At 33.6% G+C, this 72089-nt stretch overlaps 1 protein-coding gene and 1 pseudogene across 1 annotated transcript; both read right to left on the bottom strand.

Moving 5' to 3' along the window:
- Positions 1-20727: 20727 nt before the first annotated feature.
- Positions 20728-39002, bottom strand: LOC149223770 (GCN5-related N-acetyltransferase 8 pseudogene; annotated as a pseudogene).
- A 7369-nt stretch (positions 39003-46371) lies between these two features.
- On the bottom strand, positions 46372-63702 carry LOC149223769 (GCN5-related N-acetyltransferase 8-like; the record flags this gene model as incomplete). The annotated part of the gene is given in 4 exon segments (XM_089387996.1): positions 46372-46548; positions 51236-51313; positions 54311-54675; positions 63609-63702. Coding segments are annotated over 4 exon segments (714 nt in total), but the record flags the coding sequence as incomplete, so codon positions are not given.
- Between the last annotated feature and the right edge of the window lie 8387 nt (positions 63703-72089).

The following is a 72089-nucleotide window of genomic DNA, read 5'->3' as shown; positions in this document are numbered from 1 at the left end:
AAATAATAACAGTGAAAGAATAACCATCAAAGCCACATAATAATAAGTACTCATGAAAATAAAAGAGGAAAAGAGCTTTTATTAACATATGCAAAAGTCAACCAAGTCAGGGACTTCCTAAATATTTCTTTCAGCCAATCACCACCATACCATATTCCAAGAATGAATGTGGGACTCGCAACAAAAGAACCAGGGCTTCCTCAGGCTTTACCATGTATCCCATAATTTCCAGTCAAGGGATTTCTAGGTCCGAAGCAAGCACCTACCCAACCAAGATTTACTGCAATCCCGTCATTACCTGTCAAGGGATTCCTAGGCCCAAACAAAGAAACATACACTACATCCTGCCAAAATCAGTGAAGGGATCATTAGGCCCTAAAAAAGCATGGATGCCTCTAGAGTTCTTCATTAATACCTTGAGTAATTTCTAGGCCCTTAGGAGTTTTCATGAGACCACCTCACCTAGTTCCAAAACCATCCAACAATTCAAGCTCAACCAAAGAGAGAACTCCTTCACACTATGGCTATCCGAAAATGGCAAGACAATGCTGAAACCATTGTCACACCTGACAAAACCCATGTCGGTGACAACAAGATAACTAAATACAAACATGCATGTCCAAACTAACAAGGAAACCGTACATGCAACTCGATACCTACAAGTAATCCCGTTGTAGTGCTTGTTCCAACTCTTCCTTGTTTGACCTTTGCTTCCCTTTAATTTCTTGTCATTCCTTTTTCCTTCTTTCTCTAATGCTAGAAACTACTGGGAACGCGAGTTCGCTGAAACTAATGGCCAGTAGTATCCGAAGAAATTTCTTTTTGTATCCTTCTGTGAATCTTCACGGGATATATAAGCACGAACACACCATAAAGACAGCCTGGCTCCCAAAAGTAATTTAAGAATATTTAAATAAACAGACGTGGAAGCCAGATTCACATTAAATAAACAAGCTTAGATGTCCGAAGAGCCAGTTAAGATGAGAAAGGGCAGAGTTCCTAGTCTCGACCCTCCAAACTCCACAGGATCAGTCTAATACGGCAGCAAAATTTTATTCAGTTTCTTGGAGTACGGCAACATTAAGTTCAGAGTATTTATTCCATTCGGAACTTTGATTTTGATTTTCTAAAATTCTTCAGCAGTAAACAAATTCTTGCGCACCTTACAATAATTCAGTAATTTTCCATAAAATCTTTACCGAATTCTTATTCAATTCATAATTGAAAAATAATAATAACACTAAAACAGCTAATCTTTGAATCCCGCGGGCCCATTTTGAGCCTCCCGGTCCCATCCCGCTGTCTTATTTCCTTCCAGTAGCCCAGCCAAAGAATACTTGGGCATGAGAGACAAGAATAGCGGAAAAGAAAATTGGCTGCTCTCTTTTTTTCTCTCACCGTCTTTCTACGATTTTCCGTTTCACTGTTGATGTCCAACACAGTACAGTATGTTAAAGATGTGAATATAAAGCTTTCGGATTTAAATTTGTCCATTCCACCTTATATAATATTAAATACATATGTAAAGCGCGTATTGATTTTTTACAGAATTAATTGATAATCTGACCACTAAATTCATCTCCACTCCCCCATACAACGGTGAGGTGTTTGATTATTTGATACACTGAACGGACCATGCCCTTTGGGCTGCTGCCTTTTCTTGCAAGCAATATTAATTGCAGTGGCTATCAATGGCCGCTGCGTCCCTGCTGTGGCCAACCCACTAATAAATTGTGATAAGTTATGTGTGAGAAAGATGGGCACGCAGGACTGACTCTCACAACCACACACAACAACCTTCTCGCTCGGTCAATCAAAAATAATATATATATAAAAAGAGAAAGAAACATCGAAGGTATAATCATGAGCTTGTCTGTGGAAAGTGTAGATTTAAGGTCAAATCAAACAATCCATGGGCAGTATTACAGTGAGCAAAAAAAAGTTGTGCACGAGAAATTTGTTTTACATTTGATGTTACAATTTATTAAAGTCAGATTCCTCATCCACACCCACCAATCACAGAGTTCCACATCAATGAAAAATTGAATTAGCAGAGTGTTACAAGCGATTACACTGGGTTGGATTTATTAAATAATGAAGACTTAAAAACGTTTGTTTGTCTTGAGTTTGACTTACCAAATTTTTTTAAAAATTGGTGAGTAATTATGCCTCATAAATTAACAAATTCACAGGAACCTTTATTTATCATTAAAAAAAAGAGAATCTAAATTTATCATCTTTATCGCATTTCAACATCAACAAAAATCATACTGCACTAATAATAAATCATTATAACAACCAATTGATTTTCAAAATGGTATATATATATATATGCCATTTTGAAAATCAATTGATAGTGTGACAACCAATATCAAACTTTATATATATATGCCATTTTGAAAATCAATTGATAGTGTGACAACCAATATCAAACTTCATACTTTATATATAACTTTATACTTTTTATGTATATGTGACTGTGTTGTATGAATATATTGCAGCTTTTTTGGGCATATCATTATCTTTCACTAACAATAAACAGAATCACATATATGTTGTGGGCTGAAACCAGTTTTAGAAATAAATGATGTTATTGGATAAAATCAGTTTTGAGAATTAAATGAGGGTGTGAAATAACTCATACCAAATTTTATATCTAGTAGATTGTGTTTGTTTGAATATATTAAGTTTGTTTTTAATATTATTAAAAATTATAATTAATGAGTCTTAACAATTTAGTATATATATAAAAAAAGAAAAAGAAAAATGAGTTATAAATTAATTTGAATAGAGTTATTTTAGTTCTTGATTTATTAAATTAGGAGAGATTAAATCTTTCAAAATGTAAATTTTTTTAAGTGTAAAAGTTAAAGAAAGATTTGTACCTAAAAAGATTTATTCCTTTTAGATGTTGGTAGAACCACAGTTAAAATGGATCTATATTAGTTTTGAGTAATACACTAATAAAATGTTTCAAGTAAAATTTTTTCTTTTTCTTTTTTTAATTTTCACTTGTTTTATATAATATATACATAGTTAACATTGAAATTATTATTTTTATCATTCATCTTTTACGCATTATAATATTAATACTTGTCCTTTCATATTGGAAAGTCATAAACATATATCCATAGGATTTTTAAAAATGTTACATGTTTATCTATGTGTAAGATTTTTAAAAATGTTACATGTTTATCTATATGTTTGTTTGTATATGTATGTATGTGTATATGTTTAGAATTATTTTTGATATCAATATTTTTTAAAATGTTACATGTCAACTTCATTTAAAGCATTAAACATTTAGATCTAAATAAATATACTTACCATGAGTTACTTCCAACCATTATTATTTATGTGTAGACTTACAAGTGGTTGTCATCTACCCAATTTATGTAAGGCTTTGTGTCTTAGCAAGCAATTATTTCATTTTATTCCTCTCATCCAAAGCAACATTATAGAATTCGATTTTCCTATTTACCACTATTAATTTAGCATTGACTAATGTAGGTCATAAATTTTTATGTAATTTTTGCTAGAGCATAAGTTATAACTTGAGTTGAATGGACTAATCGCACTTCTTTAATTTGGGCATTGAAATACTTTATTTATAACTAATAGTAAAGCATTTTTTTATTATTAATATATTTTTGTTTTAAATATTACATGTCAAATGAACATAGAATGAATTACACATCATGTAATATCAATAATATTATTTTTACATGCCATCTTTAAAATCCATATTAAATAGTGAAAGAATTACATATTATAACTCCCTAATATGAAAAATTAAATTAAAGATTTTTTATAAATTTGATGTAAAATTAAGACAGAAATTGAAGTATTTTATTTACAGTCGACATTGAACTTTTGTTAGTATTTTTTTTTTGTTAATGTAAGTATTATCTTACTACTTTTAAATGTAACTTTAAGTGACAAGGTGTAAAGTGTATCTCATCACAAAGATAAATGATTTGACTGAAATTAATATATATAGATATATAATTTTCAATTAGAACTAAAATATATTTATTAAAAATTTCATTTCATCGATCAAAACAAATAAATATCTTTCATCTTTAAAAATTATAAGGTTAAAATGATCCTTTGATTATAAATATTTATTATTATTATGATAATTTTTTATTTTTTTAACTATTATTATTCCTTGTTTTTCCATATTTTCAATTTTAGTTTATATTCAAGTTAGATTTGACACATATACATTGGTTGTAAATGCACATTGCTATTATTGTTGTAATTATTATTATTATATGTTAATTTAGTGTTGAGTTGTGGATATTTACTTGATTACACATAAAACCAAATTTTAAGGATAGAAATTTATCTTAAAGTATAGAAACTTTCACCATTCTTACTAGTTCCTCAAATGTAAATTGTAAAATGTTTGGTATTATTTTTGTAAAAATATTCAAATTTCTAATGATTTTATATAGTGTCTATAAAATGTTTGCAATTTTTATAGTCAAAAAATATCTAAAAAATTTGGAGGAATCACAAATTTAGAAAAAATAAAATTAGCGACTTTAAAAATAAAAATAAAAATATGCAAACTTAACCCATTTGCAAAATATCCTAAAATTTTTGGGAAAATCACCTTTAAAAAAAATGAAAATTAGCTATTTTTTTTTAAACATGAAAAGTTACTCCATTTACAAATTATACCCCTAAATTTGTCCTTTGTCCCTGTTACACATCTATTGCAATGAAGTTTTCGAAAATAATTAAATGGTTGGGGGATTTTGGATGGACTTTAAACCTAAAAAGGCATGAAACATATGAGATTGATAAGAACCATAAAATCTTGTTTTGATAAATTTCAATAAGAAGTAGTTAAAAGGTTGTAATACATGGGAGGCCTGACTTTTGAAGTTTGGATGAGATTAATACGAATAAATTGTAAGAATGAACCTGTGTGTAAATGATATAAATACTCATAAAAATTCCTAGCACCAAGCTTAAGGTAAAATCTTTATTAATGAAAGTGCAAACATGTTGTAACCATATTTACCCACTTTCATGCTAGGGTAAACATGAGCTGAGGGCTACAATGACATGAATCAACCTCATAAGTACAGTTAAGGAAGTGGAATCGATAAAATAAAACTTTACTTACCTTCCTCAGGAGCTACAGGACCCCCAGGAGCTAAACAACTGCTCAAGGTGCCATAACTCTGAGTTAACTTACTTTTTCACTGACCTAGGCCACCAATCGCATGCATAACAAGGCAAGCCAGTGACTATAAACCTCTAGTTGCATGGATAACCCTACCTCCCAGTGACTATAGTTCAATTTACCTAGTTCTATGCATGCAACCACAAGATCAGAGCCACTTTTTCAGGGCTAGGATCTAGACTTCTACCCAGAACTTGATAGAACTTTCCAGAATGATGATGACACAAGGAAAAATAATTAATGAAAAAACTAGACAAGAACTTGACCTAATAAGGTCTGACCATGACTGACATTTAGTTAAACACATTGCAAACATGTAATCTACAGGATATAAATGCATATCTGAACATAGGGATCTCATACTGATCTAAAATTCATTAAGAAGGTCTAATTCCCTCTCACAATAGTTGCAATCATATCTATTAGGTTGTGCATTCATTAACCATTCATTCACTAATTAAAACATGATGAGAGCCATAACTAGGGTTTATCATAAAACAATGCTTATAACCAACATATAACCAAAATAATAACAATGAAAGAACAACCATCAAAGCCACATAATAATAAGTATAAATACTCATGAAAATAAAAGAGGAAAAGAGCTCTTATTAACATATGCAAAAGTCAACCAAGTTAGGGACTTCCATATACAACCCAACCATAGATTGGGCCGAACTAAATCTTTCTTTCAACCAATCACCACCATACCATATTCCAAGAATGAATGTGGGACTTGCAACAAAATAACCAGGGCTTCCTCAGGCTTTACCGCGTATCCCATAATTTCCAGTCAAGGGATTTCTAGGTCCGAATCAAGCATCTACCCAACCAGGCTTTACTGCAATCCCGTCATTACCTATCAAAGGATTCCTAGGCCCAAACAAAGAAACATACACTACTAAGCTTTACCGCAATCCTGCCAAAATTGGTCAAGGGATCACTAGGCCCTAAAAAAGCATGGATGCCTTTGGATTTATTCATTAATACCTTGAGTAATTTTCCCGTCTCCACCCTCATACTTTACTGAGTATTTTTCCATTACCGGTCAAGGGATTTCTAGGCCCTTGGGAATTTTCCTAAGACCACCTCTCCTGGTTCCAAAACCATCCAACAATTCAAGCTCAACCAAAGAGAGAACTCCTTCACACTATGGCTATCCGAAAATGGCAAGACAATGTTGAAACCATTGTCACACCTGACAAAACCCATGTCGGTGACAACAAGATAACTAAATACAAACATGCATGTACCATGCATGTCCAAACTAACAAGGAAACCGTACATGCAACTCAATACCTGCAAGTAATCCTGTTGTAGTGCTTGTTCCAACTCTTCCTTGCTTGACCTTTTCTTCCCCTTAATTTCTTGTCCTTCCTTTTCCTTTCTTTCTCTAATGCTAGAGTGCTCATGATTCTCTAAGTGTGCAAGAGTATGAGAGAATAGAGAGAGCTCCAAAACTTAACTAGAAAAAGCCATCACATTAAAAAAACCCATGAACTGATTCTCAAAAACTTTTTTATCACTGAGGCCTCTATTTTCTTCAATTTCCCTCTCATGCAAATATGTGACTCTTCATCTTCTTTTTCTCCCATTTTCCTTTATTTCATAAATAAAATGTCAATTAATGCCTCTTTTCATTTTCAATGTCTTTGCCAATTTCCTTAGCAATAATAAACCAAATGAACACTCATTAAGATGTTTTTCCCACCATTCATATTGGAATATGTGTCCTCAGTGTTCTATGACACCTACGACAAACAAACCACTGAAAACAAAACATAATGCCTATGGAGTTTTATAACCTAGCTTGTGGTAGTATTTACATTGACATCCCATTGAAAACATGACAAACATACCATTTATTGGAGCTTTATAACATAGCTCATTACAATATTAACAATAAAAACCATACATAAATATCTACATGTACCAAAACTCATTTTCCTCAACCGGTAAACAATGAAGGATACATATCACGCGTTAGCAACAAGGGAATCTAGAGGCTCACACTTCCACTCTAAAAGTAATAACAGTATTCACCTCCTTCCCAGGAAATCATAAATCTATTGCCAAAGTCAAAATCTGCATCCAATAGCCAATGCTAAGATCCTTGTGCTACATGTTCTCTCAGTGAACAATCACCGACTCATTATTCTAGCACATACTCTCAATGTGCTTTTGATTCTATTTGGAAATGTTAATGACCAAAAAATCCATCCCTCGGCCTTCCCTTCTTTACTAGATAGTCCCTTGGGAAATCCGATAACCCCCTTCCATTCAGTCACTCACCTTCCAAGTTCCCCGACATCCCATTTCCCGGGAAATCCATCCCTTGGAAATGTTTTCTCGCATTGGAAGGTCCAATAACCAAGGGATTATACTGGTCATAACATGCTCATGGAAATCGATGGACACTATTGGGTACCAATGTCCCACAATGGCCCTGCTCCTAAAGGCTTTACCAACACACTATTGCCTATTCTAATTCCTTTTTGTTATTGCTTCTAGTTATATCATAGTTAATCAAACCACCAAAACCGGGAATTTCCATGCTTTCCTATACCAAGCACATAATAGTCATTAGACTCAAAATGAATTGAAGTAAATTCAAATCATACCTCATTGGTAGCTCGTCAATAAGGTACACTTGCAATTATGTTTACTTCCCATCACAACAAATCAAACTAGCTCTTTGATCAAATCATCATGAATAAACATATCACATTTGGTTAGCTCAAAATGCAACCATCATAGATCAAAATCATGAATCACATACAATCATCATAAACCAGAATCATAGATCACATGTAATAATTATTAATTAGAGTCTAGATCACATGCATAATGAACTAAAATAAAATAATTATACGTATACTTCAATCAGTTAATTTCTTCCGCTTTTGTTCTTTTTGTGCAACCATTGGATTAGTTTCCACACCTAACAAGCACCAAATGCTTCTCTTCTCTTCATTCACATACACATACACAATGTACATCACAACACATGCATCCACACACTACGTACAACACCACACAATACATAGACCTTCACCTGGTATACATCATGACACATACACCTACACCCGGTGTACAATACAACACAATACATAAGCCTACACCCGGTGTATAGCACAACACATAGACCTACACCCAGTGTACAACACCACACAAACACCTACACCTGGTGTACAACACAACACATACACCTACACCCGATGTACAACAAAACATATACATACACCTACACTCGGTGTACAACACAATACATATATGTATACATAGTACAACACAACGAATACACATGACACGATACCACAACTACGCAATGCACATACATAGTACCACATGTACACAACACAACATATACGACCTGCACACAATACCACATGAATAATAATGTACACAGCACCACCTATACACAACACCACATGTACACATCACCACTTACACAATATGTATACAACACTACATATACACAACACCACTTGCACGTGTAGACAGCACCACATATACAAAACACTACCTGCACGACATGTACACATCACCACCTACACAACACCACATGCATGCAACACCGCATGTACCACATGTACATAGCACTACAAGCACACAACACCACATATACAACATGCAAACTGCACCATATGTACACAACATTGCATATACAACATGCACACAATACCATATGTGCACAGTACCACATATACAACATGCACTCAATAGCATATGTACATACTACCACATATGCAACAAGTACACAACACTATATATACACATGACCACATATGCAACATGCACATAACACCGTATATGCAACATACACAACACTACAGGTACACCATAAAGAGAGCCTGGCTCCCCAAAGTAATTTATAAAAATATTTAAAAAATAAACAGACGTGGAAGCCAGATTCACATTAAATAAACAAGCTTAGACGTCCGAAGAGCCATTTAATATGAGTAAAGCGCAGAGTTCCTAGTCTCGACCCTCCAAACTCCACATGACCAGTCTAATACGGCAGAAAAATTTTATTCAGTTTCTTGGAATACGGCAACATTAAGGTCAGAGTATATATTCCATTCGGAACATTGATTAAAATTTTCAGCGGTAAACAAAATTTTGCGAACCTTACAATAATTCAGTAGTTTTCATAAAATCATTACCGAATTTTTATTCAATTTATAATTGAAAAATAACTAAAACAGCTGATCTTTGAATCCCGCGGGAAAAATAAATAATTAATGGTGTGACAACCAATACCAATTTTATATTTTATATATAACTTTATACTTTTTATATATGATTATCTTGCACTGTAATGTTGGCAGAAACTAGTTTTAAGAATTAAATGATGGTATTGCATAAAATCAATTTTGAGAATTAATTAATAGTGTGCACCTAACCAATACCAAATTCTATATATAGTAGATTGTGTTGGTAGGAATATATTAAGTTTTCTTTTTAATTCTAGTGAAAATTATGATTAATGGGTCTAAATAGTTTATCTTAATTTAATATTATATTATTATAACTGCTCTAGGTATGGTATAAAGTATTTAGTTTAGTTTTTGACTAAAAATTTATGGCATTTATTCATAGTTTAATATTAATAATTCAATTTTTGTTATTTAAATTTATTTATTTGTAAAGTGATTGGTTGAGGTTTTATTATGGAGCTTTTTTAGTAGCTTCCATTTTTATTAGTCACTGATTTTTTGTTTTTTAAGTTTATTTCTTTTTTATTTAACTTTTTGATTTTTTTTTTTATTTCTATTTTCATGAATTATAAATTGTTCATCATATTTTCAATTTAAAATGAATTATTATTATATTAAAAACATAATTTAATAAATAAATAAATATATATATATATATATCTATATATATATATATATATATATATATATATATAAAACACATGCAGATATATGTATGTTAATATAAACAATATTAATTAATCACATTTCTTAATTTTTGGTGATAACATTCAACAATACAGTATTTTATTAGTTGTCTTATTTTTGTTTATATTGAAGTTTTAATATTTAAAATATTATAGAAAAAATTACATATACATATAATATATAAAGTATAAATAAAAATAAAAATAAAAATGAATTATAAATTAACTAGCATAGATTTATTTTAACTCTGGATATACCAAGCCAATACATGCATAGTTAACATTGATTTTTTTTTTCCATAATTTATCAACTACACATTAAAATGTTAATACGTGTCATTTCATATTGGAAAGTCATAAACATATATCCATATGATTTTTAAAAATGTTACATGTTTATCGATAGGTTTGTCTCTATATGTATGTGTATATGTTTAGAATTATTTTTGTTATTAATATTTTTTAAAATGTTACATGTCAATTCCATTTAAAATATTAAACATTTGGATGTGAATAAATATACTTACCAAGTGTTACTTCCCACCATTATTTATGTCTTCTTTAGCATTTATGTAGGAGTAAAACTATAAATGTGTAGACTTACAAGTGGTTATCATCTACCGTATTTATGTAAGGCTTTGTGCCTTAGCAAGCAATTATTTAATCTACTTCACAATTCAAGTTATTCATCCCTACCAAAGCAAGATTATGGAATTCGATTTTCCTATTTACCACTATTAATTTAGCTACTTCACAATTCAAGTTATTCATCCCTACCAAAGCAAGATTATAGAATTAGATTTGCCTATTTACCACTATTAATTTAGCATTGACCAATGTAGATTATAAATTGGTACTCAAATTTTGCTAGAGCATAAGTTATAACTTGAGTTTCCCTGTAGCACTTGTTTAATATGGGTGTTCAAATACTTTATTTATGACTAATTGTAAAGTATTTTTTTGTTATTAATATATTTTTGTTTTAAATATTACATGTGAAACGAAGATAGAATGAATTACACTTCATGTAATATCAATAATATCATTTTTACATGTCATCTTTAAACTCCATATTAAATAGTGAAGGCATTACATATTATAACTCCCTAATACCAAAAAATAAATTAAATATTTTTTTGTTTTCAATTACTTTATCTCTATATAAAATTGTTGTAAAATTAAGATAGAAATTGAAGTTTTATTTATAGCGGACATGGATTTTTTTGTTATTAATATTTTTTATATTTGTTAATGTAAGTATTATTTTACTAATTTTAAATGTAACATTAAGTGATAAGGTGTAAAATGCATCTCATCACAAAGATAAATTATTTGACTAGCCTTTCAATTAGAATCAAAAGATATTTATTTAAAATTTCATTTCATGGATCAAATACCCTTAATCTTTAAAAAGATCTAGGGTTCAGATGATCATTTTATTATAAAAATTCATAATTATTACGATCATTTAAAAAAAAATATATTATTGTTGCTTGTTTTTCCATCTTTTCAATTTTAGTTTATATTCAAGTTAGATTTGACATATAGTGCATGAGTTGCAAATGCTCATTGTTTTTTTTGCTGAAGCAAGAGTCGTGCCTTGTATTCATATTAACTAAAAAGGATTAATTACATAAATTGCAACCAACCCTAAGGAATCGGGGGACATTGAATTAACTATCCCTCACAGGGAATGGGCCAAAGAGCCCAAGGCTAAACAATTGAGCCATGGGCTCCCACCCCTACGTCCTCCAAAATACAGATGCAATTTGATCCGTCACAACGGAGCGAAACAAGGCATACAAGTTGGCACTAAAACCGGACCCGAAAACGAATTAAAAACCAAACTATTCAGATTTTGGGTCCAAAAAGTGGCATAAATATAGCGTATATGGTCCGCCTGAAATTCATTGCTACCCGCCACGAAGCTGAACAAGCATGGATGATAACAATAAGGCGTAACTCTGACCCGGACCCACCAACACGCAAAATGATCCTGGGCCGTTGATCCGCCTCGCAAGATCCAACGGTTGATGAACATATCGGATGAAAAAGAAGCTCAGAGAATACCTGCCCGATGAGGTCGGTATTCTCTCTCCTACTAAAGCCATGTGTTGCATGTTGAGTGGCATTGGGCTCAAATCTTTGAAACCACTTTCCGGAGTTGAGAGCTTCCGATGAGCCAAAAACCACCTTGAGGGCAGTATTGAGACTAAAGGTAGTAATGAGGAAGGTTTTGATTCCACTAAGGAAGCAAAGACTCTGGTCTGAACCCATCATTCTGCAATTTGAATCTCCACCCTTGATCCTCAGCCGTTTGATCCAATGGATGAGAGGAGCGATTCCTGCCATTCGAGCATCCAAAAACTTGTAGACCAACCTCGCCGGTTCGCTATATCCATTACCAACAGTTAGATACCTATGGCGGGATTCTGTTGTTCCTTCTAACTGGAGACTCTTCACCCCCTCTTCCCACTGAGTAAAACTGAGTTGATCTGAGTTAGGAGAAAGTTTTGAAAAAATCCTTAATCTCCGGATCATCTTCCACCCAAGAACTCTGTGTCTGAGCTGTTCTGGACTGATAAAGCTAACAAAGGCCTGTGTGCCGTTTTCAAAATTACCTCTGGAAAACCCCTTCATGTTGATTATGTATCTACAAACCCAACCTCTACTACTACTGACATTCTCTGTTCTGATGTATCTCTCGGTCGTCATTCGCCTGGTTGAGATAGTCATCCCTCAATCTACCCTGTGGAACCTCTTGCCATCTATACTTATTACTGCTTTTAGTGTAGAGAGCACCTTTGTTGGCAAGTATGTTCGCCAATTTGTTGGCTATCCTATGCACATGTGTGAAGCTTAAGGTTCTCATGTTTTGAAGGTAAAGATGGATTCTTTGATAGACCTGCAGAAGCCTCCAGTGTCTCGAGACCTTTTCCGGAGTCGAACCACAACAAATTCTCTTGACCGAATTGATGATTAGCTCAGAATCTGCTTCAATTATGATATTCTAAAGATTGTCATTCTTCAGGATTTATAAACATTGCTCTAGTTCCATTAGCTCCGCCATATTGTTTGTGGCTCTTCCCAGATTGAAATGAAAAATGTATTGTATGCAGCCCTTTTCATCCCTTATTACACCACCATAACCAGCCATACCCGGATTTCCTTTTGAGGCCCCATCTATGTTACATTTCATAAATCCTTGAGGGGGAGGATGCCAGAAATATTTATCAGTGACCAGTTGCTTTACCAACCTATTCTTGCCTTGAGGAATAAGCCCCTGCATACCCAACTGAAGAAGTATCTGCACATCAACATTTGAAGGGAGAGTTGTAGGGGGTGTTTACATTAAAGTTCCAACCGTCTCCTTGAGCTGTCTTAAAATTTGTTCCATGATGGTCTGGGAGGAACTTTTTTTATTTTTGAAAATTCTATTGTTGCGTTCTTTCCAGACGTCCCATATTAGGAAGCTTGGAGTTAAAGCCCAAGCTTTGTTTATCATTTCATAATCAAAGAAGTTCCTCTTCCAGTTGCTCGGGGTGTTGGTAATGCTTCCTCTTTTCCTGCTTGTTTGTCTGAATATTAAGGCAATACCATCCCACAATGCGGAGGTAAATATGCAGGTGTTGAGAAGGTGCTCCATTGTTTCCTCTTGTGATTCACATAGCTGGCATCTAGATGGGCCCAAAACGCCCCCTTTCCGGATATTCTCCCATGTCAGAATTTTATTATGATGTACCAGCCACATGAACAGTTTGGTTTTCATCCATCCTTGGTTCCTCCAAAGATTCTTCCAAACCCAATCCGGTTTTGTGGAATCAAGCTCAAGGGCTATGCATTTTTCCTCTTTAAGGTTAAAGGTGCCTTCATTGTTAACTCCCCATCTAAGTTGATCAGGATCAGCTGATATTAGTATCTTTCTTTGATCCAGAATGTCCATTAGAGCATCAGCCTTTGCTTTCAAGGGGCTATCATCCCTGTATTGCATTTTCTTCCAGGTTCTCCAGTTTCCTTCACTATTTGTTTGATCCCAAAAATCATTTACCTGGAGTAACCCTTTGTTATTAGTATCATTATTGAGATCCACAAAGTCCTCTCTTAACAACTTAGGTTCCTGTTGCCATTTATCCTCCCAAAACCATGCCATGTCTCCTGCTCTAATCTCCCAAAAGCTATTCTTTTGAACTATGTCTCTATTTTCCCAAGCTTTATTCCAGATGTGGGAGCCTTTTATGATGCCAGACATTCTTATGTGGTCCTTGTTTTTCAATTGCTTGCATATTTCTAGTTCCAAATTTGAGCCCAAGGAGCATCTGAATCTTTTATCCGTCTCCACCATAATTTTGCCCCCATAATATGCACATTGTTATTATTGGTGCAATTATTATTATTTTTATATGATAAGAACCAACTTAGTGTCAGTGGTGGATATTTACTTGATTACAAATAAAGGAAAATTTTAAGGATGGAAATTTATAAATTTGTCTTAAATTATAGAAACTTTCACCATTCTTACTAGTTCCTAAAATGTAAATTGTAAAAAGTTTGGTAATCTTTTTGTAATAATATTCAAATTTCTAATGATTTTATATAGTATCTATAAGATTTTGGCAATTTTCAAAGTAAAAAATTTATCCTAAAAAATATGGACGAAACACTTTTAGAAAAAATGAAAATTAGGGAGCCCTAAAAGGAAATTAGTGTGGAAAATTAGTCCATTTACCAAATTTAGCCCCTAAATTTGTCCCTCTTACACATCTATTGCAACGAAGTTTTGAAAAATGATTGAAGGGTTGGGGGGATTTTTAATGGACTTTAAACCTAAGAAAGCATGAAATATATGAGAACCATAAAATTTTGTTTTGCTAAATTTCAATAACAACTAGTTAAAAGGGTTTTAATACATGGGAGGTGTGACTTTTGAAGTTTGGATGAGATTAATACATATAAATTGTAAGAATGACCCTTTGTGTAAATGATATAAATACTTATAAAAATTCCTAGCACCAAGCTTAAGGTAAAATTTGTATTAGTGAAAGTGCAAGCATGTTGTAACCACCCCTACCATATCTACCCACTTTCACCAGTCTGTAAGCGTAAACATGAGCTGAGGGCTACTATGAAATGACTAGACCTCCTAAGTGTAGTTAAGGAAGTGGAATAAACAAACTAAAACTTTATTCACCTTCTTCGGGAGCTACAAGACCCCTAGGAGCTAAGCAACCACTCCAAGTACCATAACCCTAAGATAACCTTTTTTTTTTCACTGACCTAGTCTACTAGTCGCATGCATAACAGGGCAATCCATCGATTGTAAGCCTCCAGTTGCATGGATAACCCTACCTCCGAGTGAATGTAGTCTAATTTACCTAGTTTTGTGCATGTGACCCCAAGATCTGAGCCACTTTTCAGGACTAAGATCCAGACCTCTACCCATAACTTGATAGAACTTTCCAAAATGATGAATGACACAAGGACAAAGGCATTAATGCAAAACTTAGACAAGAACTTGACCTAACAAGTCTTAACCATGACATACATTTCGTTAAACACATTCCAAACATTTAATCTATAGGTTATAAATACATATCTAAACATAGGGGTCTCATACTTAACTCGAAATCATCAAGAAGGTCTAATTCCCTCTTATAATAGTTGCAATAACATCTATTAGGTCAAGCAATAATTAACCATTCATTCACTAATCAAAACATGATGAGAGCCATAACTAAGGTATGTCATATAACTATGCTTATAACCAACATATAACTAGAATAATAACAATGATAGAAGAAACCATCAAAGCCACATAATAACAAGTATAAATACTCATGAAAATATAAGAGGAAAAGAGATCTTATTAACATATGAAAAATCAAACCTAGTCAAGGACTTCCACATACCACTCGACCATTAATTAGGCTGAACCAAATCTTTCATTCAGCTAATCACCCCCATGCCATATTCCAACCATGAATGTTGGACTCACAACAAAACAACCAGGGCTTCCTCAGGCTTTACCGCATATCCCGCCATTACTGGTCAAGGTATTTCTAGGCCTGAAGCAAGCACCTACCTAACCAGGCTTTATTGCAATCCTGCCATTACCGGTCAAGGGATTCCTACACCCAAACAAAGAAACATACTGTTGGGTTTTGAAAATGTCATTCATTTCCATTACACTTTCACTATTATGTCCATTATATCACCTCCATTTCACCTTCATTTCACTACCATGTAACTACATTCATCCCACTTTCATTATCATTGGGTCACATTTATGTTTTTCCAAACTTTATTAATTCTTAGCCTTTTTAAGTGAATTTGTGGTTAAAAATTAGAAAATAATGTGCATATGCTTATACCTAACAAGTGGGTTGAGATTGTTGACATGTGTAGGTCAAAAGGAGGCTTCTAGAAGACCTTTATGTGGCACCCTAAGGCCAAATTCGAATTTGAGTGGAGAGAATCATGGGATCATGAGGATATGTGTCACATCTCCTAATTGTATTGAAACTCTAAGAAGACATGTGTCTTATCAGTTCCTATTTTGATTAGGACTCTAGAGGTAGAGGGAGAGATTCACGGACTCTCATTAATGAGATGGCTTCTTATCTTTTTGTATAAATAGGAGCTCTCTCTCCTTCATTTGTTAGCTTAGCTTTTTAGTTCTTAAGCTTGTAGATTTTTGGTAGCTCTTTAGCTTGGATTTTGTAGTTCTTCCTTGATGGCTTTGGAAAGCTTTGGAGAGTTTTGTTGTACTTTGTAATTTTGAGGAATTTGAATAAAGCTTTGATGTTCTCAACATGGAAGGAGATGTGAAGTAGATGTCATGGAGCACATTAGAATGTAAGGTAGAGTAGATTTTGTTTTGAAGTTTTGCTTTGATTTCATTTAAGTATGTCATTTTATTGCTTTCAAGTTTGATAGTTTAGATTTTCTATTCATGCAATTTTAATTCATGCAAGTGTGTTCAACTGGTTGATTGTAGATTTATCTAACTGTGTAATTTATGCTTGACAAAATATTCCAAGAAAGTAGTCTTCCTATTTTCCGATTGGTGAATTGGAGCCTTAGAGAACACAGTAGATTAGTTTTTCTTTACATGTTCTTGCTTTTTGCTTAGTAGGATACTCATTACATAAGTTCATGTCTCATTGAGTCTTTTTAGTTCCTTAAGAACGAAATTGGCGATATGTGAAGTTATGAATGGGATTTGATTTGTTTACATGTTCTTGCTTTTTTCTTAGTAGGATACTCATTACATAAGTTCATGTCTCATTGAGTCTTTTTAGTTCCTTAAGAACAAAATTGGCGATATGTGAAGTTATGAATGGGACTTGATTTGTTTTTAGTTTTACTTTTGCCTTTAGTTTAAATTGCAACAGTTTTATTTTTCTTGCTTTCTTTTCTTAGATATTTTGCCGGCTTAGATTAATCTAACTGTTCAAAGTTTTTATTTGTTTCATTTTCTCTTTTCTTTATTAGATTCTAATATAAGAAACAAAACCCCAAAAACAACATAAACTATAAAACAACGAAGTAAGAAAAAAGTTAACTAAGCACATATGGTGCACCACACTTCATCAGTTTACGATACCTGGATTAATAATTTATGTAGAGCAATTTAGGACACTAAATTGACTAGACACATACACTATCAAGTTTTACCGCAATCCTGCCAAAACTGGTCAAGGGATCACTAGGCCCTAAACAAGAATGGATGTCGTTGTATTTCTTCACTGATACTTTAAGGAATTTTCCCATATCCACCCTCATGCTTTACCGCATATCCCGCCATTACCATTCACGGGATTTCTAGGCCCTTGGGAATTTTCCTAAGACCACATCACCCAGTTCCAAACCATCTCGCAATCCAAGCTCACACATGCATGCACTATGCATCTCCAAACTAGCAAGGAAATCATACGTGCAACTTGATACATGCAAGTAATCTAGTTGTAGCCGCTTGTTCCAACTATTACTTTCTTGATCTTTGCTTCCCTTTGCTTTCTTTTCCTTCCTTTGTCTTCCTTTATCTAATGCTAGAGTGCTCCAAGAATTCTCTAAGTGTGAAAGAGTATGAGAGAATAGAGAGAGCTCCAAAACTGAACTGGCGAAAGATATCACACTAAAAAAGCCATGAACTAATCCTCAAAAGCCTCTTTATCATTCAAGCCTCTATTTTCTTCATTTTCCATTATTTTTCCTTCAATTTCCCATTCATGCAAATTTTCTATAGTTTTCTATAACATAGCAGCTAAAGTCTAAAGTTACAACCAAAACAAAAAAATCAACTTAGAGAATTTGTTTTTAACTTTGTTCCCTCCTTTGTGAATAGTTACATAGTTACCATCTGGGAGGTTTCGCCTGAATGAGCATAGAGTCCCATGAAGATGTGGGTGAATTGAGGTATGGAGAATGCAATGCTCCAAGTTGTGATGGGTGTGGAACCGATTTTGTTCTAGATCAAACTCATAGACGAGAGGAATTATTATTTGTTGAACAATCTTGCTGTTGAACGTGCTACTCATCCAAAATTTGCATGAAACAAGCATTGCAAATGGCAAGTCCATCAAAAAACAAACTAAATAAACCTTGTTACGTGGAAACTTTGGCCATGGAGAAAATGCAGGAGAAGTGAGCATCATCACTAGTATAGACTCATCTTAAGCATAGACTTATCTTAAGCAGGGATCTAATATGAGTCTAGAGGTATAAATTTCTCTAAGTGCAAATTTTGGTGCAAAATTTGATTAAAAAAAAAATTTACATCCCTCTCATCCCATAATAAATCCCAATGGATCTCTTAATGCATATTTTTTCATTGTTTAAATTGTATTTTTAAATGCTATATAGACTATATAATGAAGATCAACGCAAACTTCAAATGTTTTAACTATAAAGGCTTATTTTTTCAATTGCTTTATATATATATATATATATATATATATATATATATATATAATATATTCATAATTGAGTTTAGAATATTTTATATGACATGTACATGAGACATTTTATGTTCCTACATTAAAATAATATTTATTTATTTATATATTAAGTATATGTCTAGTTAGTATTAAAAAAAATAGTGATAACTTATATTGCATTTTTTTGTTATTATGAATATTTTTAAATATCATATATTAATTTTATATTAAGAATTGAATAAATTACAATATCCTACTTATGACTTGAATATTTTATCATATACAACATTAAAATATTTTCTTATTAACTAATATAAATCTTTAAATAATTTATTTAAATAAATTGTGGAAATATTTTTTAAAAATATAAAATTTAAACATATTATTTACATATTTCTTTTACTTTTAGATTACATTATATTATATGATATTACCTCATATAGATAACTAGAGGTTCAGCATGGTACTCTAAGCTCTGAGCTCAGGCCCAAGCCATAACTATGGCTATCAGGTCACACAGAACTCCCATCACGAGGCTGGAAAATATCACGCCCGACACAGATGCGATTCCTGTGTTGCCTACGTCCGTTTGTGTGAAATCCAAATTGTCTCTTGTGATCGAAACCAAAGGTGGAGCAGCGAATGTAGAGATGAAACAAGTGAAAAGGAGGTCCAAGAGAGGTGAAAGGACCTCATGTGGGACTTAAACTTAACCGTAACCCTGGGCCTCATAAGGATAGAGAGTGTCATTGACCTAGGAAGGAATCCAGAGTTTAAGGGGATTAGAAAAAGAGAAATTGTTGCAAAAACAAAGTGACAGAAGTGTGTGCTAAAGATTCACCTAACAAAGCCGAAATCAGTAATTGCATAACTTATTTAAACTCCAGACACCAGAGACAAAAATAATATTGCAGCGCCACACTGAGTCCGCTAAAAGAGCATGATCTATCTGCGAGTTCAGGATTTGAACGTGACTGGATTTACAAAAAAAAACATCTTGACTTGTTTTAATTTTTCGAACATATTCACTGGTTTTGCGAAAGCTTGTTCAAGGGAAGACAGGTAGGAGAATTTAATGCCGAATCAGGTTAAAGGCGAATTGACATAATGATAGGAGTATTCTAACAAGGTGGAGGAATTGCCTAGTTTCTTTCACTGCCCGGAAAAACGTCCCGCTCCAGCCACCGGCAATTCTTCGCCCCCAGCCACCTTTCACAAGCTCCGCCACCCTCCACCACTGTGGAACATTAATTCGTCTGACAGAATTCTGAGCGCAGGTATGGCAATTCGAATTTGCCCCAAACCAATTCCCATTTCGCTCATTTGCATTCGAATTTTCCCTGCGGGCTCTACAGCTCCCCTAACCAATTTGACTCACCAGCTCTGCAGCTCACCAGCTCACTCCAAGGGAAAAATCTACCCCACGCTCTACAGCTCACCACCCAGGCAACAGATAGGCAGCAAAATGAGGCAGACATCACCAGGCGACAGACAGGCAGGTTCATTTTTCCACTCTTCTCACCTTCCCACCGCTCAAACTGGATTTTGTTCGTTCAAAGCTCTCTACTCTATTATGAATTAAGAAGATGTTCCCCACATTCTAAAGCTAATTTAGTAGTTAGCCAAGTTCGAACGCTTGACCAATCATTGCAAGGCGACTGAAGAGGCTCTGTCATCAACCCTCTTTAGCGCACATTCCAGTCCAGCACACACCATTCCACTCTTCGAAACCCCATTTTAGCAGCCTGCCCAGCAACTGCCTTGAGAAGAATGCTACCCAAACCCCTTCTCCTGTAAGGCTCTCTCACAAAAAGATCCTCTATGTAAAATCCCGGCTTTGCCAAAAACATCGAATAGTCCCTGAAAAACAAAACAAAACCCACAACTGTCCTGTCGTTTCCCAGAGCCGAGATGAACGAAACCCTTTCTGGGTCATTCACGGGGGTTTTGAAGTTCACATTCTTAACCGTCTGTTCAAATGATTCATCTACGGTTTCGGGGTCGGGAAGTTGTTATGAGAAATTTCTAGCAGGAAGGTTGTGGGACCTTGGAATGGAGGTGCACTAAAGAGGGTTCCCTCCTATATTTCTTGAGTTTGGAATTTTTATGCTAGCAGTGACACATCCTTTTCAAAATCTTGTGGTTTTTCTCTTTGAGCATTTCATTCTCTCTTTTGATATGTCTCTCTGAAACTTCCAGTTCTGTTACCTCTTATTTTGATGCTTTGATGATATCCTTTTCCATAGGAATGTCTAAAGGAAAGTCACACTACTCAAAATACTGTTCAGGAATATGAGAATAATCTTGTACCTTTTCATTATGTGCCTCTTGCTCCACGGAATTGATTTATTGATAGACCTATTGTTGAATTTTATCTCATCCTAGCTTTGTTGGTGACAATTAAGGCTTTCTTGCTTCTAAGTTTTCCATTATTTTAGGTGAAACAAGGTTACTCTCATTACCCTGTTTTTTCATGCTTCTTTTTACCCTTATGTATTTATTTTTATTTTATTTTTTAAATATTTTAATCCCATAAACAACCTAGACATTGTCATGGTCAAAGGCCAATGAGGTTTGAACCTTATCATTGCGTTTTTTGTTGTTGGATTTTTGATTCCTTGCCTCTAATCGTAGATCTCGTTGGATTTTCATGACTTCATCAAGCTGATTTTTCCTTCATGGAATAGTATATGATAGCGTAGTAGATTGTTATGTTATTTTGAACATGCCCTCTTCATGATTTGTTGATGTTCACTGAACGATGTTCTGTCCTTTTATGCTTGTGATAAAGTGTTAACTGTCCTATTGCCAAAATCAACGTCGGTTGTTATCTTTTAGTTGTGTGTTCGGTGAAAGTGTTTATTTTGATCTTGTGTGCTCGTGTATATATGCGTGTTGATGTTCCTGGTCACATATAGTTTATGATCTGCTAGGACAATGATGGTGTTGATTAATTTTCAAAATTTTAATGTGGATGCTCTTTTTTTTTTTTCAGGTTGTTCTACAGTTCTGCTTCCAACCAGGATTGTCCATGCATTGAACCTCAATGAAGAAGACATAAATTCTCAGCCAAGCACACACTGTGGTATTTTTCCAAGCATGCAATTCTCATCCAAGCACACAATGTTTATCTATACAAATATTTTTTGTTTTAAAATGCATCATGGAAGTGATGGTCATGGTTGAAGACTTGTATTTTATCTAGTCCATGGTTTTCCAACTTCCAGTTGTACAACAAGTGATAAAGCTGTGATAGATTAATTTACCTTTTCTATAAGAATCATTACATGAAATGATGCTCTGGAAGCACGAGGGAAGTATTATTCAATACTGTGGTAGTTTCCACAGTCTTGAGGAAACAGTTCTAGCATTTTGTAATAAATTGAATATAATGAAATCCATTGCAGTGAATTTCTTGCTAGCAATCTGTTATATTCCAAACTTTTGATGTTCAGCTCCACTCCATTTTGGTATCTTCCTTTTTATGTCAGTAAAGCAGATCCGTTGCAATCACTGTACTTATCATTCCAATGGTAACCCCTTTAAATTATTAATTAACCAATTTAAGCTAATAAGGAAGATCCTTGCAAGTGTCCACTCTATTCCATCTATGTTCCTCGAACATGCCAATGAAAACACTGATTCATTCTTTGAAATCTGCTCCCCTCACCATATTTCCGTTGTTGATCAAATGGCTCTGCGATGCATATAGTAATGACAATTATTCCTATACCCACCTGCCCCTGATAGTTGAAATGGCTTAAGCATTTTCTAGGAACTAAAAAATCCCATGTTACATTACACTTTATAAATGTTCCAAGAATTTTTGTCCTTGCTCATTTCCCTTAACAGAATTTATAAAATATGACATCATTTAAAAATATCGATGGGGTTATTTGAAATAGAGTTTTAGGTTCTAGAATTCCACAGAAGGTATATTTAATGAGATTTTTTCATCATTTTTTTATATTCTGCCATAAGAGAACCCCTTTTTTAGCATATCCACTGGCCACTACACATTTCTGCCATTAAAAGGATTCAAGCTCATCTTTTAAGGATTACTAATGCTCAGTAAAAATGATCTTAGCATAAGCTCATTTGGTACGAGAAGGAAGCTCATTTGTTGTCATTCTTGCTACTCTCTTTGCTTTATGGTTCTTGTTATCAATCCTAAATAAACTTTTTGTTTTCTTCTATTGTTCATGGGAATATCTGGAATTATATTATATTCAGTTTGGTTTAGAATGGGAAAACAATTGCATCAAATTATATTTCTTTTTAAAGGCAGGAAAGATGGGTATATGGAGTAGACATAAAATGTTCATGCTATATTTACCGTGACTTTCACATATACCAATCAAACTACCCCATGATTCCAATTATACACAACTTGAACTTGGTAAGCAGGGATTACAGTAAGATTTCAATTATTTCTTTTATTGGAGAATAGTTGCAGAGAAGAGAACCCCTTTTTAGCATATCCACTGGCCACTACACATTTCTGCCATTAAAAGGATTCAAGCTCATCTTTTGAGGATTACTAATGCTCAGTAAAAATGATCTCAGCATAAGCTCATTTGGTACAAGAAGGAAGCTCATTTGTTGTCATTCTTGCTATTGTCTTTGCTTTATGGTTCTTGTTATCAATCCTAAATCAACTTTTTGTTTTCTTCTATTGTTCATGGGAATATCTGGAATTCTATTATATTTAGTTTGTTTTAGATTGGGAAAACAATTGCATCAAATTATATTTCTTTTTAAAGGCAAGAAAGATGGGTATATTGAGTAGACATAAAATGTCCATGCTATATTTACTGTGACTTTCAATTATACCAATCAAACTACCCCATGATTCCAGTTCTACACAGCTTGAACTTGGTAAGCAGGCATTACCATAAGATTTCAATTATTTCTTTTATTAGAGATTTGTTGCAGAGAAGAGAACCCCTTTTTTAGCATATCCACTGGCCACTACACATTTCTGCCATTAAAAGGATTCAAGCTCATCTTTTGAGGATTACTAATGCTCAGCAAAAAAGATCTCAGCATAAGCTCATTTGGTACGATAAGGAAGCTCATTTGTTGTCATTCTTGCTATTGTCTTTGGTTTATGGTTCTTGTTATCAATCCTAAATCAACTTTTTGTTTTCTTCTATGGTTCATGGGAATATCTGGAATTCTATTATATTCAGTTTGGTTTAGATTGGGAAAACAACTGCATCAATTTATATTTCTTTTTAAAGGCAGGAAAGATGGGTATATGGAGTGGACATAAAATGTTCATGCTATATTTACTGTGACTTTCACATATACCAATCAAACTACCCCATGATTCCAATTCTACACAGCTTGAACTTGGTAAGCAGGCATTACCGTAAGATTTCAATTATTTCTTTTATTGGAGAATTGTTGCAGAGAAGAGAACCCCTTTTTTAGCATATCCACTGGCCACTACACATTTCTGCCATTAAAAGGATTCAAGCTCATCTTTTGAGGATTACTAATGCTCAGTAAAAATGATCTCAGCATAAGCTCATTTGGTATGAGAAGGAAGCTCATTTGTTGTCATTCTTGCTATTGTCTTTGCTTTATGGTTCTTATTATCAATCCTAAATCAACTTTTTGTTTTCTTCTATCGTTCATGGGAATATCTGGAATTCTATTATATTTAGTTTGTTTTAGATTGGGAAAACAATTGCATCAAATTATATTTCTTTTTAAAGGTAGGAAAGATGGGTATATGGAGTAGACATAAAATGTTCATGCTATATTTACTGTGACTTTCTCATATACCAATCAAACTACCCCATGATTCCAGTTCTATACTGCTTGAACTTGGTAAGCAGGCATTATTGTAAGATTTCAATTATTTCTTTTATTGGAGAATTGTTGCAGAGAAGAGAATCCCTTTTTTAGCATATCCACTGGCTACTACACATTTCTGCCATTAAAAGGATTCAAGCTCATCTTTTGAGGATTACTAATGCTCAGTAAAAATGATCTCAGCATAAGCTCATTTGGTACGAGAAGGAAGCTCATTTGTTGTCATTCTTGCTATTGTCTTTGGTTTATGGTTCTTATTATCAATCCTAAATGAACTTTTTGTTTTCTTCTATTGTTCATGGGAATATCTGGAATTTTATTATACTCAGTTTGTTTTAGATTGGGAAAACAATTGCATCAAATTATATTTCTTTTTAAAGCAGGAAAGATGGGTATATGGAATAGACATAAAATGTTCATGCTATATTTACTGTGACTTTCACATATACCAATCAAACTACCCCATGATTCCAGTTCTACACAACTTGAACTTGGTAAGCAGGCATTACCGTAAGATTTCAATTATTTCTTTTATTGGAGAATTGTTGCAGAGAAGAGAACCCGTTTTTTAGCATATCCACTGGACACTACACATTTTTTCCATTAAAAGGATTCAAGCTCATCTTTTGAGGATTACTAATGCTCAGTAAAAATGATCTCAGCATAATCTCATTTGGTACGAGAAGGAAGCTCATTTGTTGTCATTCTTGCTATTGTCTTTGCTTTATGATTCTTGTTATCAATCCTAAATCAAATTTTTGTTTTCTTCTATTGTTCATGGGAATATCTGGAATTCTATTATATTCAGTTTGTTTTAGATTGGGAAAACAATTGCATCAAATTATATTTCTTTTTAAAGGCAGGAAAGATGGGTATATGGAGTAGACATAAAATGTTCATGCTATTTATACTGTGACTTTCACATATACCAATCAAACTACCCCATGATTCCAGTTCTACAAAGCTTGAACTTGGTAAGCAGGCATTACCATAAGATTTCAATTATTTCTTTTATTGGAGAATTGTTGTAGAGAAGAGAACCCCTTTTTTAGCATATCCACTGGCCACTACACATTTCTGCCATTAAAAGGATTCAAGCTCATCTTTTGAGGATTACTAATGCTCAGTAAAATGATCTCATCATAAGCTCATTTGGTACTAGAAGGAAGCTCATTTGTTGTCATTCTTGCTATTGTCTTTGCTTTATGGTTCTTGTTATCAATCTTAAATCAACTTTTTGTTTTCTTCTATTGTTCATGGGAATGTCTGGAATTCTATTATATTCAGTTTGTTTTAGATTGGGAAAACAATTGCATCAAATTATATTCCTTTTTAAAGGCAGGAAAGATGGGTATATGGAGTAGACATAAAATGTTCATGCTATTTTTACTGTGACTTTCACATATACTAATCAAACTACCCCATGATTCCAGTTCTACACAGCTTGAACTTGGTAAGCAGACATTACCGTAAGATTTCAATTATTTCTTTTATTGGACAATTGTTGCAGAGAAGAGGACCCCTTTTTAGCATATCCACTGGCCACTACACATTTCTGCCATTAAAAGGATTCAAGCTCATCTTTTGAGGATTACTAATGCTCAGTAAAAATGATCTCAGCTTAAGCTCATTTGGTACGAGAAGGAAGCTCATTTGTTGTCATTCTTGCTATTGTCTTTGGTTTATGGTTCTTGTTATCAATCCTAAATCAACTTTTTGTTTTCTTCTATGGTTCATGGGAATATCTGGAATTCTATTATATTCAGTTTGTTTTAGATTGGGAAAACAATTACATCAAATTATATTTATTTTTTTTAAAGTCAGGACCCTCCAAACTCCACAGGATCAGCCTAATACGGCAGCAAAATTTTATTCAGTTTCTTGGAATACGGCAACATTAAGTTCAGAGTATTTATTCCATTCGGAACTTTGATTTTGATTTTCTAAAATTCTTCAGCAGTAAACAAATTCTTGCGAACCTTACAATAATTCAGTAATTTTCCATAAAATCTTTACCGTATTCTTATTCAATTCATAATCCCGCGGGCGCATTTTGAGCCTCCCGGTCCCATCCCGCTGTCTTATTTCCTTCCAGTAGCCCAGCCAAAGAAGACTTGGGCATGGGAGACAAGAATAGCAGAAAAGAAAAGTCCGCTGCTCTCTTTTTTTTCATGTGAAGATACTGATTGACAAACGATTTTCCATTTCACTGTTGATGTCCAACACAGTACAGTATGTTAAAGATGTGAATATAAAGCTTTCGGATTTAAATTTGTCCATTCCACCTTATATAATATTAAATACATATGTAAAGCGCGTATTGATTTTTTACAGAATTAATTGATAGTCTGACCACTAAATTCATCTCCACTAGGTGAGGTGTTTGATTATTTGATACACTGATAGTGCTGCTGCCTTTTCTTGCAAGCAATATTAATTGCAGTGGCTATCAATGGCCGCTGCGTCCCTGCTGTGGCCAACCCACTAATAAATTGTGATAAGTTACGTGTGAGAAAGATGGGTCAGCAGGGCTGCTGGCATGAACTGCAAACCCACTAATAAATTGTGATAAGTTACGTGTGAGAAAGATGGGCACGCAGGACTGACTCTCACAACCACACACAACAACCTTCTCGCTCGGTCAATCAAAAATAATATTTATAAAGAGAAAGAAACATCGATGGTATAATCATGAGCTTGTCTGTGGAAAGTGTAGATTTTAGGTCAAATCAAACAATCCATGGGCAGTATTACAGTGAGCAAAAGAAAAGTTGTGCACGAGAAATTTGATTTACATCTGATGTTACAATTTATTAGAGTCAGATTCCTCATCCACACCCACCAATCACAGAGTTCCACATCAATGAAAAATTGAATTAGCAGAGTGTTACAAGCGATTGCACTGGGTTGGATTTATTAAATAATGAAGACGTCTGTTTGTCTTGAGTTTGACTTACCAAAATTTTTTAAAAATTGGTGAGTAATTATGCCTCGTAAATTAACAAATTCACAGGAAAAATCTAAATTTATCATCTTTATCGCATTTCAACATCAACAAAAATCATACTGCACTAATAATAAATCATTATAACAACCAATTGATTTTTAAAATGGCATATATATATGCCATTTTGAATATCAATTGATAGTGTGACAACCAATATCAAACTTTATATATATGCCATTTTGAAAATCAATTGATAGTGTGACAACCAATATCAAACTTCATACTTTATATATAACTTTATATATAACTTTAAGAATATATTCCAGCTTTTTTGGGCATATCATTATCTTTCACTAACAATAAACAGAATCACATATATGTTGTGGGTTGAAACCAGTTTTAGAAATAAATGATGTTATTGGATAAAATCAGTTTTGAGAATTAATTGAGGGTGTGAAATAACTACTACCAAATTTTATATCCAGTAGATTGTGTTTGATTGAATATATTAGGTTTGTTTTTAACAATAAACAGAATCACATATATGTTGTGGGCTGAAACCAGTTTTAGAAATCAATGATGTTATTGGATAAAATCAGTTTTGAGAATTAATTGAGGGTGTGAAATAACTCCTACCAAATTTTATATCTAGTAGATTGTCTTTGATTGAATATATTAGGTTTGTTTTTAATATTATTAAAAATTATAATTGATGAGTCTAAACAATTTAGTATATATATGAAAAAAGAAAAAGAAAATTGAGTTATAAATTAATTTATATAGAGTTATTTTAGTTCTTGATCTATTAAATTAGGAGAGATTAAATCTCTCAAAATTATTTTTTTTTTAGTGTAAAATTAAAGAAAGATTTGCACCTAAAAAGATTTGATTCCTTTTAGATGTTGGTAGAACCAGAGTTAAAATGGATACATACTAGTTTTGAGTAACAAACTAATAAAATGTTTCAAGTAAATTTTTTTTTTTTTCTTTTTTTAATTTTCACTTGTTTTATATAATATATACATAGTTAACATTGAAATTATCTTTTTTATCATTCATCTTTTAGGCATTATAATGTTAATACTTGTCCTTTCATATTGGAGAGTCATAAACATATATCCATAGGATTTTTAAAAATGTTACATGTTTATCTATGTGTAAGATTTTTAAAAAGGTTACATATTTATCTATATGTTTGTTTGTATATGTATGTATGTGTATATGTTTAGAATTATTTTTTATATCAATATTTTTTAAAATGTTACATGTGAACTTCATTTAAAGCATTAAACATTTAGATCTAAATAAATATACTTACCATGAGTTACTTCCAACCATTATTTATGTTTTCCTTGGCATTTATGTAAGAGTATAACTATAAATGTGTAGACTTACCAGTGGTTGTCATCTACCCAATTTATGTAAGGCTTTGTGTCTTAGCAAGCAATTATTTCATCTTATTCCTCTCATTCAAAGCAACATTATAGAATTCGATTTGCCTATTTACCACTATTAATTTAGCATTGACTAATGTAGGTCATAAATTTTTATGTAATTTTTGCTAGAGCATAAGTTATAACTTGAGTTGAATGGACTAATCGAACTTCTTTAATATGGGCATTGAAATACTTTATTTATGACTAATAGTAAAGCATTTTTTATTATTAATATATTTTTGTTTTAAATATTACATGTCAAATGAACATAGAATGAATTACACATCATGTAATATCAATAATATTATTTTTACATGCCATCTTCAAAATCCATATTAAATAGTGAAAGAATTACATATTATAACTCCCTAATATGAAAAAGTAAATTAAAGAATTTTTATAAATTTGATGTAAAATTAAGGCAGAAATTGAAGTATTTTATTTACAGTCGACATTGATTTTTTGTTAGTATTTTTTTTTGTTAATGTAAGTATTATCTCACTACTTTTAAATGTAACTTTAAGTGACAAGGTGTAAAGTGTATCTCATCACAAAGATAAATGATTTGACTGAAATTAATATATATAGATATATAATTTTCGATTAGAACTAAAATATATTTATTAAAAAATTCATTTCATTGCTCACAACAAATAAATATCTTTCATCGTTAAAAAATCTAGGGTTAAAATGATCATTTGATTATAAATATTCATTATTATTATAATAATTTTTAAATTTTTTAACTATTATTATTCCTTGTTTTTTAACTATAATTTTTTAACTATAATTATTTTGTAAACCTCTAGTTGCATGGATAACCCTACCTCCCAGTGACTATAGTTCAATTTACCCAGTTATATGCATGCAACCACAAGATCAGAGCCACTTTTTCAGGGCTAGGATCTAGACTTCTACCCAGAACTTGATAGAACTTTCCAAAATGATGAATGACACAAGGAAAAATAATTAATGAAAAACCTAGACAAGAACTTGACCTAACAAGGTCTGACCATGACTGACATTTAGTTAAACACATTGCAAACATGTAATCTACACGATATAAATGCATATCTGAACATAGGGATCTCATACTTATCTAAAATTCATTAAGAAGGTCTAATTCCCCCTCACAATAGTTGCAATCACATCTATTAGGTTGTGCATTCATTAACCATTCATTCACTAATTAAAACATAATGAGAGCCATAACTAGGGTCTATCATAAAACAATGCTTATAACCAGCATATAACCAAAATAATAACAGTGAAAGAACAACCATCAAAGCCACATAATAATAAGTATAAGTACTCATGAAAATAAAAGAGGAAAAGAGCTCTTATTAACATATGCAAAAGTCAACCAAGTTAGGGACTTCCACATACAACCCAACCATAGATTGGGATGAACTAAATCTTTCTTTCAGCCAATCACCACCATACCATATTCCAAGAATGAATGTGGGACTCACAACAAAAGAACCAGGGCTTCCTCAGGCTTTACCGCGTATCCCGTAATTTCCAGTCAAGGGATTTCTAGGTCTGAAGCAAGCACCTACCCAACCAGGCTTCACTGCAATCCCTTCATTACCTGTCAAGGGATTCCTAAGCCCAAACAAAGAAACATACAAAACTAAGCTTTACTGCAATCCTGCCAAAATCGGTCAAGGGATCACTAGGCCGTAAAAAAGCATGGATGCCTCTGGATTTCTTCAATAATACCTTGAGTAATTTTCCCATCTCCACCCTCATGCTTTACTGAGTATTTTTCCATTACTATTCAAGGGATTTCTAGGCCCTTGGGAGTTTTCCTGAGACCACCTCACTTGGTTCCAAAACCATCCAACAATTTAAGCTCAAACAAAGAGAGAACTCCTTCACATTATGGCTATCCGAAAATGGAAAGACAATGCTGAAACCATTGTCACACCTGACAAAACCCATGTCGGTGACAACAAGATAACTTAATACAGACATGCATGCATGTGTCCAAACTAACAAGGAAACCGTACATGCAACTCGATACCTGCAAGTGATCCCATTGTAGTGCTTGTTCCAACTCTTCCTTGCTTGACCTTTGCTTCCCTTTAATTCCTTGTCCTTCCTTTTCCTTTCTTTCTCTAATGCTAGAATGCTCATGATTCTCTTAGTGTGCGAGAGTATGAGAGAATAGAGAGAGCTCCAAAACTTAACTAGCAAAAGTCATCACATTGAAAAAACCCATGAACTGATCCTCAAAAACATTTTTATCACTGAGGCCTCTATTTTCTTCAATTTCCCTCATTTAAATATGTGACTCTTCATCTTTTTTTTCTCCCATTTTCCTTTATTTCATAAATAAAATGTCAATTAATGCCTCCTTTCCTTTTCAATGTCTTTGCCAATTTCCTTAGCCATAATAAACCAAATGAGCACCCATTAGGATTTTTTTCCCACCATTCATATTGGAACATGTGTCCTCAGTGTTCTATGACACCTACGACAAACAAACAGCTGAAAACAAAACATAATGCCTATGGAACTTTATAACCTAGCTTGTGGTAGTATTTACATTGACATCCTGCTGAAAACATGACAAACATACTATTTATTGGAACTTTATAACATAGCTCATTACGGTATTAACAATAACAACCATACATAAATATCTACATGTACCAAAACTCATTTTCCTCAACCGGTAAACAATGAAGGATACATATCTTGCATCAACAACAAGGGAATCTAGAGGCTCACACTTCCACTCTAAAAGTAATAATAGTATTCACCTCCTTTCCAGGAAGTCCAGAATCTATTGCCAAAGTCAAACTCTGCATCTAATAGCCAATGCCAGGATCCTTGCGCTACATGTTCTCTCAGTGAACAGTTACCGACTCATTATTCTAGCACACACTCCCAATGTGCTTTTGATTCTATTTGGAAATGTTAATGACCAAAAGAATCCATCCCTCGGCCTTCCCTTCTTTGCTAGATAGTCCCTTGGGAAATCCGGTAACCCCCTTCCATTCAGTCACTCACCTTCCAAGTTCCCTGACATCCTCTTTCCCGGGAAATCCATCCCTTGGAAATGTTTTCTCGCATTGGAAGGTCTAATAACCAAGGGATTATACCGGTCATAACATGCTCATGGAAATCGATGGACACTATTGGGTACCAATGTCCCACAATGGCCCTGCTCCTAAAGGCTTTACCAACACACTATTGCCTGTTCTAATTCCTTTTTGTTATTGCTTCTAGTTATATCGCAGTTAATCAAACCACCCAAACTGGGAATTTCCATGCTTTCCTGTACCAAGCACATAATAGTCATTAGACTCAAAATGAATTGAAGTAAATTCAAATCATACCTCATTGGTAGCTCGTCAATAAGGTACACTTGCAATTATGTTTACTTCCTATCACAACAAGTCAAACTAGCTCTTTGATCAAATCATCATGAATAAACATATCACATCCGGTTAGCTCAAAATGCAACCATCATAGATCAAAATCATGAATCACATACAATCATCATAAACTAGAATCATAAATCACATGTAATAATTATTAATTAGAGTCTAGATCACATGCATAATGAACTAAAATAAAATAATTATACGTATACTTCAATCAGTTATTTTCTTCCGCCTTTGTTCTTTCTGTGCAACCACTGGATTAGTTGCCACACCTGACAAGCACCAAATACTTCTCTTCTCTTCATTCACATACACATACACAATGTACATCACAACACATGCATCCACACACTATGTACAACACCACACATTATATATACCTTCACCTTGTATATATCATGACACATACACCTACACTTACACCTGGTGTACAAAACAACACAATACATAAACCTACACCCGGTGTACACCACAACACATAGACCTACACCCAGTGTACAACACCACACAAATACCTACACCCAGTATACAACACAACACATACACCTACAACCGATGTACAACAAAACATATACATACACCTACACTCGGTGTACAACACAATACATATATGTATACATAGTACAACACAACGTATACACAACACCACATGCATGCAACAACGCATGTACCACATGTACATAGCATCATATATACACAACACTGCATATACAACATGCACACAATACCATATGTGCACAGTACCACATATACAGCGTGCACTCAATAGTATATGTACACACTACCACATATGCAATAGGCACACAACACTATACATACACATGACCGCATATGCAACATGCATATAACACCATATATGCAGTATACACAACACTATAGGTACAACATAAAGAGAGCCTGGCTCCCAACAGTAATTTATAAAAATATTTAAATAAACAGACGTGGAAGCCAGATTCACATTAAATAAACAAGCTTAGACGTCCGAAGAGCCATTCTATATGACTAAAGCGCAGAGTTCCTAGTCACGACCCTCCAAACTCCACAGGATCAGTCTAATACGGCAGCAAAATTTTATTCAGTTTCTTGGAATACGGCAACATTAAGGTTAGAGTATATATTCCATTCGGAACATTGATTTTAATTTTCTAAAAATTTTGGGCCGTAATCCAATCTTAAGTGAGAAGATGCATGGCCTTTGAGGGATCCATAAGAAACACAGAAAATACATTTTATGATATGATTGCCATACAACTATTGGGTTGTGGACAAGTTTCTCTTATACATTATGTCGAAGACACAGATTATATAAAAAAACATTATTTTGCACTTAATACATTACCCATCTTAGGAATTTAATGAAAAATTGAATTAGTAAGCGATTGCACTATGTTGGATTTAGTAAATAATGAAGGCTTAAAACATCACCCTATAATGTGTGTTTTTCTTGAGTTTGACTAACCAAAAAAATTTAAAAATTGGTGAGTAATTATTCCTCATAAAGTTACAAAGTCACAGTGGCTCTCATTTATCATTTAAAAAAAAATCTAAAATTATCATCTTCATCACACCTCAACATCAACCGTAACTTTATCACATCTCGACATCAACAGAGATCATACTGCATCAATAATAAATCATTATAATTACATTTTTTTTTTTTGAAAAAACCCAATATGGGGAATTAATTAATGGTGTGACCACTAATACCAAACTTCATATTTTATATATAAATTTATACTTTTTATATATGTGACTGTGCTATATGAATATATTCCAGCCCTTTTTGGCATATGATTATCTTGCACTGTCAATAAATAATCAGAATCACATATGTAATGTTGGCTGAAACCAGTTTTAAGAATTAAATGATGGTATTGCATAAAATCAATTTTGAGGATTAATTAATAGTGTGCACCTAACCAATACCAAATTCTATATATAGTAGATTGTGTTTATATGAATATAAAAGTTTTTTTTTTAATCTTAGTGAAAATTATGATTAATGGGTCTAAATAATTTATCATAATTCAATATTATATTATTATATCTATGGTAGGTATGGTATAAAGTATTTAGTTTTGTTTTTAACTAAAAATTTATATCATTTATTCATAGTTTAATATTAATAATTCAATTTTTGTTATTATTTGTTATTATTTAAATTTATTTATTTGTAAGGTGATTGGTTGAGGTTTTATTATGGGGTTATTTTAATAGCTTCCATTTCTATTAGTTATTGATTTTTTTTTTTAGGTTTATTTCTTTTTTATTTAACTTTTAATTTTTTTTTTTATTATTTCTATTTTCTTGAATTATAATTTGTTCACAATATTTTCAATTTAAAATGAATTATTATTATATTAAAAACATATATATATAAACACACCCAGATATATATATGTGAATATAAAAAATATTAATTAATCACATTTCTTAATTTTTGGTGATAACATTCAACAATACATTGTTTTCTGAGTTGTTTTATTTTTGTTTATATTGAAGTTTTAATATTTAAAATATTATAGAAAAAATTACATATACATATAATATATAAAGTATAAAAAAGTAAAAATAAAAATGAATTATAAATTAACTAGCATAGATTTATTTTAACTCTGGATCTACCAAGCCAATACATGCATAGTTAACATTGAATTTTTTTCATAATTTATCAACTACACATTAAAATGTTAATACATGTCATTTCATATTGGAAAGTCATAAACATATATCCATATGATTTTTAAAAATGTTACATGTTTATCGATAGGCTTGTCTATATATGTATGTATGTGTATATGTTTAAAATTGTTTTTGTTATTAATATTTTTTTAAATGTTAGATGTCAACTCCATTTAAAACATTAAACATTCAAATGTGAATAAATATACTTACCAAGAATTACTTCCCACCATTATTTATGTCTTCTTTAGCATTTATGTAGGAGTAAAACTATAAAAGTGTAGACTTACAAGTGGTTATCATCTACCATATTTATGTAAGGCTTTGTGCCTTAGCAAGCAATTATTTAATCTACTCCACAATTCAACTTATTCATCCCTACCAAAGCAAGATTATGGAATTCGATTTTCCTATTTACCACTATTAATTTAGTTACTTCATAATTCAAGTTATTCATCCCTACCAAAGCAAGATTATAGAATTAGATTTGCCTATTTACCACTATTAATTTAGCATTGACTAATGTAGGTTATAAATTGGTACACAAATTTTGCTAGAGCATAAGTTATAACTTGAGTTTCCCTGTAGCACTTGTTTAATATGGTTATTCAAATACTTTATTTATGACTAATTGTAAAGTATTTTTTTGTTATTAATATATTTTTGTTTTAAATATTACATGTGAAATGAAGATAGAATGAATTACACATCATGTAATATCAATAATATTATTTTTACATGTCATCTTTAAACTCCATATTAAATAGTTAAGGCATTACATATTATAACTCCCTAATACCAAAAAGTAAGTTAAAGATCTTTTTGTTTTCAATTACTTTATCTCTATATAAAGTTGTTGTAAAATTAAGATAGAAATTGAAGTTTTATTTATAGGGGACACTGATTTTTTTGTTATTAATATTTTTTTAATTTGTTAATGTAAGTATTATTTTACTAATTTTAAATGTAACGTTAAGTGATAAGGTGTAAAATGCATCTCATCACAAAGATAAATTATTTGACTAGCCTTTCAATTAGAATCAAAAGATATTTATTTAAAATTTCATTTCATAGATCAAATACCCCTAATATTTAAAAAGATCTAGGGTTCAGATGATCATTTTATTATAAAAATTCATAATTATTACGATCATTTCAAAAAAAAAATATTATTGTTGCTTGTTTTTCCATCTTTTCAATTTTAGTTTATATTCAAGTTAGATTTGACATATAGTGCCTGAGTTGTAAATGCACATTGTTTTTTTAGCTGAAGCAAGAGTCGTGCCTTCTATTCATATTAACTAAAAAGGATTAATTACATAAATTACAACCAACCCTAAGGAATCAGGGGACATTGAATTAGCTATCCCTCCTAGGGAATGGGCCAAAGAACCCAAGGCTAAATAGTTGAGCCATGGGCTCCCACCCCTACGTCCTCCAAAATACAGATGCAATTTGATCCATCACAACGAAGTGAAACAAGGCATACAAGTTGGCACTAAAACCGGACCCGAAAAAGAATTAAAAACCAAACTATTTAGATTTCGGGTCCAAAAAGTGGCATAAATATAGCGTATGTGGTCCGCCCGAAATTCATTGCTACCTGCCACTAAGCTGAACAAGCACAGACGATAACAATAAGGCATAACTCTGACCCGAACCCACCAACATGCAAAATGATCTTGGGTCGTTGCTTTGCCTCGCAAGATCCAACAGTTGATGAACATATCAGATGAAAAAGAAGCTCGGAGAATACCTGCCCGATGAGGGTGGTATTCTCTCTCCTACTAGAGCCACGTGTTGCATGTTGAGTGGCATTGGGCTCAAATATTTGAAACCACTTTCCAGAGTTGAGAGCTTCTGATAAGCCAAAAACCACCTTGAGGGCGGTATTTAAACTAAAGGTAGTAATGAGGAAGGTTTCGATTCCGCTGAGGAAGCAAAGACTCTGGTCTGAACCCATCATTCTGCAATTTGAATCTCCACCCTTGATCCTCAACCGTTTGATCCAACGGATGAGAGGAGCGATTCCTGCCATTCGAGCATCCAAAAACATGTAGACCAACCTCGCCAGTTCGCTGTATCCATTGCCAAAAGTTATATACCTATGGTGGGGTGTTGTTGTTCCTTCTAATTGGAGACTCTTCACCCCCTCTTCCCACCAAGTAAAACTGAGTTAATCTGAGTTAGGAGAAAGTTTTGAAAAAATCCTTAATTTGCGAATCATCTCCCACCCAAGAACTCTCTGTCTGAGCTGTTCTGGATTGATAAAGCTAACAAAGGCTTGTGTGCCATTTTCAAAATTACCTCTAGAAAACCCCTTCATGTTGATTATGTATCTACAAACCCAACCTCCGCTACTGCTGACATTCTCTGTTCTAATGTATCTCTCTGTCCTCATTCGCCTGGTTGAGACAATCATCCCTCAATCTACCCCGAGGAACCTCTTGCCATATGTACTTATTTCTACTTTTAGTGTAGAGAGCACCTTTGTTGGCAAGTATGTCTGCCAATTTGTTGGTTGTCCTACGCACATGTGTGAAGCTTAAGGTTCTCATGTTTTGAAGGTAGAGATGGATTCTTTGATCGACCTACAAAAGCCTCCAGTGTCTCGAGACCTTTTCCGAAGCCGAACCACAACAGATTCTCTTGACCGAATTAATGATCAACTCAAAATTTGCTTCAATTATGATATTCTGAAGATTGTTGTTCTTCAGGATTTCTAAACATTGCTCTAGTGCCATTAGCTCCGCCATATTGTTTGTGGCTCTTCCCAGACTGAAATGAAAAATGTATTGTATGCAACCCTTCTCATCCCTTATTACACCACCATAACCAGCCATACCTGGATTTCCTTTTGAGGCCCCATCTACCGTACATTTCATAAATCCCTGAGGGGGAGGATGCCAGAAATCTTTATCAGTGACCAGTTGCTTTACCAACCTGTTCTTGCCCTGAGGAATAAGCCGTTGCATACCCAACTAAAGAAGTATCTGCGCATCAACATTTTAAAGGAGAGTTGTAGGGGGTGTTTACATTAAAGTTCCAACTGTCTCCTTGAGCTGCCTTAAAATTTGTTCCATGATCGTCTGGGAGGAACTTTTTTTATTTTTGAAAATTCTATTATTGCGTTCTTTCCAGACGTCCCATATTAGGAAGCTTGGAGTTAAAGCCCAAGCTTTTTTTATCGTTTCATAATCAGATAAGTTCCTCCTCCAGTTGCTTAGGGTGTTGGTAATGCTTCCTCTGTCCCTGTCTGTTTGTCTAAATATTAAGGCAATACCATTCCACAATGCGGAGGTAAATATGCAGGTGTTGAGAAGGTGCCCCATTGTTTCCTCTTGTGATTCACATGGCTGGCATCTGGATGGGCCCAAAACGCCCCTTTTCCGGATATTCTGCCATGTCAGAATTTTCTTATGATGTACCAGCCACATGAACAGTTTGGTTTTCATCCATCCTTGGTTCCTCCAAAGATTCTTCCAAACCCAATCCGGTTTTGTGGAATCAAGCTCAAGGGCTATGCATTTTGCCTCTTTAAGGTTAAAGGTGCCTTCATTGTTAACTCCCCATCTAAGTTGATCAGGATCAGCTGATATCAGTATCTTTATTTGATCCAGAATGACCATTAGAGCACCAGCCTTTTCTTTCAAGGGGCTATCATTCCTGTATTCCATTTTCTTCCAGGTTCTCCATTTTCCTTCACTATTTGTCTGATCCCAAAAATCATTTACCTAGAGTAACCCTTTGTTATCAGTATCATTCTTGAGATCCACAAAGTCCTCTCTTAACAGCTTAGGTTCCTGTTGCCATTTATCCTCCCAAAACCATGCCAGGTCTCCCACTCTAATCTCCCAGAAGCTATTCTTTTGAACTATGTCTCTATTTTCCCAAGCTTTATTCCAGATGTGGGAGCCTTTTATGATGCTAGACAGTCTTATGTGGTCCTTGTTTTGCCAATTGCTTTCATATTTCTGGTTCCAAATTTGAGCCCAAGGAGCATCTGAATCTTTTATCCATCTCCACCATAATTTTGCCCCCATAATATGCACATTGTTATTATTGGTGCAATTATTATTATTTTTATATGTTAAGAACCAACTTAGTGTCAGTTGTGGATATTTACTTGATTACAGATAAAGGAAAATTTTATGGATGGAAATTTATAAATTTATCTTAAAGTATAGAAACTTTCACCATTCTTACTAGTTCCTAAAATGTAAATTGTAAAAAGTTTGTTAATCATTTTGTAAAAATATTCAAATTTCTAATGATTTTATATAGTATATATAAAATTTTGGCAATTTTCAAGGTAAAAAATTTATCCTAAAAAATATAGACGAAACACTTTTAGAAAAAATGAAAATTAGGGGGCCCTAAAAGGAAATTAGTGTGGAAAATTAGTCCATTTACGAAATTTAGCCCCTAAATTTGTCCCTCTTACACGTCTATTGCAACGAAGTTTTGAAAAATGATTGAAGGGTTGGGGGAATTTTTAATGGACTTTAAACCTAAGAAAGCATGAAATATATGAGATTGATCAAAACCATAAAATTTTGTTTTGCTAAATTTCAATAACAACTAGTTAAAAGAGTTTTAATACATGGGAGGTGTGACTTTTGAGGTTTGGATGAGATTAATACATATAAATTGTAAGAATGACCCTTTGTGTAAACGATATAAATACTCATAAAAATTCCTAGCACCAAGCTTAAGGTAAAATTTGTATTAGTGAAAGTGCAAGCATGTTGTAACCACCCCTACCATATCTACCCACTTTCACTAGTCTATAAGCGTAAACATGAGCTGAGGGCTAGTATGAAATGACTAGACCTCCTAAGTATAGTTAAGGAAGTGGAATCAACAAACTAAAACTTTATTTACCTTCTTTGGGAGCTACAGGACCCCTCGGAGCTAAGCAACCACTCCAAGTACCATAACCCTAAGATAACTTTTTTTTTTCACTGACCTAGTCTATCAGTCGCATGCTTAACAGGGCAATCCATCGATTGTAAGCCTCCAATTGCATGGATAACCCTGCCTCCTAGTGAATGCAGTCTAATTTACCCAGTTTTGTGCATGCAACCCCAAGATCTGAGCCACTTTTCAGGACTAAGATCCAGACCTCTACCCATAACTTGATAGAACTTTCCAAAATGATGAATGACACAAGGACAAAGGCATTAATGCAAAACTTAGACAATAACTTGACCTAACAAGTCCTAACCATGACATACATTTCATTAAACACATTCCAAACATGTAATCTATAGGTTATAAATACATATCTAAACATAAGGGTCTCATACTTAAAAAATGAAACAAATCCTCCTCTAATTGAGTCGAGAGTTTGACTAGATCTCATAAATGTTAAGTTGTATATTTAGGTTAGTTATTTTAGTTTTTTGCATAATTTTCTTACAGTTTTAGGTCGAGTCTTTCAAATGATCTCATCACTGAACCTTCATTTCATCCAACTGGTTGAATGAAACGAAGCTGGGGGGGCATGCGCTCTAGCAGTTATGCTTAGGGGGCATCAAGCACAGTTTTCTCTCTATTTCAAGCTTGTGTAAAAATGAAATTACTTGGAAGCATAGTTTTTCTCTGTTTCAAGCTTTTGTAAAAATGAAACCTATCTCGAGTCAATTTCAGTTATTTTCAAGACTCGTTAAACTCATGAAAATCCCGAGATTATTTTGCTATCTTTCATTCTCGTAAAACAAATGAAAATGCCGAGTTCTTTCCGTCTTTTTCTGCTCGTAAATTAAATTGAAAGTCGGCCATATGAGTACATTTTTATCCCTTTTTCGAACTCATTAAAATTTACGAAAAAGTGAAAACCATGAGTACATTTTTATCATTTTTTCGAACTCGTTAAAACATACGAAAAAGTGAAACCGCAGAGTCATCTTTAAGCCCTTTTCTGACTCCTAAAACATGAAAAGATTGCCGAGCGTTTCTTTTACACTCGTTAAAACGAAATTAAAAGACGGTCCCCTTATAGCCCTTTTCTGACCGTAAAAACAGGAAAAGATTGCCGGGTTTTTGTTGTTTCAAACTCGATACTAGAAATAAAACGACGTGTCCTTGATCGCTTTTTACTTTTCAGGTCAAAGACACTAACTATGAAAGTACTCCTTGGTCGTTAAAAACCAAGCGGTTCTCTCAAGTATTATTTTATACTTTTCCGGGCTTGGGAGACACAAATTTACGAAAAAGTTCAACCTTGGAGTCTTCTTAAGTTTTTCAGACTCTCTAAAATTGAAAAACGCAGAGTTTCTCCTATACTGGACTTATTAAAATTTCACAGTAAAGGACCTGTTCGATTACAAACATGAACGGACCACTCCTTCTTAGGGTTCGAATCTAAACTAAGTTGGACTCATCCGAAGGATGAGCTTATAATCAAGCATATGTTATCCTCCTCAAGCTTGTAAAAAATAAAGAGGTACTTGCCAGAAATGGTGGGGGAAAAGAGAGAAAAATGAGCCTATTTGTTATCCTTTGTCTCGAAGAAACCTTATCACCACTCTTGAACACGACACTTTTCATTCACCTGGGTTGGGAAATCCTTTGCCTAATAGTTGATCAAACCACATTGAAAGTCTTCAGTCAGTTTCCGGGTATTAACTTTGGGTCAATTGTCACCAAGCCATCTGTTGTGTCATTATGTGTTCAAGAGGTCACTGCAAATAAACCATTCATCTGCAAAATATCTGTCATCCATATTGACCATCCCTGAGTCAGTCCTTACAGCTACATTTCTTCAACTTGATTTATGATTTCGTGTTGTGGGCTTGCCTACGACGGATCGCTTTCTATCGACATCAGCACATTATCTAGAAATATGATCTAGAAATCGTCAGTACCTTGAAGTCTGCATGCATCAATGGCAGGTTTCTCGCCTTCGACGACAGTTTACATCATTGACTTTCGATCGAAGGATTCCGTGACATGTTCGACATCAACACATTCATTCACATCTCATGGATTGTACTGGGTACTTTGAGAACCATTGACATCACTGGTGGTCTCTCTCACAATTGTTAACAGTTTACATCATTGACTGGTAATCAAGTGGTTTCTACCATGTTCGACATCAACTCATTTATTCACATGGATAGAATCGTACTATTTCGGGAAGTAGAATTGAAGACCCTGGATCTAGTTTCCGCCATCCAGGCTGCGAGGAGTTTTGTATTCATTATATAGTAGACTAATTATAAACAGATGGCTGCGTCCATACTGTGTCTACATGAGTCTATGATTATGATGTATTGCGAAATCATTCCTGTATCAGAACAATAGTTAGTTTGTTAGTTAAAGTTTTTAATCTGAGTATGGGAATGCCTACCTCAGTGATGATATGATCTTATATATGTATTTTGTGTTGAATATTTGCAGGTTCCGACTGGGCTCTCCACAAGATAATCCTTGAAATGATAAAGTACTTCACCCTTCCTAGATGATATGAAACCCTAATCTACTACAGGCTTCGCACTTTAGGGGGCAATCTGTTACACTAAAATTTGTCACCATGACTATTTGCAGTCAGTATGGCTCCATCAACTGTCATACTGTCCTCCTTGGCAAGTCTTATACCTCTGCTCCTCATATCAAACTCCAAGAAAGAGAGAAAGTCCTTAAAAAGTCAATTAACTCTGGTTACGCAGTTTCTCTTAGCCTTACCTGCGTGTACGCACCTCAAGTTCATAATACTTGCGTACTTGTACGCTCTGTCTGTAAAGGGGTGGGTGCGTACTCCTGTAAAGGTCAAAAGGCGCGAGTTTTACCTCAAAAAAGTTACTTGTGGTCGAATCTAGAGCATTCTAGAAGATGGTTTGACGTGTATTGAGCGCTCCAGATGGTTCATGCATCCCTATGAAAGAGGAACTTATCCCATCAAGAGGGGAGCTATCCCATTGAAAGAAGGGCTTATCCCATTGATGGTGGACCTGATTAACTTCCTCCAAAGCAATATAAATACAGGCATTGGGCCGGAGGGAGGGGAGGTTGAAAGCTGAAGATTCCTAAGGGTAGATGCTGCTGGAATTAGGACTCCCTTATAGAGCTTGAGAGGAGAGATTCCCATCCTTTCCTAGCCTTATTTGGAAGTGGGTGAGCTGATCAAAGTAAAGGAAAACTCTTGCTGGACCCTAGGAGGGACCTGCACAACACCAAGGCTCAGGTTGTAATGGTTTCTTTTGTTTCCACATAATACAAATAAGCTCACTTTTCTCAACAGATTGTTATACATGATTTGTTTCATATACTCCTTGGTCTGTATGATGAATATGTGTTATTTTATAAGTTATTCAGGTGCTATGTAATCTTTTGGCTTGTTAGTGAATGCAGGTTTCAAAGAGAAGGAGGAGCTCATCCAGATCGGCGAGGCTAGACTACTACAAAGCGTTGGACTAAAGGTATGTTATGAACACCTGATTACTTGTATTCTAAATGCATATTTAGAGAAAGGTAGTGTTTACTTGTCTTGTTTGTCACTAGAAAGCCTTAGCTTCTAGGGAGGTCGGTTTTGTCCGCAAAATTGACTCTTTCCACATGACAGGTCACATTTATGTTTTTCCAAACTTTATTAATTCTTAGTGTTTTAAAGTGAATTTGTGGTGAAAAATTAGAAAATAATGTGCATAGGCTTATACCTAACAAGTGGGTTGAGATTTTTGACATGTGTAGGTCAAAAGGAGGCTTCTAGAAGACCTTTATGTGGCACCAAAAGGCCAAATTCTAATTTGAGTGGAGAGAATCATGGAATCATGAGGATATGTGTCACATCTCCTAATTGTACTGAAACTCCAAGAAGACATGTGTCTTATCAGTTCCTATTTTGATTAGGACTCTAGAGGTAGAGGGAGAGATTCATGGACTCTCATTAATGAGATGGTTTCTCATCTTTTTTTATAAATAGGAGATCTCTCTCCTTCATTTGTTAGCTTAGTTTTTTAGTTCTTAAGCTTGTAGCATTTTGGTATCTCTTTAGCTTGGAGTTTGTAGTTCTTCCTTGATGGCTTTGGAAAGCTTTGGAGAGCTTTGTTGTGCTTTGTAATTTTTAAGAATTTGAATAAAGCTTTGATGTTCTCAACATGGAAGGAGATGTGAAGTAGATGTGATGGAGCACATTAGAATGTAAGGTAGAGTAGATTTTGTTTTGAAGTTTTGCTTTGATTTCATTTAAGTATGTCATTTTATTGCTTTCAAGTTTGATAGTTTAGATTTTCCATTTATGCAATTTTAATTCATGCAAGTGTGTTCAACCAGTTGATTGTAGAGTTATCTAACTGTGTAATTTATGCTTAACAAAATATTCCAAGAAAGTAGTCTTCCTATTTTCCAATTGGTGAATTGAAGCATTAGAGAACACAGTAGATTAGTTTTTCTTTACATGTTCTTGCTTTTTGCTTAGTAGGATAATCATTACATAAGTTCATGTTTCATTGAGTCTTTTTAGTTCCTTAAGAACGAAATTAGCGATATGTGAAGTTATGAATGGGATTTGATTTGTTTACATGTTCTTGCTTTTTGCTTAGTAGGATACTCATTACATAAGTTCATGTCTCATTGAGTCTTTTTAGTTCCTTAAAAACGAAATTGGTGATATGTGAAGTTATGAATGGGACTTGATTTGTTTTTAGTTTTACTTTTGCCTTTAGTTTAAATTGCAGCAATTTTATTTTTCTTGCTTTCTTTTTTTAGATATTTTGCCAGCTTAGATTAATCTAACTGTTCAAAGTTTTGATTTGTTTCATTTTCTCTTTTTCTTTATTAGATTCTAACATAAGAAACAAAACCCCCAAAAACAACATAAACTATAAAACAACGAAGTAAGAAAAAATGTTAACTAAGCACATATGATGCACCACACTTCATCAGTTTACGATACCCGGATTGATAATTTATGTAGAGCAATTTAGGATACTAACTTGACTAAACATTTTGGTGCCATTTCCGGGGAAGTGTAATTAGGAGACCTTATTTCTTACATCTAAAAAAATTAATAATTTCTTGAGTATGCTCTCCTTATGCACTTTGTGTGATCTGGAGGATCAAAAAAAAAATTGTTATGTTAAAAAAAAAAAAAGAAGAAGAGAAAAATGGGACAAAATAAACTTCATCATTTCATTTGATTCAAAAAAAAAAAAAATCCAACTGCTTTGATAGGTTCAATTGTCCAAGATTGACTAGTTATGGTTTGTAGTGACCCTCAAAACACTGTGTCCTATTTTAATAAGGTTTTGAAACTTAGCTACAGAACGCAGCCTGATTCCACAATTAACTGTGAATTTCGCAGCTAATTCCAAGGTCTAGCAGGTTACAGGCATCCAATGAAGAAACCGACCACATGGGAATCTCTGGAATTGTCCCAACATGGATCCTATCCTAGTCACCCAACCCAGATTGATAAAAAAAAATCAGCTTAAGACCTCAGTCAAAGTCCTGTTTTTAGCATATTGGCCTTGAAGTCTTTGCTGCTTGAAATTGAAAATCATTAATAATTCTTATAAAATTTCACAATTTCAGAGAAAAAAATAATCAATGGCTATCCCCAATTCCAATTTCCACTGTGGCCTCAATAGAAAATCTACAAAAGCCTCCTCTAGTTGTTTGCCTGAGTCTTGTAATCACCAGCAACAGGCCAATGTTAGTGAAAATCCTCCATCCAGCCAAAACATCTCAACTGAGACCATACCTATATGAAGATGCCTATCAATATTTATGAGAAAATCAGTGGCCTTCCAATATTGTGTACTGTTTATCCCTGTGCATCTGGTTTTTTTGGCGTGATTAGACTTTTAGATTTAGAGGAGTGGAACCGTACAGGGAAGTCTAGAATTCTTAGCATTGGGCTACCTGCATACTATATCTTGCAGAGTCCTCTCCATTCTGCAAAATTTGATTCTACCTCTTTGATAGCACACAGTTGAGAAAGTTTGACAGGCCTGAAGACCGAGTCTTTGAGTGATTCTTTAAACCATTAATGATCATGAAAGAGCAAATCCGAGCATACAAAATCCAGGAAAGAGAGGCTGACTATGCTGATGCTGCCCTTTGTAGAGCTGACTTCACATCTCCTCCTGGACATTCATATCCTTCACTCTTAGAGTCATCGCTAGGGTCATCTTCACTGTATCGGTATTGATTTGAAATTTTACAGCCGAATGCAGCAATGCAAGAAAACGCAAAACACTGAAAAACGTCAAACTTCAACTGCACGAACCAGACAAACGGAGACGAATTTGGGAAAAATAAAACATGGGTTTTTCGGAAATAGGGTCAATTAGATAACTCAGAAATAATTTTAAGGAATTTGAAGCAGTTTGAGAGATTTTTGTAGTTATTTGAAGCCCATTTTTGCAAGCCGCGACAGGAAAAAACGGAATTTGAATTAATGAACTGATAGTTTGATTTAATTTGGTTGTCTAGGGAAGGGAATTCCAATTTGGGAACCTAGTATGTGCTAGCATTCAATCTTATTTACACATCTTTAATGACTAACAGTCTCATGCAACCTCCATGACTGTACTTCAGTTTCACGGTCGACAGCAAAGACGTATCCAAAAATCATACAGCTCTGTTTTAACTCCATTACGTGAACCGAGCTTTGCACAGATAAGTCGAGGACTGGATTCTTGTGAATTGTAAGCTGATTGAATACGACTCTCTCTCACCGAAGTTTTCGTTTTCTACTCCCGCAACCTTTTTATGAACTCAAACCACTCGGACTCCATTTAGTCTCGCGGTTCTGTTCATGAGGGATACTCTGCCTCCACACAGTCTGTCTGTACACCAAGATTTACAGCCTTCATCTATTTCCATTCATACGAGTCTTCTTACTTCGTAAACCCTTCTTAACGCAACCTCATACTCATCGTTTTCCCAGTTCCATACCCATCAATTCTCTCTCCACAGTCTTCTTCCATCATCTATATAACCATTTTGTTTTCATATAACTGTCATTTACAGAGGTATTTACACAGTGAAAAAAGGCAAAATGGGTCTCATTGTGAGGACAGAGCCCGAAAGAGTCAAATTCATGGAAGGATACCCTTAGCTGAAGGGAACATTGAACAAGGTTGGCTGGCTAAAATTCATCAAAAAGTTCAAAGACCATCACAAGGAGGTTACCAAAACATTTGCAAGATCTTTTAGCTATGGAATGCAGCTCTGTTCTGCTGCTAACTGACAATTTCACAGCTATTTTTATGCTTTTGTAGGTTATAAGTGTTAAGAGACGAAACAAGCCACATGGGTAGCTGGGAAAATATCAATACAAGGATGGTGTCATATTCATTTGATCCAAGTCGATGAAAAAGACCCCGATCAAAAGAAATTCAAGATGTGTATTATCACTAAGTCGCCACACTAAGTCACCACACTAAGACACCGCATGTAAAAAAAAAAAAACAATTTTGAATCAATGAAATGAATAAGTTATTTACTCACTTTTCTGAAGGTATTTATTAATTTTAGACTGATGATGAAAAATGAATGGCTAACTTTTTATTCAAGATTTTTAGCTACAGATATTGCACACATTCTGTAGCTAAAGTCATTCTGCAGCTAAAGCCATTCCGCAGCTGAAAAATCTCATTGTTCAAATCAGCCTAACTTTCTCATACGAAATCAGATTTTGATGATTCAAGTGTCATTGGAAAGATCTCAACAAGATCTACACAATGAAAAATCCACCATTTGAGTTTGAAATGGTAAATAATGAAATAAATTGCTGAAAAGAAGCAACACTCAACTTGAGGCACTAATTCCAAAGCAGGTATAAATTCTTTTGATTTTTCCTCTGAGAACTTGTCTCATTAATACAAATTCTTAGTTTTGTGTGTAAATATCATAACTAGAGAGATTTATCACCTCTTTCCTTTGATAATCTTACATTCCATTGCAGAAGAAGTATTATTTTTTTGTAGGTTCCAGGAGAAAGGACAAATGACTACAAGAGAATGATGTCTCTTTAAGAGACCAATTTGTTTCATAAGAGGATGATCAGCAACAAAGAGGAAATATGTTGATGCAAAATCAAATCCAAACACTTGAAACACTTTCAGATACTATTGTCTCCATCACATCCATACCTCATAATAAACCATTCACCTTATTTCACTTCATATTTTCCATTTACATTCACATACACTTTCCATCTCTTTTTGTCCATTCATAACCCACAAATAAAAGCAAGAGGCTCATTCACATGCTTATTGTCCATTGCCATTTCTGCTCTCCATTGCCATCTTCCATTTTCATCTTTCCTTTCCTGCCATTTTCATTTCGCAAATAAGTCCTGCTTCAATGCAAATTATTGAGTCCATGGTCCTTTGAGTTTAAGTTCCTTGTAAAGACACCTTAAGGCTTGCATGCCTTAATGGCAAGTCCTCATGCCGATAAACAATGGGAATACACTAATGTCCCTTGTTCATCGGATCTTCTAAGTGTCTTGACATCGGTAAAACTATTCGTACCTAGCAAGATGTGTTTGGGCATCTTGACTCTCATTGTTATCATTGGTGAGAGTTCTCATGTTGACTAGTGGCATCCATTAATGGCCACTAAATCAATAATTTCCTGCTATGATTGACATCTTAACATCTTTTCACATGGTAGGAATTGTGCCAATGAGTTTTGAAGACATGAAGATTATTATTTTCAGCATTTTGGAGCAGATTCAGCAAGTTTTAGTAGAAGCAATAAAAATACATCTTGACTCTTTATCCATGACTCTTCTTGTTCAGCCACTTGAAGAAGAATATAATCAGAATTTTGTAGCCACCACACATACAACTCATCCATTCCAAAGGGTAAGTTAAGGTACGTCATTTTCTAACTTTTGACCATAGAATTCCATAAAAAGCTAGAATGATAATTGTTGGAAAAACATTTCTCTTCCTCATTTCATAAAATTGCCAATACTATTAGTTGGGCTGGAAAATACATTCATATTCATATCTTGCCATGTCCATAACATATTTAGGAGCCCACATACTTCCAAAATATATTAACTATTACATTGTTATTATGAGCATAAAATGGCTTTTCAAAAAGTGCTTAAAGGATAAATTGGATACAAACACAATCATGGTTGTCACACAAGAACCAACCATCATGCAATCCAATAAATATATACTTTGCAACAATAATCAAAATATCATTATGCAAAGTTCAAAGATCAAAATAGAATGCAACAATAAAATATGGTTGTTACACAAGAACCAACCATGTTGCAATTCAAGAAAAACACTTTGCGAAAGTATGAAGTTATCAAATGATATCATGCAAAGTTAAGCCAAAGCTCAAGGGTCAAAAGAATTAATGTAATATATATTGCATGAGGACATGCAAGAGCTTTAGTTGGGGGGTATGTTGGGTCTTGAAAATGTCATTCATTTCCATTACACCTTCACTATTGTGTCCATTATATCACCTCCATTTCACCTTCATTTCACTACCATGTAACTATATTAATCCCACTTTCATTATCATTGGGTCACATTTATGTTTTTCCAAACTTTATTAATTCTTAGCGTTTTAAAGTGAATTTGTCGTTAAAAATTAGAAAATAATGTGCATATGCTTATACCTAACAAGTGGGTTGAGATTGTTGATATGTGTAGGTCAAAAGGAGGCTTCTAGAAGACCTTTATGTGGCACCCTAAGGCTAAATTCGAATTTGAGTGGAGAGAATCATGGGATCATGAGGATATGTGTCACATCTCCTAATTGTATTGAAACTTTAAGAAGACATGTGTCTTATCAATTCTTATTTTGATTAGGACTCTAGAGGTAGAGGGAGAGATTCATGGATTCTCATTAATGAAATGGCTTCTCATATTTTTGTATAAATGGGAGATCTCTCTCCTTCATTTGTTAGCTTAGCTTTTTAGTTCTTAAGTTTGTAGCTTTTTGGTAGCTCTTTAACTTGGAGTTTGTAGTTCTTCCTTGATGGCTTTGGAAAGCTTTGGAGAGCTTTGTTGTACTTTGTAATTTTGAAGAATTTGAATAAACCTTTGATGTTCTCAACATGGAAGGAGATGTGAAGTAGATGTCATAGAGCACATTAGAATGTAAGGTAGAGTAGATTTTGTTTTGAAGTTTTGCTTTGATTTCATTTAAGTATGTCATTTTATTGCTTTCAAGTTTGATAGTTTAGATTTTCCATTCATGCAATTTTAATTCATGCAAGTGTGTTCAACCGGTTGATTGTAGATTTATCTAACTGTGTAATTTATGCTTGACAAAATATTCCAAGAAAGTAGTCTTCCTATTTTCCGATTGGTGAATTCGAGCATTAGAGAACACAGTAGATTAGTTTTTCTTTACATGTTCTTGCCTTTTGCTTAGTAGGATACTCATTACTTAAGTTCATATCTCATTGAGTCTTTTTAGTTCCTTAAGAACAAAATTGGCGATATGTGAAGTTATGAATGGAATTTGATTTGTTTACATGTTCTTGCTTTTTTCTTAGTAGGATACTCATTACATAAGTTCATGTCTCATTGAGTCTTTTTAGTTCCTTAAGAACGAAATTAGCAATATGTGAAGTTATGAATGGGACTTGATTTGTTTTTAGTTTTACTTTTGCCTTTAGTTTAAATTGCAGAAGTTTTATTTTTCTTGCTTTCTTTTCTTAGATATTTTTCCGGCTTAAATTAATCTAAATGTTCAAAGTTTTGATTTGTTTCATTTTCTCTTTTCTTTATTAGATTCTAACACAAGAAACAAAAACCCCAAAAACAACATAAACTATAAAACAACGAAGTAAGAAAAAAGGTTAACTAAGCACATATGGTGCACCACACTTCATCAGTTTATGATACCCAGATTGATAATTTATGTAGAGAAATTTAAGAAACTAAATTGACTAGACACATACACTATCAAGTTTTACCGCAATCCTGCCAAAACTGGTCAAGGGATAACTACGCCCTAAATAAGAATGGATGTCCTTGTATTTCTTCACTGATACCTTGAGGAATTTTTCCATCTCCACCCTCATGCTTTACCGCATATCCCGCCATTACCGTTCACGGGATTTCTAGGCCCTTGGGAAATTTCCTAAGACCACATCACCCAGTTCCAAACCATCTCGCAATCCAAGCTCAGCTAAAGAGAGGACTCCATCACATTATGGTTATCCGGAAATGGAAAGGCAAGCCTGAAACCATTGTCACACTTGAAAAAATCCATGTCAATGATAGCAAGAGAACTAAATACACACATGCATGCACTATGCATGTCCAAACTAGCAAGGAAATCATACGTGCAACTTAATACATGCAAGTAATCTAGTTGTAGCCGCTTGTTCCAACTATTCCTTTCTTGATCTTTGCTTCCCTTTGCTTTCTTTTCCTTCCTTTGTCTTCCTTTATCTAATGCTAGAGTGCTCCAAGAATTCTCTAAGTGTGCAAGAGTATGAGAGAATAGAGAGAGCTCCAAAACTGAACTGGCGAAAGATATCACACTGAAAAAAGCCATGAACTAATCTGCAAAAGCCTCTTTATCATTCAAGCCTCTATTTTCTTTCTTTTCCATTATTTTTCCTTCAATTTCTCATTCATGAAAATTTTCTACAGTTTTCTATAACATAGCAGCTAAAGTCTAAAGTTACAACCAAAACAAAAAAATCACCTTAGAGAATTTGTCTTTAACTTTGTTCCCTCCTTTGTGAATAGTTACATAGTTACCATCCGGGAGGTTTTGCCTGAATGAGCACATAGTCCCATGAAGTTTGATGGGTGTGGAACCGATTTTGTTCTAGATCAAACTCATAAACGAGAGGAATTATTATTTGTTGAACAATCTTGTTGTTGAACATGCTACTCATCCAAAATTCGCATGAAACAAGCATTGTGAATGACAAGTCCATCAAAAAACAAACTAAATAAACCTTGTTACGTGGAAACTTTGGCCATGGAGAAAATGTAGGAGTAGTGAGCATCATCACTAGTATAGACTCATCTTAAGCATAGACTTATCTTTAGCAGGGATCTAATATGAGTCTAGAGGTATAAATTTCTTTAAATGCAAAATTTGAAACAAAAAAAAATTACATCCCTCTCATCCCATAATAAATCCCAATGGATCTCTTAATGCATATTTTTTCATTGTTTAAATTGTATTTTTAAATTCTATATAGACTATATAATGAAGATCAAATGCAGACTTCAAATGTTTTAACTATAAAGGATTATTTTTTCAATTGATATATCTATATATATATATATATATATATATATATATATATATATATATATATATACATTCGTAATTGAGTTTAGAATATTTTATATGACATGTACATGAGACATTTTATGTTCCTACATTAAAATATTTATTTATTTATTTATATATTAAGTATATGTCTAGTTAGTATTTAAAAAAATTATTTATATATTAAGTATATGTCTAGTTAGTATTTAAAAAAAAATAATGATAACTTATATTACATTTTTTGTTATTATGAATATTTTTAAATATCATATATTAATTTAATATTAAGAATTGAATAAATTACAATATCCTACTTATGACTTGAATATTTTATCATATACAACATTAAAATATTTTATTATTAATTAATATAAATCTTTAAATAATTTATTTAAATAAATTGTGGAAATATTTTTTAAAAATATAAAATTTAAACATATTATTTACATATTTCTTTTATTTTTAGATTATATTATATTATATGATATGATATTACCTCATATAGATAACTAGAGGTTCAACATGGTACTCTAAGCTCTGAGCTCAGGCACAAGCCATAACTAGGGCTACCAGGTCGCACAGAACTCCCATCACGAGGCTGGAAAATATCACGCCCGCACAGATGTGATTCCTGCATTGCCTATGTTCGTCTGTGTGAAATCCAAATTGTCTCTTGTGATCGGAACCAGAGGTGGAGTAGTGAATGTAGAGATCAAACAAGTGAAAAGGAGGTCCAAGAGAGGTGAAAGGACCTCATGTGGAACTTAAACTTAATTGTAACCCTTGGCCTCATAAGGATAGAGAGTGTCATTGACCTGGGAAGGAATCTAGAGTTTAAGGGGATTAGAAAAATAGAAATTGTTGCAAAAACAAAGTGACAGAAGCGTGTGCTAAAGATTCACCTAATAAAGCCGAAATCAGTTACTGCAAAACTTATTTAAACTCCAGACACCAGAGACAAAAATAATATTGCAGCGCCACACTGAGTCCACTAAAAGAGCATGATCTATCTGCAAGTTCAGGATTTGAACGTGACTGGCTTTACAAAAAAAAAACATCTTGACTTGTTTTAATTCTTCGGACATAGTCAATGGTTTTGCAAAAGCTTGTTGAAGGGAAGACAGGCAAGAGAATTTAATGTCGGATCAGTTTAAAGGGGAATTGACATAATGATAGGAGTAGTCTAACAAGGCGGAGGAATTTCTCGGTTTCTGTCACCACCAGGAAAAGTCCGGCTTCGGCCACCTGAAATTCCTCTGCCCTCAGCCACCTTTCACGAGCTCCGCCACCCTCCGCCACCATTCCACCCACCACCGTGGAACATTAATTCATATGACAGAATTCTGAGCGCGGGTATGGCAATTTGAATTTGCCCCAAACCAATTCACATTTCACTCATTTGCATTCGAATTTCCCCATGGGCTCTACAGCTCCCCAAACCAATTCGACTCACCAGCTCACTCCGAGTGAAAACTCTAACCCGCACTCTACAGCGCACCACCCAGGTGACAAACAGGCAACAAACTAAGGCGGACATCACCAGGTGACAGACAGGCAGGTTCATTTTTCCACTCTTCTCACCTTACCACTGGACAAACTAGATTTTGTTCATTCAAAGCTCTCTACTCTCTTACGGATTAAGAAGATCTTCCTCACATTCTAAAGCTAATTCAACAGTTAACCGAGTTCAAATGCCTGACCGATCATTGCAAGGCAACTGAAGAGGCTCTATCATCAACCCTCTTTAGCGCACATTCCAGTCCAACACACACCATTCCACTCTTCCAAACCCCATTTTAGTGGCCTGCCTGGCAACTGCCTTGAGAAGAATGCTACCCAAACCCCTTCTCCTGTAAGGCTCTCTCACAAAAAGATCCTCTATGTAAAATCCCGACTTTGCCAAAAACGTCGAATAGTCCCTGAAAAACAAAACAAAATCCACAACTGTCCTGTCGTTTCCCAGAGCTGAGACGAACGAAACTCTTTTTGGGTTGTTCACGTGGGTTTTGAAGTTCACATTCTTAATCGTCTATTCAAACGATTCATCTATGGTTTAGGGGGTCGGGAAGTTTTTATGAGATATTTCTAGCAGGAAGGTTGTGGGACCTTGGAATGGAGGTGTGCTAAAGAGGGTTCCCTCCTATATTTCTTGAGTTTGGAAATTTTATGCTACCAGTGATACATCTTTTTCAAAATCTTGTGGTTTTTCTCTTTGAGCATTTCATTCTCTCTTTTGATATGTCTCTCTAAAACTTCCAGTTCTGTTACCTCTTATTTTGATGCTTTGATGATATTCTTTTCCATAGGAATGTCTAAAGGAAAGTCACACTACTCAAAATAATGTTCAGGAATATGAGACTAATCTTGTACCTTTTCATTATGTGCCTCTTGTTCCACGGAATTAATTTATTCATAGACCTACTGTTGAATTTTATCTCATCCTAGATTTGTTGGTGACAATTAAGGCTTTCTTGCTTCTAAGTTTTCCATTATTTTAGGTGAAACAAGGTTATTCTCATTACCCTGTTTTTTCATGCTTCTTGTTACCCTTATGCATTTATTTTTATTTTATTTTTTAAATATTTTAATCCCATAAACAACCTGGACATTGTCATGGTCAAAGGTCAATGAGGTTTGAACCTTATCATTGCATTTTTTGTTGTTGGATTTTTGATTCCTTACCTCTAGTCATAGATCTCGTTGGATTTTCATGACTTCATCAAGCTGATTTTGCCTTCATAGAATAGTATATGATAGAGTAGTAGATTGTTATGTTATTTTGAACATGACCTCTTCATGATTTGTTGATGTTCACTGAATCATGTTCTGTCCTTTTTTGCATGTGATAAAGTGTTAACTGTCCTATTGCCCAAATCAACGTCGGTTGTTATCTTTTAGTTGTGTGTTCGGTGAAAGTGTTTATTTTGATATTGAGTGCTCGTGTATATATGCGTGTTGATGTTCCTGGTCACATATAGTTTATGGTCTGCTAGGATAATGATGGTGTTGATTAATTTTCAAAATTTTAATGTGGATGCTCTTTTTTTCAGGTTGTTCTACAGTTCTGCTTCCAACCAAGATTGTCCATGCATTGAACCTCAATGTGGAAGACATAAATTCTCAGCCAAGCACACAATGTGGTCTTTTTCCAAGCATGCAATTCTCATCCAAGCACACAATGTGGTCTTTTGCCAAGCACACAATGTTTATCTATAAAATATTTTTTGTCTTAAAATGCATCATGGAAGTGATGGTCATGGTTGAAGACCTGTATTTTATCTAGTCCATGGTTATCCAACTTCCAGTTGTACAGCAAGTGATAAAGCTATGATAAACTAATTTACCTTTTGTATAAGCATCATTACATGAAATGATGCTCTGGAAGCATGAGGGAAGTATTATTCAACACTGTGGTAGTTTCCACAGTCTTGAGGAAACAGTTCTAGCATTTTGTAATAAATTGAATATAATGAAATCCATTGCTGTGAATTTCTTGCTAGCAATTTGTTATATTCCAAACTTTTGATGTTCACCTCCACTCCATTTTGGTATCTTCCTTTTTATGTCAGTAATGCAGATCTGTTGCAATCACTGTACTTATCATTCTAATGGTAACCCTTTAAATTATTAATTAACCAATTTAAGCTAACAAGGAAGATCCTTGCAAGTGTCCACTCTATTCCATCTATGTTCCTAGAACATGCCAATGAAAACACCAATTCATTCTTTGAAATCTGCTCCCCTCACCATATTTCCACTGTTGATCAAATGGCTCTGCGATGCATATAGTAATGACAATATTCCTATACCCACCTGCCCCTGATAGTTGAAATGGCTTAGGCATTTTCTAGGAACTACAAAATCCCATGTTACATTACACTTTATAAATGTTCCAAGAATTTTTGTCCTTGCTCATTTCCCTTAACAGAATTTATAAAATTTGACAGCATTTAAAAATATCGATGGGGTTCAATTATTTGAAACAGAGTTTTAGGTTCTAGAATTCCACAGAAGGTATATTTAATGAGCTTTTTTCATCATTTTTTTATATTCTGCCATAAGAGAACCCCTTTTTTAGCATATCCACTGGCCACTACACATTTTTTCCATTAAAAGGATTCAAGCTCATCTTTTGAGGATTACTAATGCTCAGTAAAAATGATCTCAGCATAAGCTCATTTGGTACGAGAAGGAAGCTCATTTGTTGTCATTCTTGCTATTGTCTTTGCTTTATGGTTCTTGTTATCAATCCTAAATCAACTTTTTGTTTTCTTCTATTGTTCATGGGAATATCTGGAATTCTATTATATTCAGTTTGTTTTAGATTGGGAAAACAATTGCATCAAATTATATTTCTTTTAAAGGCAGGAAAGATGGGTATATGGAGTAGACATAAAATGTTCATGCTATATTTACTGTGACTTTCACGTATACCAATCAAACTACCCCATGATTCTAGTTCTACACAGCTTGAACTTGGTAAGCAGGCATTGCCATAAGATTTCAATTATTTCTTTTATTGGAGAACTGTTGCAGAGAAGAGAACCCCTTTTTTAGCATATCTACTGGCCACTACACATTTCTACCATTAAAAGGATTCAAGATCATATTTTGAGGATTACTAATGCTCAGTAAAAATGATCTCAGCATAAGCTCATTTGGTACGAGAAGGAAGCTCATTTGTTGTCATTCTTGCTATTGTCTTTGCTTTATGGTTCTTGTTATCAATCCTAAATCAACTTTTTGTTTTCTTCTATTGTTAATGGGAATATCTGGAATTCTATTATATTCAGTTTGTTTTAGATTGGGAAAACAATTGCATCAAATTATATTCCTTTTTAAAGGCAGGAAAGATGGGTATATGGAGTAGACATAAAATGTTCATGCTATATTCACTGTGAATTTCACATATACCAATCAAACTACCCCATGATTCTAGTTCTACACAGCTTGAACTTGGTAAGCAGGCATTACCGTAAGATTTCAATTATTTCTTTTATTGGAGAATTGTTGCAGAGAAGAGAACCCCTTTTTTAGCATATCCACTGGCCACTTCACATTTCTACCATTAAAAGGATTCAAGCTCATCTTTTGAAGATTAATATTGCTCAGTAAAAATGATCTCAGCATAAGCTCATTTGGTACGAGAAGGAAGCTCATTTGTTGTCGTTCTTGCTATTGTCTTTTCTTTATGGTTCTTGTTATGAGTCTTAAATCAACTTTTTGTTTTCTTTTATTGTTCATGGGAATATCTGGAATTCTATTATATTTAGTTTGTTTTAGATTTGGAAAACAATTGCATCAAATTATATTTCTTCTTAAAGGCAAGAAAGATGGGTATATAGAATAGACATAAAATGTTCATGCTATATTTACTGTGACTTTCACATATACCAAACAAACTACCCCATGATTCCAGTTCTACACAGCTTGAACTTGGTAAGCAGACATTACCGCAAGATTTCAATTATTTCTTTTATTGGAGAATTGTTGCAGAGAAGAGAACCCCTTTTTTAGCATATCCACTGGCCACTACACATTTCTGCCATTAAAAGGATTCAAGCTCATCTTTTGAGGATTACTAATGCTCAGTAAAAATGATCTCAACATAATCTCATTTGGTACGAGAAGGAAGCTCATTTGTTGTCATTCTTGCTATTGTCTTTGCTTTATGGTTCTTGTTATCAATCCTAAATCAACTTTTTGTTTTCTTTTATTGTTCATGGGAATCTTTGGAAGTCTATTATATTCAGTTTTTTTAGATTGGGAAAACAATTGCATCAAATTATATTTCTTTTTAAAGGTAGGAAAGATGGGTATATGGAGTAGACATAAAATGTTCATGCTATATTTACTGTGACTTTCACATATACCAATCAAACTACCCCATGATTCTAGTTCTACACAACTTGAACTTGGTAAGCAGGCATTACCATAAGATTTCAATTATTTCTTTTATTGGAGAATTGTTGCAGAGAAAAGAACCCCTTTTTTAGCATTTCCACTGGCCACTACACATTTCTGCCATTAAAAGGATTCAAGCTTATCTTTTGAGGATTACTAATGCTCAGTAAAAATGATCTCAGCATAAGCTCATTTGGTACGAGAAGGAAGCTCATTTGTTGTCATTTTTGCTATTGTCTTTGCTTTATGGTTCTTGTTATCAATCCTAAATCAACTTTTTGTTTTCTTCTATTGTTCATGGGAATATCTGGAATTCTATTATATTTAGTTTGTTTTAGATTGAGAAAACAATTGCATCAAATTATATTCCTTTTTAAAGGCATGAAAGATGGGTATATGGAGTAGACATAAAATGTTCATGCTATATTTACTGTGACTTTCACATATACCAATCAAACTACCCCATGATTCCAGTTCTACACAGCTTGAACTTGGTAAGCAGGCATTACCATAAGATTTCAATTATTTCTTTTATTGGAGAATTGTTGCAGAGAAGAGAACCCCCTTTTTAGCATATCCACTCGCCACTATACATTTCTGCCATTAAAAGGATTCAAGCTCATCTTTTGAGGATTACTAATGATCAGTAAAAATGATCTTAGCATAAGCTCATTTGGTACGAGAAGGAAGCTCATTTGTTGTCATTCTTGCTATTGTCTTTGCTTTATGGTTCTTGTTATCAATCCTAAATCAACTTTTTGTTTTCTTCTATTGTTCATGGGAATATTTGGAATTCTATTATATTCAATTTGTTTTAGATTGGGAAAACAATTACATCAAATTATATTTCTTTTTAAAGGCAAGAAATATGGGTATATGGAGTAGACATAAATTTTTCATGCTATATTTATTGTGACTTTCACATATACCAATCAAACTATTTGACAATTTCCATAACTATATGTGTGAATGTCGGGGCTTTGTTTATCATAGTGTTGCCTTTGACTTATCTCCTGCAAGACGCTGACTGTAGTTAATTGCATCGGTGGATCATAGGAGCTTTTTTACATGCTCTTTGTACATGAAGTCCCTAAGGGTATATTGCCATCCACCGTTGAGGTACTCCTTGCATCATGATTGATGTTGAAAAACAATAAATCCTGTGTGGTGAGATTTTGATGGCAAGTAACTTCAATCATTTTATTGTTATAGCTGGGAACACCTATGGCATAAATTAGAGTTGAAGTGATTGCATAGAGTAGTATGAAATAGGTATTTGGGCTTGAATTTGATTAGGACAATTATTGTGCAGCACACCTGTATAATGACTAGGAGATTGAGGGTGTGATTAAAGGGGGGAACTATGGAAGGAGTTTTGTGGCCATGTCTAGTATGCGTATCAATTATGTGAGGATGCTCTGCAATTCAACAATTTGCATAGTTTTACATTTCATTATTGATAGAAGAGAGCAACTAGTGGTAGACACCCAGTATTCAAGGATCATCCCACATGTGAAATTACTGGCAAGTGATATATCAGAAACAAAGATGGTAAAGGCTGGTATTTGCTGGGGCTGATGACAATTCAACTTGGCATTATATTTTAAAATCCAATTTTGAATTGATTGATGGACGAAGATATTAATTAAATTCATTAGTTAGTGGGTTTGGTTTAGATATTGTCAGTGTTCCATGAGGATGTGCCCCCTAGTGTGTTTCCCATACTTTAGGGGCTGTATGTCCCACTTTTGGGGAAGCTCAGGGAAATGATTCCCGAGTGTGGGGATGATTTTTCCCAGCTACACGCCCCCATCCACAGAAAAAAGATAAGGGGAAACACATGGGAAATGATTCCTAACCTAATAAGACAAAACAAAGATAGGGGATTGAGTTTTGAGGAGTTTGTGACCTTGGTAATTAATGGTAATATTAATTATTTCAAGATGTTTAAGAGGTGCCAATCTCATTGGACTTCATATGGAGAAAGTAAAATTTCATATCCCATTCATATTTCAGTGGACTTAATAGTTTTCCAGATTTTGGATTGTAGCATTTCCACTTGATTGTACATTGATGAATTTTCATGGGTTGAATCGTTGTTGTTGAGATTTTATCATATGGGGATCCCTATTTTAGGGGCCCCGATGCCCCCCTGTCCCCCATGAATTTCCCTAAAATTTTGGGTTTCCCACATGTCCCCCATGTCTGTTTCTCCACTCATGCACTCTGCTACCCTGGAAACCTGGTGGAACATAGGATGTTGTGCATACTGTGTGTTCTATTATGACCAATGGTTTTGAAACTTGTAATTTTAGTCAAGAGCAAACAAATATGTTCGATTACAATCCATGATTCTTTCCCTATGCAACAAATGGCTCCTATCTGTTGTTGATTTACCATTTAGTACCCAATTGAACTTTGATGGGAAGTTGATATGAGGTAGTGGGATTGGCAGCAGACACAAGCTAATGGAATAGAATCAATTTCGCTAATGTGTGATTCTTACAAAAGTTGTGTGCTTTAATGATTGTTAAGGTATGCTGTCAGCTTGGCACTTATCTGGGTAAGACTTCCATGAATCCATCCCTATGTAACAATGGATTGTATCCCTTGTTGATTTACCATTAACTACCCACTTAACTTTGATGGCAAGTGGCAAGTTGATCTAAGGTAGTGGGATTGGCAATCAATGCAAGGTTAAGGAGCAAAATCAATTTTTCTTGGGTCATTTTTACAAAACTTGTTTGGTCTAGTGATTATCAATGTATGTTGGAAAGTGGGTAACATTTTGGGTCTCTCGGTGTCAAACTTCCACTGAAGATGGAAAGAGAGAGGATTTTGAACTGCAATTTGAATTAGTCTCTGTAAAATTTAAATTGTTTTTCAAATTGTTGTTTTTTCCCTTGATGAGAAGTCTGTAACTTGAGGGAATCAAATTTGATACGACATGGTAATAATGTTTGAACTATAAATTGAATTTGAAAATATATTCAAACTCTATGCATGGCAGGTGTTGGTGGTAAGGGAAATCTTCTCAGGATTAATGCAAAAAAGCTCGTACCAGCTCAAAATTCTTTGTCCATGTTGTATCCAGTCTTTAAATTGATATGGATGTTGCTAGTTGGATGATTTATTGGCCTTTAGCTATTCTCCATTTCATAATTCATTGCTTGAATGATGTAGTATTTTATAAGTCTCTTCTTTACATATGTTGTCAGGTTTAGAAGCTTTGAACTCTTGCCTAGTTAAAAATGATTGCTCTATGAATAGATGTTGCAGGCCTAATTTTGTAGAATGCAAATAAGCCAAATTTAATTGGTGCTATATAGACTAGACAGAAGCCAATCACACAGCACAGTGAATGCAAATTAAAGGTTTTGTCAAGAATGTAAACATAATGAGGATATATGGAGCATAAAAATGGTGGAAGTTGTACACATTTGCTACCAAGGAATGATAAAAAATGTGTTTTCTTTTGTTTTTCAAAATCATTATTCCTGTGATTGTTTCGAAAGTTACTAGTTTATTCCCTTTTACATTAAACTTGTTAATAGAAATATGTAGATCACTTAGAAATGCGATAAATTCCAAGGTAGATATAATCTTTTGGAAATATTATAAACAAATGAGGATTCTGTATTATCGCTGCTTCATTTCTCTGTTAGATTGTTAATGAAATAATGAAAAGTTTGTTCAATCTAAATTTGATTCTTATTCTTCTGATTGCATTGCACGAATAAGATAAAATCCACAGAAAGTTTACACATGTTGATTTATCTATAATCACTCTTTGGATTGCCTTTGCTTTCAATTGATATACAGGAATGTTCACTTCTTACATGTAACTTGGAACATTTATGGCAAGCTTTTATGTATCATACCTGGGTTAAAAACATCTTGCCAAAAACGAGGAAAATTTTCTAAGCCTTTTCTGTCATGTTAAATAGCAGTTTTCAATTTCTACACGTCTTGTTAATACTTGAATTTTGAATATCTTAGCATGGTGAACTTGGTTTGCTTCAACAGTACTCTTTCATTTATATGCTTAGTTTGTGTTCCTGTATGGAAGGTGGTTCAAAATTCATCATATGCACTTACTGTTTTAAAGTTTTTTATTTGGTTTAATTTTTTAAATGTTTGACTAGAGGAATTGGCAATTAGGCCCATTTCGTACTCGCATGGCTCAGGATCAATTCTGATCATTGCCACTATAACCTCTAGGTTTCCACATATGCCCCTTTTGTGAACACAAGTAAGTTGGGGTTTGAACCTGGGACCTTTTACACAAGGTGTGCCTTAAGTTTTAACAAACACCCTGTCACTAACTGGTCTATGCCCCGGGGGCTATTACATGTGGTTATTGTTGTTCCTTCTTCCAACTAAATTTACGTGTTTGCTAGTAACTAAAGAGAGGATAGATCACAAATTAGAACAAGCTAATGTTTTTGAAATTTAAAACTTTCTTGAAGATTTCACTTAGCAAGCCCACTAAATTTCCAAAAAATGAGGACCATCTGTACAATGAAAATCCTTAAAGGCTTGGAATTGAAATGCCCTGTTTGGAACTTTTCTGAATTTTTGTTTGCAAAAGTTGCACTAACTTGTTTGCATGGTCAATGACCAAATTCATCGGCAAGGATATTATTCATGGGCTAGAAAAGCCCCCTGTATGTAAATCTTGAATTGATCATGCCTGCCGACTTGGAATCATATAAATTGCTCAATAGACGGAACTTTTTGTTTAAAACATATAAAGATGACCAAGTCCCAAAATGCAGCTTACCAGCCTTGTTAGACCATCATGATGGATGTGATTTCTTGGAGAAATATTGACATTTCCTTACTTATGACACACTTAGCATGAGCATGAGCATGAGCAAGATGTGAACTTCAAAACCCTCGTGAACGACCTAGAAAGGGTTTCGTTTGTCTCGGCTCTGGGAAACGACAGGACAGTTGTGGGTTTTGTTTTGTTTTTTAAGGAATATTCGACGTTTTTGGCAAAGCCGGGATTTTACATAGAGGATCTTTTTGTGAGAGAGCCATACAGGAGAAGGGGTTTGGGTAGCATTCTTCTCAAGGCAGTTGCTGGTCAGGCCGCTAAAATGGGGTTTGGAAGAGTGGAATGGTGTGTGCTGCACTGGAATGTGCACTAAAGAGGGTTGATGACAGAGCCTCTTCAGTCGCCTTGCAATGATCGGTCAGGCATTCGAACTCGGCTAACTGCTGAATCAACTTTATTCAGTTTCTTGGAATACGGCAACATTAAGTTCAGAGTATTTATTCCATTCGGAACTTTGATTTTGATTTTCTAAAATTCTTCAGCAGTAAACAAATTCTTGCGAACCTTACAATAATTCAGTAATTTTCCATAAACTTTACCGAATTCTTATTCAATTCATAATTGAAAAATAATAATAACGCTAAAACAGCTAATCTTTGAATCCCGCGGGCCCATTTTGAGCCTCCCGGTCCCATCCCGCTGTCTTATTTCCTTCCAGTGGCCCAGCCAAAGAAGACTTGGGCATGAGAGACGAGAATAGCAGAAAAGAAAATTGTATGGGGTCCGTAAACTTCACTATCAGCTTCCGCTGCTCTTTTTTTTTTTCAGGTGAAGATACTGATTGACAAACGTTCTCTCACCGTCTTTCTACGATTTTCCGTTTCACTGTTGATGTCCAACACAGTACAGTATGTTAAAGATGTGAATATAAAGCTTTCAGATTTAAATTTGTGTATTCCACCTTATACATATGTAAAGCGCGTATTGATTTTTTACAGAATTAACCCGGTAGAATTAAGCGCATATTGATTGTTTACAGAATTGACCCCTACAATTCCTAATTTACATGTATGCATGAAATTCGGCATCTTTCTCAAAAAGTGAAAACCCTTACATCTCAAATCGTATATTATAACCACCAAACGCTTGGTTGCAGAATCTTGAATTGATTGATCCTTGACTTCTTGACACCTACTTATCGTGGAGTTGGTGAGCAGCAGGTCTGAGACTTTAATAATGATTCCGCCAGGTCTACTGTACAATTAGTAAAGTAACTGTGTTGCCATCTAAGCCTGCGACCAGGGTTTAAAATTGATGCCCGTATGCACGTTTTACTTTTTTTAAGCCTTCCAATACGGGTTATTTCAAAATAAACACATAATTGTTGACATTGTTGACTTGCTTATAATTTTTCAAAATGTCATAATAACGGGTTTATAAAAAATTTATCCATTTTACATATTTATATTATATATCTATATCTATTTTATATATGAAAGACTTATCTTTCTCCCACATGGAATCTGCATATAGATTTTGTTGGAAATGGCGGCTCTTCATTATCATAAAGGCTCTAAAATGTAAATGTAGAGGAATGAGGGTAGATTAAATTTCGTCACAAAGAAGAAGACACGAACAAGATGACTTCAACGATGTCCAGGTTGGTGGGACCTAAGAAAGGTGAACTAAGGTAATGAAAGTGATGAATATACTTCGTGTTTCTGATCTTATAGTTAATTGCGACTTACACATTATACTCATTTAAAACACAAAATTGTTTTGAGACAAGTCAATTCTTGTACATGAATGGTTCAGAGATTTCCTAAATCTCTGTTTTGTGCAAATGGATCTCCTCATAATTATAATTATACCAGGTAAGGTAGGGCAAGGCATGGGTTGCTTTAGAGACAACTAATTTGAAATACATAAATTCATTCTCGTTTCTCATTCACATAATTCCTATTAAGATTTTTTCAACTAGTTTCAAAACCAGATCACTAACAAAGGCATTGGGACTTCCTTGGATTCGAACTTTGGCGAAACCAAAGAGCCACACATTCCCTGCACTACTCGGCTCCCTTGCGGGTTAGAGGTCCTAGAGGTTGGATTTTGGGCTTTCCATCCCCATTGAAAGTGGTTGATGCCTCATATTTAGTGGATCTGCTCTACATTCTAGATAGTAGGTCTGGTTTGTCCATTTCATTTAATAGATTTGTGCTTTCATTCATCCACTAATAGTCATCAAAGTAACGTGGAATTGAGTGGATAAGTGCCTAAAGAAAGAGCAATATAGAAGAAATAGCAAGCCAACTAAAAAAGAGCAGATGCAGAGTTAGAAAACGAAATGATGGCCATTTCAAAAAACGAAGCATGGTATGTGCACATGGTATACTTAGGAGCCGAGCAATGATGCAAGAAATTTTACATGTTCAGGTTCTCCTCTCGTTTTTCTCACATAATTATTTTATGTATTTCCCACACGATTGCATAGTATTTCTTGAAAAAATATTTTCCCACACAACATTTCAATGCATTTGTCTGAAAATTTCCCAACATGAATTAATATTTGGAAGAGAAGTCTAACCGTTTTACAACTTGAACTTTCTTTGACCATAATTATCAAAGGAATTTTACTACATAATATTTTGAAAATTTCCCAACATGAATTAATATTTGAAAGAGAAGTCTAACTGTTTTACAGCTTGAACTTTATTTGACCGTAATTATCAAAAGAATTCTACTACATAATATTTTTATCAAATTACAATTTTTTATTTTGTTATATGATTTTTTGAATTAATAGTAGAAAGAAAGTTTAAATTTATATATTTGGATGTTTATATAATTTCATTAGGTTATTTTTGGATGTTTAATATTTGATGGAGAAGTGTAATTATTTGCTTGAGAAAAATGTGTGTGTGTGTGTGTGTTTTTTTTTAATGCTATAAATGCCATGATATTTGGTTTTTTTTATAGGCTTTTCTCACATATACAAATGTCTATACTAGCATATTTGCATGTCCGAAAAACACCCATAAGTTATGGAAGAGTTTGTACAAAATATGAAAAATAAGAAAATTGGAGCGTAATATTTTGAATGTGGTATGCCTAGATTGTAGGTGAACTCATTGTTTGTAAAAGTTGTTACAATTTGCAAGTTATTAATAATTATAAATTTTCACTTTTGGACTTAATGCAGTGAACAAACACTACAGACATACTATATGACACAGTGGAATATTTGAAGATCTTTTAGAAGAAGGTCCAGGTATGTAGTTTGTTTTTGTTTTTTTTATTTTTATATATTTACAAATCCTTATGGCTCTAACATGTATTTATTTTGACAATTACTTTGTTTGGTAAAGTTCTCCAAAATTTAATTTTTGTATATAATGATATTGAACATATTTTTTAAAACATTTACATATTTCGTGCACATTATGTTTTTTTATTTGAAACTTATATCACACATATTATTCTTTAATTGGATTGGCATTGAAGTGACTTAAATGGAAAACATGATATGTGCGTTTCAATTTCTGTTAAATTAAATTTAATTGTTTAATTTAGTTATCTACATTCACTATTTAATGTGAAAACAACTATGAATATGATTGATAGAAGTTAAAAAAGGATAAAAATTTACTTTCAATATTCAAATTTTGACACTTAGTAAAGTTTTTTTGAGAGTTTCTTCCTGGCGCGTTACGTTAACACTTCTCACTTAATGATTGTTGTTTTCATTATTTTTAATAATTAAATTATGTCACTCAGTGATGGTTGTAAATTCTTTTATTAAAATTATTCTTATTTTGAATTAATTATTAATAATGGTTTTAAAATTATTTTATATTTTTTTAAAATAATATAATATAATAAAATTCATTAACTTACGCTATGCTCGTCATGGGAGTTGACATTTACTAAATCCCTGCATTTTTCCACTCCCCCATACAACGGTGAGGTGTTTGATTATTTGATACACTGAACGGACGATGCCCTTTGGGCTGCTGCCTTTTCTTGCAACCACTATTAATTGCAGAGGCTATCAATGGCCGCCGCGTCGCTGCTGTGGCCAACCCAATAATAAATTGTGATAAGTTACGTGTGAGAAAGATGGGCACGCAGGACTGACTCTCACAACCACACACAACAACAATCTCGCTCCGTCAATCAAAAATAATATTTATAAAGAGAAAGAAACATCGATGGTATAATCATGAGCTTGTCTGTGGAAAGTGTAGATTTTAGGTCAAATCAAACAATCCATGGGCAGTATTACAGTGAGCAAAAAACAAAGCTGTGTACGAGAAATTTGTTTTACATTTGATGTTACAATTTATTAAAGTCAGATTCCTCATCCACACCCACCAATCACAGAGTTCCACCTGAGAATTCTGAAAAATAATAAGTGTGGTGAAAGTGAGAAGATGCATGGACTAGTAATCCAATTTGATCACGTAATCACTAGCCTTTGAGGGATCCATACAGAGACAGAAAATACATTTTATAATATGAATGGCATTGTTATACATAATGTCAGAGACACAGATTATATTAAAAAACATTACTTTGCACTTAATACAGTACAGATCTCAGGAATTTTGATTAAATTAGTTTTTAAAAAATTGCATCAATTGTTCTGTACATCAATGAAAAATTGAATTAGCACAGTGTTACAAGCGATTGCATTAGGTTGGATTTATTAAATAATGAAGGTTTAAAAAAGTGTGTTTTTCTTGAGTTTGACTTACCAAAAAAATTTAAAAATTCGTGAGTAATTATGCCTCATAAATTAACAAATTCGCAGGAAACTTCACTTCTCATTGAAAAAAAGAGAATCTAAATTTATCATCTTTATCACATCTCAACATCAACAAAGATCATACTGCACTAATAATAAATCTATATATATATATATATATAAACCATTTTGGGAATCAATTGATATATAACTTTATACTTTTTATATACGTGACTGTGTTGTATGAATATCTTCTAGTACTTTTTGGCATAGCATTATCTTTCAATGACAATAAATCAACAGAATCACATATATGTTGTGGGCTGAAACCAGTTTTAAGAAATAAATGATGGTATTGGATAAAATCAGTTTTTTTTTAGAATTAATTGAGGGTGTGAAATAACTTATACCAAATTTTATATCTTGCTTGTTTGAATATATTAAGTTTTTTTTTTAATATTATTAAAAATTATAATTAATGAGTCTAAATAATTAAATAATTTAGTGTATATATGAAAAAAGAGAAAGAAAAATAAGTTAGAAATTAAGAATCATCTTAGTTCTTGATTTACTAAATTAGGAGAGATTAAATTTCTCAAAATGCAAACTTTTTTGAAGTATAAAACTTAAAGAAAGATTTGCACTTAAAAAGATTTGATTCCTTTTAGATGTTGGTAGAACCAGAGTTAAAATGGATCTATACTAGTTTTGAGTAACACACTAATAAAAAGTTTCAAGTAAAACTTTTTCTTTTTCTTTTTTTGATTTTCACTTGTTTTATATAATATATGCATAGTTAACAAGCCCCAAGGGTTAGCTCAATCGGTCAAGTCGGGGCCTCGCCAATGGGAGGTCACAGGGTCGAAACCCGAAAGCTCTTGGGGTTAGGTCTATGGTGACCGAGGGGTGGACCCCCTTCGGGTGGGGTCCCCCAGATTGCAAAGAACCTGGAGTAGCGGATCAACTGACCAGGGTCCGTGAACCAGCTGAAAAAAAAAATAAAAAAAAATAAAAAAAAAAATGCATAGTTTAACATTGAAATTCTTTTTTTTTATCATTCATCTTTTACTCATTATAATGTTAATACTTGTCCTTTCATATTGGAAACTCATAAACTCATATCCATAGGATTTTTAAAAATGTTACATGTTTATCTATGTGTAAGATTTTTAAAAATGTTACATGTTTATCTATATGTTTGTTTGTATCTGTATGTATGTGTATATGTTTAGAATTATTTTTGTTATCAATATTTTTTAAAATGTTACATGCCAACTTCATTTAAAGCATTAAACATTTAGATCTAAATAAATATACTTACCATGAGTTACTTCCAACCATTATTTATGTTTTCCTTAGCATTTATGTAAGAGTAAAACTATAAATGTGTAGACTTACAAGTGGTTGTCATCTACCCAATTTATGTAAGGCCTTTTGTCTTAGCAAACAATTATTTCATCTTATTCCTCCCATCCAAAGCAACATTATAGTATTCGATATGCCTATTTACCACTATTAATTTAGCATTGACTAATGTAGGTCATAAATTTTTATGCAATTTTTGCTAGAGCATAAGTTATAACTTCAGTTGAACGGACTAATTGCACTTGTTTAATATGGGCATTGAAATACTTTATTTATGACTAATAGCAAAGCATTTTTTTATTATTAATATATTTTTGTTTTAAATATTACATGTCAAATGAACATAGAATTAATTACACATCATGTAATATCAATAATATTATTTTTACATGTCATCTTTAAAGTCCATATTAAATAGTGAAAGAATTACATATTATAACTCCCTAATACCAAAAAGTAAATTAAAATTTTTTTGTTTTCATTTGATTTATCTCTATATAAATTTGATGTAAAATTAAGGTAAAAATTAAAGTATTTTATTTACAGTGGACATTGATTTTTTGTTACTACTTTTTTTTTTATTTGTTAATGTAAGTATTATTTTACTACTTCTAAATGTAAATTTAAGTGACAAGATATAAAGTGTATCTCATGAGAAACATAAATAATTTGAATGAAATTAATATATATATATATATATATATATATATAGAGAGAGAGAGAGAGAGAGAGAGAGAGAGAGATACCTTTCAGTTAGAACCAAAATATATTTATTTAAAATTTCATTTCATATATCAAAACAAACAAATATCATTTACCTTTAAAAAAATCTAGGGTTAAAATGATCATTTGATTATAAATATTTATTATTATTATGATAATTTTAAAAAATTTTAATTATTATTATTCCTTGTTTTTCAGTCTTTTCAATTTTAGTTTATATAAAAGTTAAATTTGACACATATACATGGGTTGTAAATGCACATTGTTATTATTGGTGCAATTATTAGTATTTTTATATGCTAACTTAGTGTTGAGTTGTGGATATTTACTTGATTACACATAAAAGAAAATTTTAAGGATAGAAATTTATCAAGTATAGAAACTTTCACCATTCTTACTAGTTCCTAAAATGTAAATTGTAAAATGTTTGGTATTATTTTTGTAAAAATATTCAAATTTCTAATGATTTTATATTGTGTAAATAATTTTTTTGCAATTTTTATGGTAAAAAAAATATCTAAAATATTTGGAGGAATCACATTTAGAAAAAATGAAAATTAGTGACTTTTTTTTTTTTGAAAAAAAACTTGGAAAGTTAGCCCATTTGCAAATATCCTAAAAGTTTTGGGAAATTCACCTTTTAAAAAAAATGAAAATTAACGGTTTTTTTTAAACATGGAAAGTTACTCCATTTACGAATTATACCCCTAAATTTGTCCCTCTTACACATCTATTGCAATGAAGTTTTGAAAAATAATTAAAGGGTTGGGGGGATTTTGGATGGACTTTAAACCTAAAAAGGCATGAAACATATGAGATTGATCAAAACCCTAAAATCTTGTTTTGCAAAATTTCAATAAGAAATGGTTAAAAGGGTTGTAATACATGGGAGGTGTGACTTTTGAAGTTTGGATGAGATTAATACAAATAAATTGTAAGAATGACCCAGTGTGTAAATGATATAAATACTCATAAAAATTCATAGCACCAAGCTTAAGGTAAAATCTCTATTAGTGAAAGTGTAAGCATGTTGTAACCATATCTACCCACTTTCATGCCAGGGTAAACATGAGGTGAGGGCTACAATGACATGACTCAACCTCATAAGTAAAATTAAGGAAGTGGAATCGATAAACTAAAACTTTACATACCTTCCTCAAGAGCTACAAGATCCCCAGGAGCTAAACAACCACTCAAGGTGCCATAACCCCGAGTTAACTTACTTTTTCATTGACCTAGGCCACCAATCGCATGCATAAAAAGGCATGCCAATGACTGTAAGCCTCCAGTTGCATGGATAACCCTAACTCCCAGTGACTACAATCTAATTTACCCAATTCTATGCATGCAACCGCAAGATCCGAGCCACTTTTTTAGGGCTAGGATCTAGACTTCTACACAGAACTTGATAGAACATTCCAAAATGATGAATGACACAAGGAAAAATAATTAGTGAAAAACCTAGACAAGAACTTCACCTAACAAGGCCTGACCATGACTGAAATTTTGTTAAACACATTGCAAACATGTAATCTATAGGTTATAAATGCATATATGAACAAAGGGATCTCATACATATCTAAAAATCATTAAGAAGGTTTAATGCCCTCTCACAATAGTTGCAGTCACATCTATTAGGTCATGCATTCATTAACCATTCATTCACTAATTAAAACATGATGAGAGCCATAACTAGGGTTTATCATAAAACAATGCTTATAACCAGCATATAACCAAAATAATAACAATGATAGAACAACCATCAAAGCCTCATAATAATAATTGTAAGTACTCATGAAAAGACAAGAGGAAAAGAGCTCTTAGTAACATATGCAAAAGTCAACAAAGTCAGTGACTTCCACATACAACCCAACCATAGATTAGGCTGAAATAAATCTTTCTTTCAGCCAATCACCACCGTACCAAATTACAAGAATGAATGTGGGACTCGCAAGAAAAGAACTAGGGCTTCCTCAGGCTTTACTGTGTATCCCGTAATTTCCAGTCAAGGGA

This window comes from Pinus tabuliformis, chromosome Q (genome assembly GCF_031772625.1).
Source record: "Pinus tabuliformis cultivar Carrire ecotype Pingquan chromosome Q, CPIR1, whole genome shotgun sequence".
NCBI classification, from domain to species: domain Eukaryota; kingdom Viridiplantae; phylum Streptophyta; class Pinopsida; order Pinales; family Pinaceae; genus Pinus; species Pinus tabuliformis.
The sequence above is the reverse complement of the archived record's forward strand: the minus strand, read 5'-3'. Positions and strand labels throughout refer to the sequence as shown.